Source organism: Buteo buteo, chromosome 5 (genome assembly GCF_964188355.1).
Source record: "Buteo buteo chromosome 5, bButBut1.hap1.1, whole genome shotgun sequence".
Lineage (NCBI taxonomy): Eukaryota > Metazoa > Chordata > Aves > Accipitriformes > Accipitridae > Buteo > Buteo buteo.
In genome coordinates, this window is record NC_134175.1 from 10,950,492 (window position 1) to 11,021,303 (window position 70,812).

The 70,812-nt window shown below is 45.7% G+C and overlaps 1 protein-coding gene across 1 annotated transcript; it reads left to right on the top strand.

The window, feature by feature from the left end:
- The first annotated feature begins 1,046 nt into the window (after nucleotides 1-1,046).
- Nucleotides 1,047-44,321, top strand: NDUFA10 (NADH:ubiquinone oxidoreductase subunit A10). Its single transcript, XM_075027769.1, has 10 exons — nucleotides 1,047-1,199; nucleotides 2,320-2,488; nucleotides 3,105-3,320; nucleotides 4,141-4,227; nucleotides 7,768-7,889; nucleotides 10,440-10,519; nucleotides 14,391-14,445; nucleotides 21,532-21,617; nucleotides 29,807-29,915; nucleotides 43,874-44,321. Exons 1-10 carry the CDS (start codon nucleotides 1,119-1,121, stop codon nucleotides 43,940-43,942), a joined length of 1,074 nt encoding a protein of 357 aa, XP_074883870.1. The 5' UTR covers nucleotides 1,047-1,118; the 3' UTR covers nucleotides 43,943-44,321.
- The last annotated feature ends 26,491 nt before the right edge of the window (nucleotides 44,322-70,812 follow it).

Consider the following 70,812-nt stretch of genomic DNA (forward strand, 5'->3'; position numbering starts at 1 on the left):
TGGCACACAGGCTGCATCCTTCACATCTGCTTACATGGCGGCTGATGGAAAGCGAGACGACGGACACAACGCGGCCGGTGTTCGGTCACATCCTATCGCAGCAGCAGAACCAGGAATAAGCAGTTCATCTTCAGTGAGACGTGGGCTTGCTTCCCCAAAGCTCAAGCCTCGGACATCCCGATCCTCTTGACTCACGGACCCAGCAGGCGGGGGGAGTGCGAGGGGCTTTGGCACGAGGCCTCCCATCCATTTTGGCCGAGGGGTCAATGCCCGAGGAGCCAGCAGGGACACGGGCGCAGCTGTGCCATTGTCCCACCACCCGTTCTCCTCCCAGCACCTCTGCGCTTGCTGAGGGAACAACATTCGCCAGGGAAGTGACTTTCTAGGCGCCAGGCAGCCAAGGTTTGCTGCGTGCGGGACAGGCCAGGATCTCCTCTCTCCTGGCGCTGCCTGCCCCCCCGACAGCTCTGCTGTACCGGGACTCCCCCAAGGCAAACGTGGCACCAGAGAAAGAGCAAGTCTCCCTCTCTCGCCCCTCGACCTCCCACCCCTTGGCATGCTCGTCTGCGAGGCAATGGGCTGCCTGCCTCCCTGCCTGCTGCCTGCCTTCTAACAAACAGCCTCCCTGCCTGCTAACAGCCTCCCTGCCTGCCTGCTGCCTGCCTGCTAACCTGCTAACAGCCTCCCTGCCTGCTGCCTGCCTGCTAACAGCCTCCCTGCCTGCCTCCCTGCTGCCTCCCTGCCTGCCTGCTGCCTGCCTGCTAACAAACAGCCTCCCTGCCTGTTAACAGCCTCCCTGCCTGCCTGCCTGCCTGCTAACAAACAGCCTCCCTGCCTGCTAACAGCCTCCCTGCCTGCCTCCCTGCCTGCCTGCTGCCTGCCTGCTAGCAGCCTCCCTCCCTGCCTGCTGCAGGCGCGGCGGGGGCGTGACCGGCGCGACGGAGGCGTGGCCGAGGGAGGGTAGCCCCGCCCCTCGTAGTCGCCCCGCCCCCTCGTAGCCGCCCCCGCCCGGGCTACTGCTCCCCCCTCTCCGCCCGATGCCGTGACGTCATCTTTCCGCGCCCGCCCCGCCCCCCTTCCGTCGCGGCGGGGGACGGCCGCGTCTCCTCGGCGCCGCCATGTCCTTGTGGCTGGCCAAGCTGGGCCCGGCCGCCGCCGCCGCCGCCCGGGGCCGCCTGGGGAGCGCCGTCGTGCCGGCGGTGAGCGGGGCCGGGGTAGGGGGAGGTCCCTGCGGCTAGCTGCCGTTCCCCTGGCTGCGACGGCCGCCCCTCAGCGCGGCCGGGCGGGCTCACCTTGGGGTGCCCGGGCCGCTCCGGCCTCCCCGCGGGGCCGGCGGGCGGGTGGGCTGGGCTGGTAGCGCCCTCTCCCCTACCGTGAGGAGCGGGGATGGGCCCCCGAACCGGCCTCCGCTGCCAGCAGCGTTCCTGTGCTCGGGGTGGGGGGGGCCGTGTCTGCGGGGAGCGTTGGGGATGGCCCTGCGGCGGGGGTTTGAGGCTTGGGCTGCTCCTTAGAAGGGGACGTTCCCAGTGAGCGAATGGAGGGGCTTTGGGGAGGGGGCGAGATTTAAGATAGAGAGAGGCACAAATATCTGAGACCAGGGTGCGATGACCCAGTGACCTTCAGCTTGTGAATGTGATCTTTGGCGGTGCAAGCAGAAGAATGTGAAATAAAAATAAAACCTCACGTGTGTAAGTGAGGTCACTACATCCCTCAAAATAAGACTTATTCAGTTTTTACCAAGGTCTCTTGAGCGGCTTAGCTGAGCAGGGCTGAGTAAAGTACTGCCTTCAGCTTTACAGGCCAGGTGGTTATTTCTTTCCACCTTTGTCCAGGAACTGTGTTGTGCAGAAATGAAGCTGTAGCTGTCTCCTGAGAGACTGGGAGAGGGTTTAATTTTAATATTTACCCAACAACAAACAAACAAAAATGCAAGCAAAAGCCTGCTGTAGGATCTCCCTTGGGAACACATGTCATGTCATGTGTCTGTGGTTCTCAGTAAGTCTAGGAAGTTTTAGTCATTGTGTAGGTTCAGAGCAGAGTTCTGGCAGAGCAGTCCCGCTTCAGGGTTTAAATGCGCTGAAGACTGTTTCGTGGTTTCTGTCTTCTCAGCCTTGCGTTTCATAAACAGCTTCTCAGCCTAAATACCGCTTCAGTTGCTAAGCTGAAATGGCAGCGCTAACTTTATTGTATGAAAATTCCTTGTATTAGATGTGTGAGTGTGTATCCTCCTGCATGTGCAGAAGGTCTGAAAAAGCTGCACTTTGAGCATGCCTAGTTCAGCTAAGAAAACTAAAATACACTAATTTTGTTTTCTTTCAGGCAAGGATTCATATCAGCCCTAAGCAGAATTTGCAGTATGGTTGGCTGGCTTACATGTTGGGAGACAGAGCTACAAAAAAGTTCACTGAATACAGCAAAATCTTTACAGTGGAGGGAAACTTATCTTCTGGGAAGGGCAAGCTTGCACAACAAATAGCAGAAAAACTAGGTACATCTTGTTTTATATATTTCTCTAACAGTTAATAGAATTTAACAGTGGAATTGTCATTCTTGTGTAAAGAAAGTCAGTTCACCAAACCAGCAATTCTTGACTAGCAAATTATTAGTTTGGCAATGCCACAGTTAATGTGGAGGGCTTATAGATAAGGGGAGAATAAAACATTGGTGAGGCTTGAGATGAGGACAGGATGTTTGTCAGATCTGTGGATACTTGTGTAGGTATGATTAGTTGTGAATGACATTTCAGTTCTAATGAAGTCACTTTGCTCACTGAGCTCCTAGCTCTGGTGGAGTCACTGAGCACCCTGAGAGGTAGCATTTTCTGCATGGGTGTATGCAGTGCATCAAGGTGATTAGAGGATTGTTGGCAAAAAGATTCTACTTAGAATGATAGCTCAGCTCTCACTCAGGAGGTAAAAGGTGGCAATACTTCAAATTAGGGTTCATCTGCCCTTTGTGATGTGATTGACCAAAGGATTTTGTGTTGTTTTCAAGAGCTGTTTGAAGTACAGCTATATATTTAATGACCTGAATAGATGTTTACTGTAAATGAACAAAACTTACTATTTGGATTGGTGCTCTGTTGTGGGTTTCTTTTTTGTCAGGAATGAAATATTTCCCGGAAGCAGACATCCATTACCTAGACAGAATCACTGGAGACGGAACGTTGCTGCATGAGAAATTTAATGGTTTCTGTAACCTAGAGAGGTTTTACAATGATCCAAAATGCCCTGATGGACACTCTTACCGACTGCAGGCTTGGCTGTTTGGTAATCGTGTTTTACAGTATGCTGATGCATTGGAGCATCTGCTGACCACAGGTTAGCTTTCACAGTAAATAAATTTCACTTCTAAATTAACTTCCAAGTGTAAGTTGTGAATAAGCTGTTTTGAAGTGCTTTGCTAGTATCTGCATTTTAAAATGAATGGCTTAATATTGTTAAGCTTTTTATATTCCGACCCACCCCCTCTTAGTGAGTACAGGTTAACAGCCCATTTAGAAAACTACCTTGCACATTTTCTGTTAGAGTAGTATCTTATATCGTTTCTAGCAAAGGAAATAAGTACCAGTTACTGATTTTGTTAATTTTAATTTGGCAATCCCTGATGATTATTTTCAAGAAGATGTTTAAACATACCAGGATAGCTGTGAGTTGTACAGCCTTTTAAAAATTCTGCCTAGACTTAGTTCCTGATGGTGTCTTTTGTTCAGTCTTTTTGATTTCATTAAATACTGTGGTGTGGTGGTATTGTTACAATTTGAGTGTCTTCTGGTGAGAAAAGACTTCCTGTACCAACACTGATTTACCTGTTGCTTGTGCTTTAATAAATGTTTTCCAAAAAAGATGAAAAGATGTGAATGCCAGAAAGTTTCAGACACATATGTAAATGTACTCCTTAAATACAGTAGTACTTAGCTACTGTAGTGGTAGGCACAGTAGGAGAATATATGGGCGAGACAGGCATGTTCAGCATACACATGCAGTACGTTTGCGTGAGCCAAAACCTTGCTTTTTTATTTAAAATTCCTAGAAAAGCATTTGGAAAACTGACTGTAAGAGCAGTACTGTCATTAATTTTAAATGTTGCTGCCAGCAGTCTCTTTGAGCCTTGCTGACTGGAACCTACTTTCAATTGCAGGACAAGGTGTGGTGATGGAGCGCTCTCCCTACAGCGACTTCGTGTTTCTGGATGCAATGTTTAATCAAGGCTATATCCACAAGCGATGTAAGTTGCTTGCATGCAAAAGGAATTTATTTTCCCATAATCTGTCGGAAGTGTGGTAGTTTAGTTTTCAAAAAAGAAACTAAAATGCCTGCTTGGAAGATGGGCTCCTTTGAATATTCAGAGTTGTTCATAAGGTGCTTAGCACCTTGCTGTTCCATGCATCACGGACCAACCTCAAGCCATGAGACTTTCAGTTTTTCTTCAAGGCTTTGGTTCTGCTTATATGTTAAAGAACATGTATTCTGTGTATTGCTTGTGTCCTGTCAGCCAGACTTCCTGTAGTTCCCTGGAAATGTGGGTGAGCATGCTGATGAGGACTAGAGGTACCTCAGGCAGACCTTGATCTTGCAGCATTAGGTGGGAGGTAAATAATGGGTCAACAAGGTTTGGCCTACTTGTCTTAAATGGCCAGCTCCCTTCTGAATCTCAAAAGAACACCAATGTTGCTCTTGTCTTCAAAAAGGGCAAGGAGGAGGATCCAGGGAGCTACAGGCCAGTCAGCCTCAGCTTGATCTGCAGAAAGGTGATGGAGTAAATCCTCCTTGAAGCCATTTCCAAACATGGAGAATGTGAAGGTGATGGAGAATAGTCATCATGAAAGGGAAATCATGCTTAAACACCTGATAGTCAGCTCCTTGTAGAAGGCTAGCTCAGTGGATGAGGGGAGTGCAATGGCTATTGTTTATCTTGACTTAAGCAAGGCTTTCAATACCTGTCTCATAACCTCCTTGCTGACAAACTGATGAAGTATGGGCTAAATATATGGGTAGTGATGTGGATTGAAAACCGCTGGTCTCAAAGGGTTGTGGTAAGTCGTGCGAAGTCCAACTGGAAGCTAATCACTAATGTTGTATCCCAGGGGAGGACACTGGGGCCAAACCAGGTTTAAAGTGGGTTTAAAACATGTGTGACAGGACACAGTGGAGCCTCAGCAGATTTGCAGGTGATGCAAAATTGAGAGGGGAGTGGTTGACACACCGTATGTTTTTGGTGCTGTTCAGAGGAACCTGGGCAGGCTGGAGAAGTGGTTGGATGTTAACCTCATGAAGTTCTACAAAAGGGAATTTTGCACCTGGGAAGGAATAACTGCAGGCTTGCCATATATACTGGGAGCCAACTGTCTAGAAAGTTATGCAGAGGAGGACCTGGGGGTCCTGATGGACACGAAGTGGAATGTGAGCCAACAATGTGCCCTTGCACCAAAGGATGCCATCGGGATGCTGCATGAAGAGTGTTGTCAGCAGGTCAAGGGAGGTGATCGCCAAATCTGGAGTGTTGTGCCCATTTCTGGGCTACCAGTTGAAAAAAAAGTGTCAACTTACTGGAGCAAGTCTAGCAAAGGTCACTAAGAAACTAGAGCATCCGGTGTATGAGTTGAAGCTGAGAGAGCTGGGATGTTTTTGGTCTTGAGAAGAAAAGGCTCAGGGGGATGTGTGTAAATACCTGATGGTATTTATGTGTATAAATATTTGATGGGTAGGAGTATTGGATGGAACCAGTCTTTTCTCAGTGGCACCTAGTGAGAGGACAAAAGGCAAAGGGCACAGACTGAAATACAAGGAGTTCCGTTTATAAGAAAAAACATTTTCTGCTGTGAAGGTAGTCAAACCCTGCAGCAGGTTGCCTGGGTAGGCTGTGGAATCTCTGTCCTGGAGATACTCAGAACCCTGTGGGACCCAGTCCTGAGCCATCTGCTCTGGTTGATCCCGCTCTGAGCAGAGTGGTTGAACCAGCTGATCTGTAGATGTTCCAGCCTCAGTCATTCTGTGGTTCAGGGTTATGGGTACCGAGCTCTTGAGCAGCACAGTGTTTCTGTGCTGGTGCCTTGTGGGCAGGCTTGTAGAGTCTCCATCCCTGGGCTAGGAATGGAGCGGTTCTGTGGCACATGTAGCAGACCAGCCACAGCCCAAACATGCAAACTTAAAGCTGCATGAAAGTTTGAAAGTCTGGAGAAAATAGCTGTAAATCCCAGTCATCAGCTGACCCCTACATAAATTACTATTGAAACTCCTGTTTCTGCCTGTTCTTAGCAAATCTGGCATTTTGGCTACTCCTGAGGTGAAGGTAATTGTTTCCCTGACTGCCTTGGGTTTCTGCTGCCTTGTTTGATTTGGCTTAGGTTTAGGAGCTGTGTATTTGTTTTTTAAGACCCGTAAGTTGCAACTTCTTGCTGAATGAGTTTGAGAGCTGGTTATAATGAACTGTGTCTTAACTGCTCTGTGCTGGGGAGGCAAGCAAAGCCCAGCAACCACAGTTTATAGTTAATATAAAATTCCGACAACAAATAATGGATTGTACTGAAATCCTTAAACAGCTAACATCTTGATTAGAGGTACTGCTGACTGCTGCTTACTGTGCTGCCAAGCACAGTAGGCTTTAAATTTTTCACAAACCATTTGAATTTGAAAGCCTGGCACTACATTTCTGGCTAAGCTGGTGAGTCTTACTGAGGACAGCTTGCACTTCAGCCAGATCAAATGGAGCTTGTGCTATTCATGCTACTTAAATGTTGAATAGATGCTTTCCCTGAACCTGCATGGCTTCCTAATCACAAGCTATGAACCCCCAAATTCTTTAGGAATTTGACTGATGTGGTAGAAAAACCCAGTTGCACGGAACTGTCCAACTCCCCTCAGATACATTTTTCTGCATGGAAAGGTGAGGTCCTCCAGTCCTATCCTCTGAAGCGGAGTCTGGTTGTTGTGTTTTTGGAGAGGTCTGCTGTTGCTTGTGTAGAGCACAGAGCTCTTGAGTAACAGTAGTGCAGAGTATGCCTCCAGTACAGGTGAGGGAGGGACACTGCTGGGTTGGTGACCTCTTAAAGTACTTGCTTCACCACAGCATGATTTTGTGTATGCATCGGAGAGCAAGGCAAATGCCTGCCTGATCCTTGGGTTTCCTCCCATGGTGGGAAGTGGAGTACTTCTTGCAAAGTCCTCTTGAAGCATGTGACTTTTTTTTCCGTTACAACCTTTGCCACACTATCATCTTTGTGATAGGACAGGGCCACTTATTTCGTGTATGAGGCTGTGGCAGAAGGCAGCCCCAGCCAGTGGTCACCTCAGGTGACCTGAGTGCTGCAGTCTCTCCATGATGTTTCGAGGGTCTGTCTCTAAACAACAGAGGAAAAACCTAGGTTTCTCTAAACTTAAGTCAGAAATAAATCCCCCCTTTGATATAACTGATATTAGATTCTTACATCTCAGTGCTTGTAGCTTCTTAGTTTAATTGTGTTTTACTTTCTGTTTCTGGAAGATTTTTTATTCTAAAAACTTCCTGAATCCTATTTGAGGAAAAGCCTACCCTAAACTTGCTAAACCAGCCAAGAAGAGACTACAAATATAAAGGTGGGGGATGTGGTTTATTTGCAAATAGAATGTGTTTAGCAAATGCAGGAAAAAACACTCAAGAAATGATTGCAGATTCATTACCCCAATTTTAATGCTGTTCCTATTACACTTGTCCTCATTTGGAATGTGTGTATGTGTTCAGCTGGGCTGCCTTTAGCTCTCCAGTGTGCTTGGTTTTGTTTTTATACAGGCCTTGATCACTACAAGGAGATCAAAGACATCAGCATTTGTGAATTCCTGCCACCTCACTTGGTCATTTATATAGATGTACCCGTCCCAGAGGTGCAGAAGAGGATTCAAGAGAAAGGAGAGGTAATTTTCTCTCTTGCCACTGTTACTACCTATTAATGTCTCTTGTAGTTATGCACTTATGTGTGATTTCCATGGGGTTTGGTGCAAAATTCTGCTTCAGAAAAGCTTCCTGTCCTCTTAGGTATAAGAACTGTGTTGGTGATGACTGGGTATTCTGGTGTGCTTGATTTAAAAAAAAAAAACAAAAAAAAACAAAAAAACCACCTTTTTTTTTTTTACTGCATCAGCATGCTGTCTATTTCTGTAACGAGAAGTTCTATAAAATTCACCTGCTCTTAAAAACCAGCCTTTGTAGCTGCCATTTCAGGAGTCATGCCCAGGTAATACGCTTCTTGCAATATACTCCAAGATTATCTGTACTTCCTCAGTGCCACAAGCTCCAGCTGTGGTCCCTGTCTCCAGCTTTCCCAGCTGACTGCTTTTTCAGACATGTGGTGATGTTAGCGTGGGTCAGTTGTGATCAGCAAGTTTAGTTAACTTTCTGAAATTAGGAGAACTACTGCTTGGTGCTTTTGTGTTAACACAGCGTAACCACCAACTTTAAACTTAAAACTGATTTTGTATAGGTATTCCATGACATATAAAATCCATGGAGCTTTCTGGCTAATGTTGCATAAAGTTGATAAGAAATACAGTTGCTTCTCGTCACTAGTGCAACTTCAATCTAGTCTGAGGTCATGCTATGTGACCCTTACCTATTGTTGATCTTTGACAGTTGTGGGACATTCTCACTTTTGCTTTCAAAACGTTTTCTTTGAGGGTGGCATAGTTCTTGCTTCAAGATGTCTTTTTTGAAGTCATAGTATTGGATGGAGACTACTGTTAAAAGAAAATTAACTTGGTCTGTAGCATTGTCTTCAAATTACCTTTCTCATTATATCAACATATTGGATTACTGGGTTATTGAAATAATCTTGGATCAGAAAAGCTGTAGAGTTTTTTTTATATAATGACTAATCTAAATAAGGTTTTTGGTTTGAGTTCTTCCCCCTCCTGTGATATTTGGACATGTGTTTGTAACTGTTCTCAGATGTGTTACGAGGATTAAATGGTGTTTACCTGGTACCTTGTTCAAAGGCTGAGGGAAATTGTAGTCAAGTGAAGTATCTAACTGTGGAAAGCCTGACAGATTCAAAGAAAACTTGGATTTATTACTAAAAAATTCTCAGGTCTCTTAAATGCTTGGCGATGCTTGCTTCTTGGAGCATGTATGTGTATGTTAGTGTGCTAGGGTGAGCTAGCAGCATTTCGTTTTGCAGTTTCCTGCTCATTTAAGAGGGAGAATGATGATTGCCAAAGGGGAGTGACTTCAGAGCTGTAAATGGAAGGCTGCCCTTGCTGCTTCGTGATCTCTGTGGCCTGGCTTGCTTAGTCTACTGGTCAAGTGACTCTCCCCTTCTGCCCTCCAGCAGTTTAGGCCATGACTGAACGTGCCTCTGCGCTTCAACGAACAAGATACTTTTGTATAGGAAAACCATAGCTTTTTTGTTTTAGCAATTTCAGTGACAGAATTAGAAGCTTCTTAATGTATTGTGGGAACCTGTGAGTTCTTTGCCCTTGTGAGCATAAAGGTCCATGGCATTTTTGAGACGTAGCAGAAATTGCTGCTGTAACTGGTAACTTCCCTGGGGCAGTGGCACTGCTGAACGCTAGTGCTTGTTTGGGGATGGTATTTTTGGAAATTCTGCCTTCCTGGTGCATGTAGTGTTTGATTGGTACTCAGCATGCTGTTGTTGCAGGGCACTGGAAAAAGAAAAGCCCTCCAGTGAGCCCAACTAGCAGAGACATAGATCCTTCCAACATAATGGGCATCTTGGATGAACATTTCAAGCAGGAAATGTAATTTAATTTTAGAATTGAAGGAACACTTGGTAGATTGGAGAAATGCATGGCATTTTGCAAATCTGGCATTAAAGTACACCGTGTGGCAGATGCTGCTGGTGGCGAACTGTGTAACAGCGGGTATAATAGCCATGAAATCTCAAAGATTTTTGGAGTGGGTGGTCGCTTGTGCACGTGTCTGAAACTGGAGAAGTGGGTGCACATTGGCCTTGTCATTGAAAGGCAGACTTGGACAATCTGTTCTATGATTATCCTTTTTTTAGATGATTATATGTAACTTGAATATGCAGGTAGCTAGGATTAATCAGTCCTTGGAAAGTTAAACTTTTTGAGACTGTTGATGTACATTCTTCTGTTGAATCTGCTTTTCCCTTTCTTTCTAGATTCACTAGCATATCAGAAGAATCTTACTCATATGGCTAATTATTAAACAATGGACATAATAGTACATGGTAAAGCAGTGATTAATGCAGACTTGTTCCTTGGGGTACTCTAGATATTTAGTGCCACATAAGAAATTCTAAACATTCCAACTGTCTTAATTCTTAAAATTTTCGTTAATGTGTTTGTGGTTCACTGGATATTTGGCTGCTAATACAAGAGTGAGCTCTTGACAGATGGTATAACAGTGCCTTCTGCTTAGACTGGAATCTACGTTGGTAAGAAAAGAAAACTCATTTCACAATATTGTTTTCTGTTTGTTTCTAGCCATATGAGAAAAAGGTGTCTGCTTTGTATCTCCAGAACATTGAGGACGCTTACAAGAAAACTTTCTTACCGGAGATCAGGTTAGCAAACCAAACTGTTTTGTCTGAGTTTTTGAGTAAAAATGAGTGCAAATCTTAAAATCTCTGCCAATATAAGCAAATAAAACCATGTCATGTGAGAAATCCTCTTTGTGCTACATGGTACAATATTATGTCTTGATGAATGGGGTATTGCATCCATGGCATACTAACTACGTATACTTGTGTGTAGTTACCTCTGGCATCTGAAAAGCCTGATGTCGTGTAACAACGTCGGAAAACTAAAAACTAAGTCTTTTTAGGTGTGAGCTTTGTAAAGTAATGTTTTTTGAAGAGATTAAGAGCGGGTGAAGTGTTGTACAATAGTAAATTAACTGGATTTCATTAATTGACCTATCTAATATCATTGAATCATAGTCATTTACATTGGAAAAGACCTTTAAGATCAGGGAGTCCTGCCACAGTATGTTGCAAATAATGTTGCAAAGCTAATGAGCCCCAATCCGCACTATGGTTTTTTCATCTTGCTGTCTTGGGGCATTGCAACTTTGCTGTCATGCAGTTGGATACAGGGAAGCATAAATTTGTTCATAGTTAAGAGCACTTCAGCAGCAAAGGCGAAATCTGGTCTGTGTTTGCTCTGCAAAACAAGTTCTGTCTCCCTCTTCTGACAGTGCTCTGTGTGGTTGGTGTTGACACCTTTGTTTCTCTTTCTGTTAGCTCACAACAGTGGTTGGAGTGTTTTCTTGGAGTGATGTCCAGAATGCTATGGCTATAGCAGTGTGTGTGTGTTTGCATGACTTGAGGAGCATGTGATGCAATATAAACTTTTCTCAGGCCTTTTTGGAAAGTTTGGGATTTTTCTCTCTCAAAACCACCTTTCAGTTGCCATAGCTTTGTCTAGTTTCTTGATAGTGATGCAAAATCAGAGGAGAAAGAGGTTTTCGGGTAAGGACTTGTTCCCTCTTCTGCTTCTGTTTCTCCACCTCATGAGGCATATACCTGACAGCCTTCTGCATTGGAAAAGGCTTTGATGGACTTGTTGGTGCTGTTAAAGACTGCATTGCTACCAGCTCTGAGAGACTAAAGGTGCTCTTCTCTAGGCTCCCCTGGCTTTCTCTAACTGGGAAGCGAGAATGAGTGCACTGTAAACTTGAGATGAGTAGACTATTACAGTTTGCCAGCTTTCCCAATTCTTATAGAAGAGGTCTATCAAAAATCAAACTGTCTTAAAAATCTAAAAGCATATGAATGCAAGCAATCTTGGTCCCTCATAAACAGATAGCTTTCTGGAAGGGGAAACTCTTAAAGGTCACAGAGCCAGACCTACTTTACATAAAACGATCTAATCATGCAAGGTTCGGTGTGTGGATGAACCTGACTGTTTAAGTCAAAGTAGATCTTCAGGTATATTGTAGCCTGCTTGTTTCCTCTTGCTTTCTTGCTCCATCTCCCAAGGTCAATCAGTGTAATTGTGCTGTCAGCAATTGAACTGAATAACTTCATATTGAGCTTGTCATTCATACAGGGCAGAAGCTGATGGTGCGATGTACGGTCAGTTGCCTCCCAATGCGTCCCCCACAGGTTAGCAGCCAGCACATGGCACTCAGAAGGAAACAGGGGCTAAGGATGGAGAGGGAGGGTGGGAAGCCTTGGGACTGTCATCCCCCTGAGGGCAGAACTGTTTTGAATTTACTGGTGAGGAGAAAAATGCTGCTTGTTCTTTGGATCAAATCGAGCCCCAGAAATATACCGTGGTGTTTAGTGAGGCTAAATCCTAGACCTGGTCCTGCTGTGATTTCAACTCTTTCCCCTTTGTCTGTACATGGTCAGTACACTTGTTAAGCAAACACCCTCTGGTTGGCATCCTCATCAGCAGATGGGCTTACAATAGCTTGTCAGATCAATCTTTGTGCTCAGGTCTGAAGAAGGACGTCTCTGTCCCCTTGATGTGGGGGAGTTGTGAATGGGTGAAACTTCAGCTTTGTACATCTCTGGACCTCGCTGATGGCTTGTATATTGGATAAATATACAGAAGCTTCAACTGTCTGTTCACTGGCTTGCAGAGTGATGCAGTGAACTATATTCATGCCTGGCTATTAGTCTCTAGGCAGACTAAGATGTATTTGATTCCCTAACTCTTGAGGATGACCAAAATCTGGTTCAAACAGGCTAAAAAGAGTTGACTGTTGAACCAACTCCTGCATACTTTCCATGTTCCAGCTTATGTTTGCTTGTTCTCTTGCTTTTCTTGAAATGCAGGAGGAAAATAGTGTAGTTTGTTACTTAGCAAAATTCCTGTTATCGTGTTCCATTTAATTGGAGCAACTTGATACTGCTTGAAGTGCTATGTTTTATAGTGGATATTTGACTATGTTAAAATTGGTGCTTCCTTTCTAGTCTGACATGTTTATGATTGTCTTTTTAATGTGTCTTTTGATAGTGATTTGTGAGCCTGGTGCTGTGGCAGGTACTACGTCGTGATTTTGAACAGACCGCTTTTGGTTTTTGTTTGGTTTTTCTTTTCCTGGACTAAAGCCCTAAGATTGCTAATCTTCTCTTTCATATCCAGTACTGCTTCCACTGGGCAGCTGTTTTCTCTTAATGAAAACCCTAATAATCTGCAGAGTATCAAGTGATTTGATCTGTGTTGTTAATGCAATTGCCTCTGGCATATATGAAGTCTAACCTCTCCCTTTGATTACTGATAGCTGATATTGAAGATGTGAGTATGCATGCTACACTGTCACAGCAGCTCCCTTTGAAAGGAGGCCTTTTCTTTCTGTGGCTGAAGAGTTGTGTGAGGCTTTCTGCTTTGTTCTCAAGTTGAGAACAAACTCTTTAAGTATTTTCCCTTCTACGAGCACCAGTTGAATGGCTGACTGTAAGAACTTGGGGGTTTGTAGGAATAAAAGGCATTTTATAAATGAACTTTTTTTACCAGAGCTGTTTTGACTGACCAGTGTTAATGCAGACCAGGAACTAGTTTGGACTGCTGCAATTATAAATTATTTTGATAATGTGACTACTTTGAACAACTTAGATTGCCAACCTTAATCCTGATTAAACTTTGGAAGTGGTTGTGCTAAGCAAAAAGTCTGTAAATTCTTCTCCATGCTCTTCAGCTTTGCTATGTGTTGTTTGATATACCGTGCACATTTGGCATCCATTTTGTTTTCTCTTAAGTTTTTGTTAGCTAAAGGAAAGGTCTACCAGGGCAGCTGGAGCAGGTTTGGGAACAACTGTTACTGAGGGCAGCTCTGTGTATGTAGTAGTGAAACATATTCATATAGGAATTCCTTTTGTGGCCCAGCTCTGCAAGTGACTTTTCTATGAAGGCTGCTGTATGAATAAGAAAACAATCTTGTAACCAGTAAGCTACTACCTGTTTTAAATGTTTTTATACTTACAGATCCTGCTGTCTGCGTTGTATTGGTTTAGTTAGCTCAGTCTTAGTAAATAAGAATGAATTAATGTATTCTTCTCTTAAAAATTACTCACAGGTATCAATGTACTTGTAAAAAGGAAGGTCTGCAGAAGTTTTGGGTTAGACTGGTTGAAAATTTCACTTGGCTTCAAATAGACTGGGAAATTGTAATTGGGGCAAGTGTCCATATTAATGAAATGGAAACAAATTCATAGGTGGGATTTTTTTTTTTTTTTTTTGAACTGAAACTATGTAAATACCACAAGCCATTTGCCCTTTAAAAACAATTTTCCACCAGGAAAGCAGCAACTTACAGGTCTAATAGGAGTTCTATTGGAAGAACTCTGTAAGCATTCTAAAAAATTGCAAAGATTCTGGTTCTGTGTTTGTGCCTTTTAACTTTTATTTCTGCTTCATTTTGGAACGGGGGGAGAGGATGGGTGGAGCAGTTGTATTGGGGGAATTCAATTTTTTTCCTCTTTGCAGCGAGACGAGTGAAGTTCTGCAGTACACAGCAACTGAGGCAGAGGATGTGGAGAAGGTAAGAGTTGGCTTCATATGTTGATTTTTTTTTTTTTTTTTTAAAACTTCAAAGACTGAAATGCACAGAGAACATTGTCCTAGATAAACTTGGTTAACTACTTAATGCATTTAGTGTTTGTTGCTATGGAAAAGATCTGGGCTGGGTCTGTACTAGAATATTTTGATAAGTGAGTGTTGTTTTGTCAAAGTGGAAATCTCATCCCCCATCCCTCTTGCCAAGATACCTGGCTGGCTGAGCAAGCAAAACCCCCTTTAGGTCACATGATTATCACTAATAATTTTGTTAGTGTCTTTTGTCTGATGTAACTTATGCCAGGGGTTTACAAATTTGGTTTATTTTTCCAAGCAAATCCTGTGAGGGAGGTGGAAGCAGCATTTCCTGAGTCCCTGCTGGGCTGTACAGTGTTTGGCTGTTCAGTCAGCATCCCTGTTTGAAGTGGCCGGTGGGATGGGCAAGGCTCTGCATAGCTCAGTTTGGGAACTAATGACTAATTAACCAAGAGCTAAGTCACCCCCAGCATTCAGCTGGGACTTTACCAGTATAAGGTCTCTCTCTGTTGGCATTTGCCATTGTGCAGCTTCCTGTGATCCAGGTTGGTGCACAGGTTCCTATGTGATTAAAATAGCTGTTGTTTTCTAAAAGCTTGTTGTTTTTTGGTTATAGCAAACAGCTGGATAACCAGAGCTGTTACTCTGGGTTATTCATCTGTATTGGCTAGCATGTGGTATCTAAACTGCAGTTTTTTCTCCAAATGGTTTTGCCAGACACGTTAGCCCTGGACCAAGCCAGATAAATTGCCTTCTCATTGCTAGAAATAAGCCATCTTTTATCCTGTGACAGGATTAAGGTGAGATCACTGCTTCCTCCTACTCCACTGTGTTATTTTTTGGAGTAGGTATAATGTATTTGCCTTATTTCAGCAAACATTCTTGCTCATGGAGGGCTACTAGTGGGATAACAGAAGTCTTCTGCTTCCACGTTGTTAAATTTTCTCTGTAGCTGCTGTCCCCAGCTGAGAAGAGCAACAAGCGTTTTGTAATTCTGGACAGGTTTTTAGTGGGCCCATTTCAGTTCTAGGGATGAAAGTTACACAGTGAATCCCTCAAAGCTCACTTGAATTCTGTGATAGCAATAAGGATCTCAGCTGCACTATATCTTTTCAGATATGTCTTACTGATTTTAATATTTTCATCCTCTGTGTTTCTTGTTTGAAAGCTCTGATAATCCTTCTAGAGGCTGCTTAACGCTCTCCTTTCCTCTGTTGGAGGGGAAAAGAAATATGAGGCTGGTTATATTGTTTTTTGCTTTAGGAAATAGGTCCAGACCTTTGCACAGCAGTTATGTGATTAATTCCTAAATCAGCTGGGAACAGAGAAGTGGCAGGTTGATTACTCTGAGATGGAAAACATACTAGTTTGGGAAGGGGATAAGGTTGGGAAGGTGTAACAGGCTTTCCCAAATCAGATGCAAAAGGCAAACAACATTTGCTTTAGTACACCAGCACATGTCCACCCACCTGCGCTATGTATGACATTCAGCAGGTAGCAGGCCATCTTACTGCAGAGGTTTGTGTGTAGTTTTGTGGGGGCACTTCCAGCTTGCCATGGGACGTGTCTTAGAGGCTTTCCTAGCTAAGCCTCCAAGTCAATGCTTAACTAAAGATCCTTAAGCCCAACTTTGGCATTCCTAGCAAGGGAGGTTTCTGGCTGCTTACTGCCTTTGTGGAGTTCTTAAATTAAAAAAATAAATAAATAATAAAAAACCAACAACAAAAAACATTTCTAAGTGTTGCAGGAGGTAGCCTGTTAGTGCTGTGCTCAGTTACTGATGGACTGGGTTTGACTGGGATCAAGTTAATTTTCTTTGCAAGAGCCCATATGGTGCTGTGCTTTAGGTCTGACCAAAACAGTGTTAATAATGCACTGGTATTTTAGCTATTGCTGAGCAGTGCTTGCATGGTGTCAAGACTGTCTGTTTCTCACTCTGCCCCCTGTGATTAGGCTAGGGGCGTGCAGAGGTTTTGGAGGGGAAACAGCTGGGACACCTGACCAAAGGGATATTCCACACCATGTAATGTCATGGTTAACAATAAAACTGGGAGGAGTTTTTTTCCAAAAAACCTGAGAGCAATCCTGGGAGCAAGGATCTCCTGGATCTTTGAGCTTGGTTCCTGCTGCTGGATTTGGTGATGAATCTGTTTCAGTTGGAAGTCTGCAGTAAACTCTCCTCTCTCAAGCCCGACTTTGTTTGGAGGAACAAAGTGTAGATTCTAGTTGGCATCGTGTGTGACGATAGCCTGCACCTAATATCCTCGTGTTCCCACGCAAAAGCTTTGTGAAGCAGAAAATACTGATAAGGACTTCCCTGGTCCTAAAAATTTAACCCCTGTTAGCAGCATTGCTGTGCATTTCTAAGCCTTTTAGTTCCCTTTGTGAGAATATGGTTGTGTGCTACATTTTGAGTCCTGCCCTGTTGTAGCTGGGTTTCTGGACACTCATGCACTTTATAAGAAGTTATCATTACTAACCAGTAGACTTGTCATGCAGTTTGAGTTTATACCCACAGAAAGGGCTAGTGGCTTCAGTGTGACAGCAGGTAAATATAAGTTCACTGTGAAATCACTTCAGTGAGGCAACTGCTTGCATTTGGAGTACTGCAAAATTTCTAAAATCTCTGAAAATGAGATGTTTTTGGAAACTTCAAAAAACACAAAGGCCTTTCCCTTTGATCTGAGATCAACAGTATTCATTCAGGTAGCTACCTTCAACCTTTACCAGCTGACAATTCTGACATGAATTTGTCTGTATCATTTTCAAGAAGGGAAAAAATGACTGAAGAGGGTAAACCTTCACATTTTGTCTTAGTCCTGAAGTTACTGTTTCCAGATAGCTCTTGAATCTTTGAGGTTTCGGTCTTGTGAAGTACCCCTGTGAAAAAGCGAGAGTGCAGCTTCATTGTTCTTACGTGCATAAAAAAATAAAGTATTGGTTTACTGCTAGCAGGGTAGGGGTGCCCTTGCTTCTGGGGTAGGTAAGGCATATAGCAGCTGGAAGGCATTCCTTGTCAAAGTTCACACGCCTGCAGCCACAGTGAAGGTTCAGCTTTGCAGTGAGGAGCAACTTCTGTGGCAAGAAGGATCAGCATCCCAGGAATAATATGTTCTCTGACATATTTTTAGGTTTTGGGTTTGGTTTTTTTTTTTGAAGGACAAAAATAATGAAAAGGGAAGAAGCTGAAATGAACAAAAAACCAAGGTCAGAGTGTGGGTGAGAACATAGAGCAATTATAGTTAGTTTTTTTCCAGATAACATAAAAGAAAGGATAAGATTTGAGAACCATGGTGTTTCAATCAAGAAGGTAGCTCCAGATGTTTGGTAGAAGAAATAAGAGAAAGTTGGGAGGGGGGGTTATTTGCTTGTTTTCTCCCCTTCGTTCTCTCTGATCATGTCTTGAAGTGGTCAGAATAAAGCAGTTTGTTTCCTCCCTAGATTTTTTTTTTGTAGTAAACCCCATTGCTAGAGATTTTATTTTAATCTTTTAAATCGGGGTTTAAAGTCAGTCTAAAGCTCTTATTGCTCAAGTAAAGAGTCTACCACGCTCAGCAATCTTGGGTCATCACTGTACATAAGGTCATCAGTATGCACTGATGTAGTTCTTAATTTGGTTGGACAAATCTGGACTAGAGGAAGATTATTATTTTGAAGTCAAGGTACAAGATGGTATCATTTTCATTGTGAGATGTTAGCTATAGAGATTGGTACTCTTTCCACTTCAAAGGATAATGTTGGTTTTTTTCCCCTTCTGTTCAGATTTATGTTGCCTTTGGAATGAAATAGTTGAAATTTGGCAATACATGTTGGCAGGAGGGATTTGGCTTTGGCTTGTAGGGTGTTTGTTTACGCAGGTGTATCCTGTTGATAGATAGCAATGTTTAACTGTTAGCTAGCTTCAGTCTACAGATTATTTGCTATGTGATTTGGGAGCTTAATTTTTTTGTGACCTTATAGTTTAATGACTTTTGATTTGCTTATAGCAGACATACACAAGTTAGAAATGACTTGTTTCTGAAGTGTGGTGTTTGTTTTTGTTTTTTTTTTTTAAAGATCAGTCGGGGTTTCTTATTGTAATTAACATTGGTTGTAGTTGCTAAAGGAGTAGTAAGTGCCGAAATGAGCTTCATTAGGGTGTTTCAGGCTGCTTTTACATGAGGATGAAACTGGGAATAAAAAGTTATCTATAGGTTTGTTTAATTATTTTTTTTTTAAAAGCCTTGGATATTAAGAAAGAGGTGGGAGTAGAAAGGAAATAACTTAAAAACTTAACCAAAATTGTTTTAATTCCTCTGTGCCTGTGGATAGTGTTTTGTATTACATATCAGTTTTATTCAGTGTCACCAGCTTGTGTTAACTGGAGAAGATGGTGAAGATGGGAGGCTGCTGACAGACCAGCTTTGTGCTGTGTCCTTTGCAAGTGCAGAGGTGAAAGGCTCCAGGGCTAGCCTGCATGAATTTTTCAGTTGTAGGTGCTGTATGTGGGCTGAGCTCCTTCCTGCAAGCTGTGGTCTGAACTCTGTGGGGTTGTAGACTGCATTGCTTCTTGTGTCCGTCACTTGCTTAAAGGAAAGACCTACGAGGAAGGAGTTTGGGGAGAAGTCAGCTGACAGCGCAACCTATTCGGGTTTGGTGTCTTTGTCCCCAGAAATGATATGAATAGGAACAGTGTCACCTTCTGCTGCCTGCCACCCCCTCAAGTCTTCCAACAGCAGCAATCACCAAATCACTGTGAAACAAGCTTAGAAATTGTAAGCTGTTCGTATTGGCTTAGTTGCAAAGATTACGGTAAGGGGTCTCATTATTGAAACCATTTTTTCTAAATCCTGCTATGCTCTGCAATATATTAAGACCTGATCTCTCCTGGATATTATTACAAGTTGTGCTGCAATCAGGTTTAAATCATTCATTTGCTGCTAATTCCCAGGGGGTGCCAGGGCATTCCTTATAAATTAAAGAGCTGCTGTTCTAGCCTGGTTGGGAGGCTGATACCATTGTTAAGGAGCTGCTGGGAGAGATATCTTCTGATATGATAATCAGAGTGTGCAAAACTAATTTGGATACAGATTTCTTTTTCCCTGCAACATATTCTGAGCCCTATTGTTAGCAACTCTATTCTTAGTCCTGTCATCAGCCGTAGCGGGGAGTTTCCAAAGCTTTGCTGTGGGGTAGGGAAGTCATTGCTTTTGCATAGCTAATGGGAAGTATGGTGAAGGTTCAGCTTTTAAATTAAATAATTAAAATAAATAATGGATATTTTAACTAAATTACATATACCTTTCTTTCTCTTTACATCTTTAAATGCTTGTCTTGGGGAGTTATGTTACAGCACTTTGGTAGGAAGAAGCAGTTTCTAAATAAAATTTTGAAAACTCCTCTAAATGTATGTGGTGCAGTTTTCTGTAGTTTTTTTTGAGTACTGGAATGTTTTTCCATCAAAAGGTGGATTTCTTGGCTTTTTTCTTTATCTGAAAAGTAGGTTTCTTATGCTCTCAGCTACATTATCTGGCTTGCCAACTTTGTCTCTTTGTAAGAGATCAGGAATGGTTAAAGAGCATCTAAACTTGCTTGAAGTTTTAAATATGCTTTGGTGATGTCATGTCAACTGTATATTTTACAGCAAAATTAGTCTTTAAGAAATGTAAATGCCTCAAGGAGAATGATCATGCAGTCATATCTCTAAGCCATTATTTCGTACCATAAAAACATAATACTGGTAATAGAGTGGACCTTTATAGTCAAAACTACTTTGTAATAGCACTTTGCTATTGCCTTTTAAGTGGTAATAGATGGGATTTAGTGTTTGTTGTGATTGCAGGGAATAATTATAGTGGATTTAATGTACAATAAAGAATAGAAGCATTTTTCTTTTATTATTCTATCACTCACTTTATTACTGGCATCTGCTTACTTGCTGTCAATGGATTGACAATGTGTCATCAGGATTTTGGTCCTGACCTCACAGCTTTATCCTTTCCTTCTGGAAGAGGCCTCTGAAAAGTGATGTTTGGAGCTTTAACAATCCACTCCTTTCCAAGTTGCACCAAGGTACTATCTCCACCTCATCCTGAACCTTAAGTCTGTCCTCCCGACACTAGTTCAGGTTTCCTTCAGATCTAGTCAGTCGGGTGTGATAACCTCAGGCTTGTGTTAAGCAATTACCCAGTGGACCAGCAAAGATCTGTTTTCTGGTGGAGCCAGGCTGCAAGTGAAGCTCAAATATGGGATTGATAAGTTTGGGGATGCTGAAAGAATTATTTGCTGAGCTGGTGTTACTTGTTTGAATGGTTCTGGGTGCTCAGCTGTGAGTTTTACCTTTCCTTTCTGCTTGGGGTGTGTGCATGCATGGGTAGGTCCTGATGACCGATGAAATCGTGAGCCTTTGGACTTCCGTCAGTATGGTTACTCCAAGTGTAAACATGCCTCGGTTTCTGTGATGTGAACCACACACAGCAACACTGAGAGACAATTGCCATAATTGCTCTTCAACCTGTCTCAGTCAGTATGCTACTGAGCCTTTTTGGGGGGAGGGGGGCGGGAAGGCTTCCTGTGTAGCATGATGGTTTTTGTTTGCAACAAAAGGGAGTTAAATTTAGACTTCTGTTTCCTCCTGATTCTACCTTAGAGGTGGGGTTGTACCTTCTTTGCTTCCTTTCAGCCCCAATGGCAGGTTGAGGAAGAGTGTCTTGGATCAGTTAAGAATTTGGAAATAAAGCACTTCTCAGCCGATGTATTCCCTGCCATCCTCTGCTCACCAAGGCTGAAAGCACCAGGAACTTTAGAGCTGGCCCCCATGTGTCTGCCCAGTGCTTATGGTAGGGCTACGACCTCCAGAAGAAATATGACTGGGAGATGATTTGTTAGCTCTAAACATTTGTATTGTTAATACAGCTTTAGCAGTGAAGCCTTTTTGCTGGGTGACTTGTTTAATAATATATTTTGATCGTTTTATTGATTTGGGGGGCATGCTCATTGATTTTTGGATGTTCTGGTCAAACCACCTCTTAGTGTGATTTTTATCTTCTGATTCCAGGTAATTGAAGACATTGAGTACCTGAAGTTTGACAAGGGGCCATGGCTGGAGCAGGATGATGTTTCTTTCCATCATTTGAGACTTTAGTAAGTATGATGTCTTCCAGTAACTGAACATTTTCCCCTGAGATCTGATGTTAAAGCCTTGAGTTTTCAAAGTGCAAATATGTTTATATTTGCACTCTGACTTGTTTTTTTTTGTCAGAAGTCAGCAGCAATAGCAGGCTTTTGTAATGTCGGTGCTTGGCACTGTAATATGGTGTGGCATTTTGCTGCTGATGATAATTGATTAGACGAGAGACTCCAGATGAGTAGATCCCATTCCACTAATGAAGGACAAGAACTCTCCAGGCATTTCCTAAGTGCTGTGACCTGTGGCCTTTCGGAAGGTATTTTTGTGAGCGCTTCTGTTCCTGGGTGATCACCCAAAAGCATTTAATTTTAAAACAGAGCATTTATGCGGTTGGTGTGGTGGTTTCTGTGCTGCCCTGGCAGCGTGACATCCTTCAACAAAGCTTGTTGACAGAGCAACCTCGTAGCATGTTTTATATGTGGTGCTGTTTAGGTTGGCTGTGTTTAGTGTTTTTTCTAAAACTAGACTAACTTCTTATGCTGTCTGCTTTTAAATTATCTTTCCAGCAGTCAAGAAGCTGGCTGAACAGAGTATGGAGGGGGGAAAGGAATGAAGCAAACTTGGGTGACGGCTCAATAAGTCCTTTTTTCCTCCTTTCCTCTGACTCCCAGTAAATAATCCTAAGTGGAAGCTTTAATCCTAATTCACAGAATGAAGTATTGCAGTTCCATTGTTCATTCTCCATAATAACAAGGGGGATCGTAAAGTACAGCAGCTTAAGGGTGGGTTTTTGTTGTGGTGGGGTTTTTTTTTGTTAAAGATCCTTGTCTGTCTAGTTAGATGTGAAGAGATCACATCTCTCCATAGATAGTGGCAAGTGCCTTGCTGGAATAGAATCAAATTTGATTATAATAACTCTTTGCAAGTACTCCATTATTATCTGTCTTTCAATTCAGCTGTGGAGTGCTACTGGTGGGGCTGCATGTGTCCCCAGAGCAATGCTGAAAAGAGAGGTAGCCCTCCAAACTCCAAAATATGTTAAACCAAACCATTGACGTGTATGTAAAGACATGAGATCAGACCTACACTTTTATCCATGTGGTACAGATGAAGCATCAGGAGTGCCATTCTGAAGTCATGTTGATCAACAAAATGTGCTCTGGATAACCGTGTATAAAGAATATATCTACACTTTTAAGATCTGCACTTGTAAGACTATTAATAGAGGTAACCTTGCACTGAAGTGGGACAGGCTTCCCATTTTGCTAGAACTTAATCTTTAGACTGAATGGGCAGGTAGCAAGTGCAGTATAGTTACTACATTTTTAAAACAAAATTTAAGAATTCTATTCTTTTCATATTAATTTCTGGTTATCTCACAGGTTAATAGAAACACAGGGATTTTTTTAAAATTGAATATCTGCCTTTGAATTTCTGTCTTTATTGTGACAGGCATTGGAGTAGTAAGTTTAACTGTTTTGCAGGCCTCTGATATTCTTTGCCTTTTACTTTTCTGTTCTGTTAACTTCAAATGCCTCCTAAAATTAGAGATAATGTTCCTTTTCTATGGCCCTTCTATCAAGGGGTGAAGACAGATTGCAGAAGAGCAGTGTTGGTTGGTGTCTAAGAGAAAGAAGTCATGATTCGGGTTTCTTTGTGTAGTAATTAAAGGATAGCATTTGTAACTTAGACCCTGTAAAACTATCATAATCGTATTTCTTTATAGTCAAGTTGCTTGTTTTCCTATAGCTTCACACTGGTACAAGTACTAAGAAGTGATTATTAATTGCAGAGTGTAGGTAGGAGGGAGTTAAAGGAAAGCATACAATTAAAGAGCAGTGTATTACGATATTGTATGGAAATTCTACTTCACAGCTGTAGAAGGGAATAAATTGCATTGTTAAGGACTCAATTTTTCATTGAACCCTGGGGAAGGCTGAAAGAATCTCCTGTACAAGGCTCCTGTCATTGTAGATAATATGAAATTATTTCTTCTAATGGCAGCGTGTGGCTGTTTTAAGATCTTACAATGCAACAAACTGCTAATTTAAATGTTCTCGTGGTTTGAGTTTTGCTGTTTCCCCTTGCCTTCAGAATAGCATTGACAAGATAGCATTTGTGTTTGGACATCTGATGAATGTGCTTGGTGTTTGCTTTGAATCTTCATTTGGTGCAGAGGTATTAGGGCATTGATCAAATGTGTAACAACAGATCCTATGCCAGTTTTGTGCTTATGCCTTGCTCAGCTGAATGAGGAGATCGTGGGCACTATGTTGGGCAGCCTGGGAAAAGCACCTTTATAACTTTTTATAAAAATGTGTAGGTTTGGACATAATCTTTTCTCATGTTAACTCCAGAAGTGTGGGACAGACGTGAGTCTCCCATCACAGCTTGCACAAACTTCACTCATGAAAACATGTCAGGACCAGTGCCAGACAGAGGACAAATGTGTAAGGACCAAACAAATGCTGCAGCGAGTCTGCTGCACGTCTTCAGTGTTGGAATTGTGTCCTGGAGCATCAAATGCCAAACTCAGGTGTTAGTTCATGAATGTTAAAGCTGATGCTTTCCTCGCTTTTTCCAATGCCCAAGTAGAAAAGAGCTTGTGGTACCCAACCTTCTGCAGATTTTCAGGTGTCCCACGCCTATATGCTGGCACATGCTGCCCTCTCGTGGGTGTTTCTGGAAGGCCGAAGCAGGTATTTGTCTGTTTTTCCATTTGCAATTGCTTCCTTTGCTGACCTCCCAGCATTTTGCACAGCCCACTGATTCTGACTTGGGCTGTTTCAGATCCGATGCTGTCAGAGGGGCAGCACGCTTGGACCGGGCACCACGGCGGGAGGTAGGGTGTAGCAGGTGTAATCCTGGTCTGGTGCTGAGTGGGCTGTTGGCAGTTTTACCTCCTCCACCTTCAGCTTGTACCAGCGCATCTGGGGGAAGGGGACTGATGGGCAGGGGTGAGGGTAACTTTTTCATTGCACGTATATCGGGTCTAATGCACAGAAATCCCAGCAGGGCCTCTGACTACTTTGGTAATGCAAATAAGTAAGCTAATCAAACCAGTGAGCCATACCTGTATAAAATCAGTTGCATAATGATACCTTTTATCTCCCTGCCTTGCCCTTGAATACTCTTTCCCTCGCCCTAATAGAGTAGTGTGCTTGTGGGACTGAGGCATGTCTTGGTAAAAGGTTAAAAATGTATATATTTGTGTATGTAAGCTGGAGGGATCTCTGAGAGGATGCTCTTCACACCCTTCCTTCCTCTCCAGGTGCTGAGTCCAACAGAAACCATTCTGCTGGCTTTTTGAAATGTCTCAAGGAGTTCCTCTGTTGCCACTGCACTGTCTCAAGCATGTTTTCATCTGTGCCCTTCCCAGTGAAATCGTGTGACTGTCTACGTGCATTGCAAAATAAATAATGTTTTGGAATGAACAGCTGTAGTTTGTGTAACATCGCCTGTGTTGCTTTACCAGCTGGTGGGTGGAGCTTACTGCATTTGACTTGTTTCATCAGACAAGTCCACAGTTAAATCTGTTACATCCCTGCAGCTCCTTCAGAATTTGCTAGAGTAGAACATATTTTGTATGGACAAATCTTTGGCTTTTTTCAGCCACCGCTAATTTGATTTAAAAAAAAGGTACTGGCATTTGTTTTATCTTGATGAAAAGGGGATCTGTTTCCATTTGGAAACAATCTAGCCATGAAATAGTTTGCCACTCTCATCTGTTCAGTTTTGTTCATTAATAACTATTAGTGTGCCACAAACCCTGTGTAGTAAATCCTCCAGTATTGTACTTGGCAGGACATGAGACATGTATTTTGAAGTTGTTACTGAAGGACCTTGTATGTGCAGTAACTAGTAATTTCTAAGTTCTCTTAACATTTGTTTAGCTTCTTGGAGTTTTTCCTAACCCCAGAGCTTGGCTCCTATTTCTTTTCTGTACATCTTGCTTTGGTTAAATGAAATGTTGCAACAATGAAGCATGGGAGTGAATGAGGGAGAGTGACCCTTCAGCTCTGTTTCACAGTGTAATTGAGCATGCTTAGCAAAGGGAAGAAGTTTCCATGTTTCCATGTCTATCTTTGATTTCAAATAGCAGGATTGGAATGTTTGCAAGACGTGTATTGGACTTGTTTTTGAAACTTTTTGTAATGGAGACTCCAAAATCTCATAAACCATTAATTGTAAAACTTCTGGTGCTATTAAAAACTGCTTCCTTTAGCGCCTTACTTTTCTCTTGCTTCAATTGAAATAGTTCTTTGTAGTTTCCTCTTTGCAGTAGCTTTTTATAGATTTGAAGAACTGTTGTTGCACCTTCTCACCTTCTCTTGCAGACCTGCTTTACTTGGAAAGCTCTTTTTTCTTTCTTGATGTTCATGGTGAGTGTTCGTTGCTCACCAAGGGAGTGGCCATGGTTCACCTTGGGCATGGCATACTTTTTCTGCCTAACCAAATGGTGGAGTCCCTTTGGCAGAAGGTCTGTATGTCATTGTCTTGTCTTTACTAAGTTCTGGAGAAAATGGGCAAGGAAGAAATGACAGGCAAGGAAGGACATCTGGGGGGGACGCACAGCCCATGGCTGTCCTATGTGCCTGCTGAATGAGCGCAGAAACAGAGGAGGTCAGTATGGCAAGAGTTGGATGCAGGAACCATCTCTCCCACCCAGCTCTAAGTGCCTGTGGCATGAGTCAGGAGCATTTCTCCTTTCCCCTGCTCTCACAAGCATGGGCAAAATCACGAGCGTATCACACGCTCGCTGGCTCACTCGCACGTGTTGTACCCTACCCCCGGGAGGCAGGGAAGCCAACCGCAGCAGGGGTTGTGGAGCCCTGGCCGAGGTAATAAGGGTGTGAAGAGCAGAGGAATGAATGCCACCCACTCAGATTCAAACCTGAAACACAATAACCGGTTGGTGAGAAGCTAGTTTCAAGGTGTGTGAGAATATCTTCTGTTTTCCATTGGGATCTACCTGCTATTTCTCAAGTTACTTAACATGTTTAAGCGCAGAATTTAACTTGATATGCTTTGTGTTGCTGGCTCTAAGCCTCTTAGACCAGTGAATGCTTTTAGGTAGGAAGTGCAGTTTTCTAATACTGTGTATATTGTCACTTCAGTTTTTGACTACGTCAACATCAGTTGTTGAGAAATCATGGCTCAGGCTATGCAAACTGGGTTTTTTGTTTGGTTGACTGGTTTATTTTACTTCCAGTCTACTTCCTTTACCCTATATTGCACCTTTAGCAGATATGTTCATAAGACTTTCTAATGTTCATTGTGGTAGGCCATCTTGGGACTCTGTTTTATACAGGGATGGGGAAAAAAGCTAAGGTCCTGGAAACAGAAGTTCTAGAAAGTATATCCAGCTGATGAAAGAGCTGCACTAACTTCAGGATGGCTTGTAATACTTCTGAGTCATCAGGTTTCTGCAGGTTCCCTATAAAATTTGTGTATCCTTGTTGTAAGCTGCCTGTAAGGGAAACAGGACATCCTCCTCTGAAGAGAGGCAGGAATGTGTTAGTACCAATTCCTCAGTACCTGGTTGTGCGTGTTGTACTGGACATAATGTGTGAAGTAGGTGTGTAATAGGTGCTTTTGGAGAAGAGATGAGCTACCCGTTGCTGTAATGTACTTGCAAGTGTGATTCCTGTATAGCAATGGGAAGAGCTCTAGCTAACAGGATTATGGATGGTTGCAGTGATGGTGAGCTAAAAATCTGATGTTCCTACAGTATTAGGACCATGCAGTCACTTGAATATTCTGTTAGGTTTGAAATGTTGCATAATCTTCTGGGTAGGTAAAGCACACTCTGGGAAGCTGTGCTACTGCATGATGAAAGCTGCTTCAAGAAAACATGGTTAAGTGCCAGAAAATAATAAATAGTGATAATTTTGTGCTGGGGGAGAGAGAGAAAACTAAGGAAACATAAAAGGTGTCTTTAAATGCTTCCTGCTGAGCAGTGAATTAGTTCTGGCAAGCGAATGTGGTTTTGTGGTTAAAGACATTGTTGTGGCAGGTGTCTTTGGGTGGTGCTTTTAGTTAGTATTCAAAGTTATTTCTTAAGGTGCAGAGCTGAAGCTGGAGAAGCCATCTTTGGTAGCATTAGGTTTGTGTTTTTTTGTTGTGCAGCGGTTTCTTTGGAGGCAGTGGTTGTGAGAGCAAAGAATTTTTAAGAGCAGTAGGTTTTTTGTCTTGGCCACTGACTAAAATAAATTGTGCCTGGGAGTTGTCCTCTGTAATTGCCATTTGGCTGAGATTCACGAAGGAATGGATTAACTGCAGACTGGTTGACTACTGGACTTGCTTTATGTGTGTCAAGTTATACTTCACATATGCCTGGACAAATTTTATCTGCTTTCTCCTACAGACTTGTAAGGTCCAGAACATCTGCTGCTACTTGGCAAAGAGCGGACTCTCCCGTTTCTGTGGGAAGAAGGGATCGCGATGTTTATTCACTGATGTATTTAGTGGATCTTCCACCACCTGTGCTGTTAAGCCTGAGCTCAGCAAGGTCTTTAAACATTGCCTGCACGTGGTCTTGTTCAAATCAAAATTCTTAGCTTCTCTGCTCTCTGCACAAGAGAATGCAGATTAAAATGCAGATTAAGCTCGTAGCGTTGGTACTCATTACAAGTGTGGTTGCAGGATGGGCTGTACTTGAGGAATGAAGAGCTGGTACCTGAAGGGCTGCTTTCTGCTGGGGTCTGTTTATTTTAGTTTGGGGTTAATTAGCAGTGGGTATTAGAGCTGATTCCTTCTCAGAGAACCCCAAGAGAGGAGACATAGCAGGTGCAAAGGTGCTCTTCCTGAAGCATGCTGGGATTCAGAAATAAAACCAGTTGCATTGTCAAATCACCGTTTTGGGCAAGCTCTTCCATCCCAGCTCGGTTATTCCAGGCTGTCCTGGAGTGAGAAGGCTGGGAGTGGCCCAGGGGAGGGCCGGTGCTAGCATGTCATGAAAATAGCTCTTGCTGTGTTGGTGAGGAGGCAAAGGAGGACTCATTTTCCTGGCTTCCAGCATGTGAAATATACATTTAATGTATGTGAAGACAGATACTGTAGTGGTGTATAGGAAGCATCTTTGGTGTTCATCCTTGTCTTGCAAAAGGGCATTTATCCTTACCTTCTCCCATCTCAACTTTTACTAGATTATTATATTTCCTTACTAACTTGTCTGTAGTAGGATAATTTACAGTGTGCATGTCAGGATACATTAGCAGACTAGTTTACTTGTTTAAACTGTTCAGTGCTGTGAGGTAAGGTCCCAAAATTTGTGATTAGGGAAAAAAATTAATTGCTTAAAGATGATTAACTTTGCTTTGCTCAGGGCATATGCTTTATGTGTATGTAAATATTTGTAAAGAAATGCAATTCACTGAAAAAATACAATTTGCAGAGTTTCAAGTGTTGAACTTAGAATTTGGTCACTGTCCACCGCAAATGGATTTATTTTTCCCCAAATACATATAGGTGGCGCTGTTGGTCTATGTATAATACCAGTATGTAGAAGGTGGCTTTCTAGCAGTTTCTCAGACATTTTAAATTTGGGGTATTTGAAAGTGCTGGTGCTGTGCAGTGTGGATTTTTGATGGTTCTTGGTATCTGTTGTTAGAGCTGCTGCAGCAAGCTTCCCCTGGTTACTCCCAGGCAGGATGCTAGAGGCACTGCCTGCTTCCAAACCCTGTGATTGCTTCAGTGTCAATCCATTTAGGATGGGAATTTGGGGAAGAGCACCACCTTACTTTAATCTTTGTGAGGGTTCATTTTTGAAAACTAATTGAACAGGAAGCAATTAAATGAAGTTGACATAGCAAGATAGTGTGTGGGAATCGATAAAACCACTGGTTTTACCTTGCTTAGTAGGAAAGCAAAAAGCTAGAGGTGCTTTATGGAGAAGGCTCCCAGGAATGACAGAGCATATCCAGGGAGGAAAAACCTAGGGGAGGGAATGGAGAAGCAGGGACAGGTTGGAGCAGGAGCAAACTGGAGGCAAGGGCGAGGGGAAGAAACAAAATAGCTGTGTGAGGAAAAGGACTATGTATTCATCATAACCAGAAAATAGCCAAAACCTGTGGAAGTATTATTTAACAGAAAAGTAGTTCTTTAATATTTGGTCAAATTCAGAACTGATGTTGCTGTCTCTGGGGCAGGATGTGGACTAACTGCTACTTTTTCTTTCTTTTCATTCTTCCTTTCCCCTCAGTGTTCAGGACAAAGATGGAGTGCTGGATCCTGTAGCCATCCCTCGCTTCATTCCAGAAATCACAATTGGAGGCAGTGAATATGATAAAATCTATTATGAGTATCGATCGGTAAGTAATGCTGGAAGGGGAGCAGTTGTATGATAGCCAGGCAGGTGTCCCTGCCAAGCTATAAGTGCATTCATAACTGTCCTGTGCACAGCCAGGTGTCAATCTCGTGCACAGCCAGGTGTCAATCTCGTGCACAGCCAGGTGTCAATCTCGTGCACAGGGATGCACATTTCTAAGAGTAAGTTCTGGATTTCGCCCAGATCCCCACCTTTTTTTGAAGTCTAGCTTCCCCACAAGAGGAATTATGAAGCAAATGGTTTGTTTTGTAAGCCGATTTTCTTTTTTGATCTTTAGATGTGGACTAAAGGATAAGTGGTTTTCATTTGTTTTTGTTTCTCCTGCCCCGATTAGTCTCTGACCTCTGAAATCTAAAATAATCCTTTGAGTCAAACAAGAAAATTGGAAACCCATGGTGACTTCTACAAAGAAGACCGCTTATAAAATGCTGAGGGAGGGGGTGTTTTTTCTAGAGTAGGCTGAGGAGGTATGAATGTTAACATTGCTTCTCAAAACTGTTGTTGCTTTAAATAGTGTGTTTCTGTACATGGGCACACATCCAAAGCCTGTTGTGGCCCAGCGCTCTCTTACACCTCATGCAGGCTCCCACACAATGTTTTAATTAGCTGCTTGCCTTTCTGATTCTGGAGACAACGGCTTCCAGTTGACTTAGCCCTTTGCCCTATCGCCTATTGTTATTTAGCTGGCATGGGGTCCTCTTGCACCACATGGTATTTTCCTAAGGCCCAGGTATGGTAAATTCTCATTAGAGAAATTGTGGAACTGATGACACTTAATACTGATTAGACAAACCGAAGTTACAGGCAATGGTATGTTTTAAAGTTGGGTGGAAATCTTCACTGCCATTGTTTTCAAGCAATCACTGAAGACAAAGGAAGGAAGTTCTATATAAATTGTTGTAAACAATGATTTTCATAGTCAAAACACTATCATTTTTCTGGTCCTGGTAGTATACAGTCTCTTACTGAAATTAAAATGTAAGCTACAGGTTTGTGGACTTGTTTGGAAACTCTGAACTACCAATGTTTTCTTCTGGAATAGTCAGTTCAGAAGTCCCTGTGAATATTCAATGTAATTTGTTCCTTCTCAGCTAACTATGTAGTGGAGAGGCTCCTAGGTCTGCCTCATTTGAGATGTAGTCTTTCCAGCTTGTAAAAGGGTCTAAAGCTAAAGGTTAAAGTAGCAGAAAGCATCTTGGTACTGCTTGAGGTTGTTTAACGGGTTTGAAAACTCCCTGGTCCATCTGACAAATTCCTATCAGAATTTTGTGCTTCTTGGTATCACATTTTTAAGTCCAGAACTTCAAGCTCAGACTAAGGGGTTTTGGAGTCCTTTACTCCAAGAGATGTCTGTGTGTGTGCAGCACATATTTCAGAAGGATCTGCTGCATGACTTGTCGCCAGCATGCAACATCCATCTGTACTGACAGTGCCTTTCTTCCCAAAGATGATAGGGTTTTTTGGCTGAAATGTCACTTTGCAGTGGAGCTGGGAATTACTGAGGCTGCCTGACACACAGCTAGATGTGACCTCAGTGTTGCATGCTGAGAACCAGTGGTAATACTTCTGAAAGCCTTTTTTCTCCTCTAGCTGTACAACAGCACATTCCTCTTTGTGCTGGCAAGAAACTGCGAATGCCCTGGCTCATCAGATAGCTGGCTTCCAGGAAAAATTGTGACTTCCCTTGCAGATGTAGCAAAGGGATGCTTAGGAGTAGGAATATGAATACCTGGGAAGGAAAGCTGTGCTCTTGGATTGCTCTGCCCGATGCCAGTTAGTTGACAGCAGAAGCTGAGCACTGTCAGTGCAAAAAACCATTGCCAAAATATAATTTCCCTTCTGCAGGCACGCTTTTAGGCCCTGATTCAGGAAAGTACTGTGGAAAGTGATAATGTCCTTTGGAATAAGGAGGAGTTGTACATTTCATGAAACATTCTGTTAAATTCAGGCAATGCTAACTACTCTTTTTCTGTCTTCTGAATGCTTAGACATGTGTAATCCTTCAGGGATGAGGGGGGGCTGTCTGTAGGGATGGTGTACAATGCAAAAGATGCTGAGTTTTGCTACTTCCCGTAAGCTACTGGAAGGGGAAGCACAAAACCAGCCCCACCTGCTGTTTTATGTTCCAAGAATTAAATTATTTGTGTTGAAACTTTGAAGACCTGTGTTGTTTCCCCCAACTTTGTTTAGCAAATGAAGGTGTGAATTTCTTTGTAAGACAAGGCTTATATTCAGAGGTAATACAGCATGAGATCAACCAGTGCAAGCGGAAAAAGCAGATGAACTTCTAGACATACAAATCTTGGCTATGAGGTTGCTGGGTCTAACGAGAGGGAATCATAAGCCCTTGCCTTGCCCATGTCTATGCAGGGATGGTTACAGCTGTGCTACCACTTTTGCATTTGAAGACAGATAAAGATTTTAGGCTCACATGACTTCTAAGTAAAGACTTAATTATGGTATAATTACAGAACTTTAACTTTTCCTTGTGGGAAATACGTGCTTTTAAAGTTAGTGTAATGATGTTTACCACATAAATACAATGATTTGCGTAGGGGATTTTTTCCTCAGCAATCCTATAATTAGTCATAAATCCTTGATCGTACCAATAGGCAGCTAACTCCTGTGCTTTTGAGAGTTGCATGCACACAATTCATGCTGCCTAATAACGGTGGTTTTCAGGGATTCGCAAATTCCAGGCAGAAGGTGGTTTTTTTCAAAATATTCATTAGTCAGAAGCAACTGAGAAGGAAGAGGAGGAGGAAACACTCTTCAGAGTGCAAGATTTTAGTATGTGTGCCTTTTTGCAAAATAATGAGGTAGCCACATACAGCTCTGAATACTAGAAACTTGCTTTTTTATGTATATCCTCTGAATTTCTTCTGTAAGTGTTCTTTTCACATGTGAGGAGGTGGCTTTCTGCCTCCTTCTATTACCATAAAGTCATCTGGCAGAGTTCAGCCGTTCTGTTCAGGCATTCATAAACTTCTAAAGATGCTTTTCTGGCAAGGGAAAAGTAACCTTTTAGTCAGGTTCTGTAGATCACAGAGATAAGCATGTTCATTCGTAAGTGAAGCAACATTATTTTAGGAACTGTCAGACTAGTAAAGACTTGACTACTCTTTTTTTTTTCTTTTTTTTTTTTTCTTTCTTAACAACTGCTGTATCTCTGCTTTCTTCCAAACATGCACAATCCCCATGGATAATGCTCCAAACTCCATGTGCACCCTGTGAAGCTGGAGCACTTAGGCAGATGTGTTTGCAGAGAAGACGAAAACAAATGGTTCTGTTTAATGGAATCAGTGTACTTAAATAATGTACTTATGTACTTCACACTCCCAAATGCTGTTGGCAAGTCCTGCTGAATCTCCTAGGGGTGGTGAAAAAAGGCTTCTTTTATCTGCATGCTCTTTTCTGTATACATAAAAGTGCAGCTGTCTAAGATTCATATTCAAGTCATCACCTACGTCTTTACCTCTGAAAACAAAGCTGGAGAACTTTAAAATAGTCTTTGCCACCTCTCCCTTCACTGCAGATCATAAGAAAATGATCAGCATTTCATTTATATAAACTTTGTGCTTAAAAATACAAAAAACTTTGTGGGCTTGCTTATCACAAGGTGTACCAGAGCCTGGAGTCCAGTGCTTGCTGATGTTCACTCAGGCGCTAGAGTGGTGAATTCCTTCACTAGAACAGGTGAAAGCAAAATGGTTAAAACCTAGTCGTCTTCCTCATTGCATCAGTCCTAGCAGAAAGCATTTGTGCTAGCCCACTCACCTGAACCCTGGTTCATGCAACCCAGCTCCTCTGTTTGTCCAATGGCTTGCCCCAACGTCTTTAAACACAGATCTAAGAAATCATGAAGGAGAAAAGGGCTATTTTTATTAGTGGCTAAAAACTGTGGCTTGCATCTCATGCTCTAGGATTTGTTTGTTTGGGTTTTTTTCCCATCTTTTCTCTGGGCGGCAGGTAAGATTGTGCAGTGGGAGGAGTATCCTAACCTCTTTCTAGTTTACTGGAATTCAAGTGTACGTGCTGGTGTGTATATTAAAGAAAATGACCAAATGCTTGGGCATACAGACTCTTCTTCAGACAAGACAGGCCTAGGCACCTAGAAGTTCCTTTTGTACTACAGCAAATCCCATATCAAAATGTTGTATCTTTTGTTAGCCTAATTTATACAATCAGAAAAAAGGAAGTCAGGGATGTGTACCTTACCCTTGAAGCAGACAGCTGTGATGAATTTTTTGAAGAATTTATTCCACGCTATTGAGCTACCTTCAAAGATGCTTCATATCCCAATATGACTTCCAGCTCCAGTGAGTGCATGTGCTTGTGTGTAGGGCTTTCTTAGATCAGTTTTAGTTGTCATCTTTCAGTCTGGAGTGTCCTTTTGCTCTTGCATTGAAACGGTGAGCCACGTGCTTCCCTTCCTTTCTTTACCCTCTTACTGCTTTTCCCCCACCATGCACTGGCTATTTGCTGATCCTGGCACACTTCAACTTCCATCCATCGGCTCCTTTCCTTGATGGTTCTCATTGTCCTCCTTTGAACCATCTAATTGTGCAATGTGCAAAGTTTATCTCACCGCAGAAAGCGATGTGTGCCGTATTCACCATGTGAGGAAAGCAGAGGCTTATTTGGCAGTGGTAATGATTCTGCTTTGTCCGTCCTTGTCAGTGCAGCTCCATATTAAGCAGAGACAAAACGAGCGTCTCAGATTTTTCTGCCTAACGTTTAACTCAAGACAGCAAATAAATATGCCATTGAAAGGTAAGAGAAGGCTCTCATTTTATTTTCCCTGTCCTTTTCCCTTTGTGGAAGACTGCTTTTGGAATACGGGGATGCTGACCATGAGGCAAGGCTTGCTAACCTAGCAGGGATTGGTTTTTGGTTTTGGTTTGTTTTTTTTTTTTTATTCCTGGACTAGTCTTAAGCTAGACTGCCAAACTGAACAGGTTGCTGGGGCTAGGTGAATACCGGAGCTGTGGAAGGGCAGTAGCAGCAGCTTGTGGCTGGGGTGGGGTGGTTGCCTTTCCACAGCAGCTGCACCAGCTCAGCTGCCTTGTCAAGCTGCATCTTTGTATAGTGCTCCTCATCCTCCTCCCTTCTGCCCCAGGACCTGGGAGTGTGTGACTGGCAGTCCCCTGCAGTCTTGCATAGCAGCAAGTGGAGAAGAGGCAACAGGTTGGAGGGGAGGAGAGTCCCACGCTTTTTCCCCAGGCGTTTTACTACCCTGTCCTTCATAAGGATGCAACCTTAGGAGGGGAAATCCTCGAGTGTGCAATGTCTGCCATGCCTCCAGTTATTTAGGTAGTTGCAGGGGAATAGCTGTAACACAGCGAGCTTTTGAGTGATGGGAAGGTGAGCCTGCAACACTAGTCAACTCCCAGCCTCACAACCCAAAAATAAAAGTATCACATATCAGAGCATGTGTTTATAATTGAAGATCATAACTAGCACAAAAGGGAGAACATGAAGGGAAGACTTTCTCCAGGTTTGGTGTGGCTCAACTTGCGTGTGAAGTGCAGCCCTGACACTTCTTGGCAGCTGTGGTTGCAAGGGGCTGAAGATGGCTGCTGGCAAACAGTGGGGCTTAGGATGTCCTTTAGCTTTCCCATCTCCTCTGAGACTGCAGAGCATTCCTGGCTTACACGCAAATCCCCCATTTAAAATACCCTGAACTACAAAAGAAATACTTGAGCTTTCAGGAAGCCAGAGTCTGGATCAAGAGCAGGGAGCGTTTGTGTCAAAATGATGCATTGAGGTTTAATGTGGTGATACTGCGTGGTGGAGTCCTCAACACCTTGGCCTTTGGCTGCAGATTTTGGGTTATGAGAAAAGCTACGGGCTTCTGAAAAAAAAAAAAAAATCTTTGACCAAGTCTACTTGTATGCACAGAGGACATTACCTATGCATACATAATAAAGTGCAAATGCTGCAATAAGTCTTATCTAAGCCATGAATTGTCTTCCATGGTACTCTTGCCTTTGCAGAATTGGGGAGGTTAGAATATCTTTTTTCACTGTGTTTGTGATTGTTACCACAGTGGCTGTCTTTGATACAATCATCTGTTTTCTCTCTCCTGCTATTTTTTCTTGGCTTGATGAAGTTTTCATTTTCTTAGGATCAAGGTCTCCCTTCCTAATTCTTATTTTAATGGAGATGTTTGACAGCTGTAATGCCCAGCCCTGTCTGCTCTTGAATCCAGGAAGGAATGAAAGCAGACACACAATAAATTAGGAAAGGCTTAATTTAAAGTTTTTCCTTCTGGTTTATGTCTGCAAAAATATTTTTAGTCCTTTCTAAAGTAACAAGGTGTTGCCTGGCTAAATATCAGTAAGACCAGGAGGACCTGAAGAATAACTAAAACCTAGGAATGACAAAGTTGTTCCTGAAGGGTACCCAGAAAGGGGTGGGAATAGGCATGTGATCTCCTTCTCTTCCCACCTTCCCACTCCTCCTCCACTCTCACCAATCTTGTATGTACAGAGAGAGTGTGAGAGCAGCCCCTATTCTGCTTTAGAAACGTGTAGCTTCTCTACCATGCTTCCCTTGAAAAATATCATGGGCAGTTAGCAGGGATATTTATCCCAGATCCAGGGGGGAAGGAACCTGAGAGACCTTGGGACTATCTCAAATCTTGATCTTGGTAGTTGTGTCTGTTTTGTTTTAGATGACAGACCATGGTGTCCCAGGCACTGGGTACCTATGTAAATCAAAAAGACAGTAATATCCTACTGGCATTAAAATAATCCATTTAAAATGTGACAGTCTGCTACTGAGCCCTATGAAAGAAAATGATTTTTTTTGTGGGAACACATCTTCCCTCTCACAAATCCCTCTCAATCCCATACCGATGTAGGAATGTCATCCCCCGGGTAGACCTCCATTAAATAAAAAATAAATAAAATAAAAACCCAAGGAAAATAGCTCAGAAGAAAGATCTTTTTTGGTAGTGATTAAGCAAAGTGGAGAAAAGTTGCAGGTGAACTGTTCCCACTCCACTCTTTTGCATCTCCTAGGAAACTTTAAAAAAAAACAACCCAAAACCAAACCCTCAGAGGACAATTTCATTGTGGTATCATATACTGAAAATCATGCTGTAGATCAGGAAAAGGTTTTGGCAAATCTGTAAGAAGGATACTTGGATTTATTTCTTGCTCTCCCTGCTTTGCTCCAGCTTCTTAGGGGTAACAGCTCCATGAGTCTTAAACCATGAAATAGTGTCAGTTTGAGGTGTTTAACTGTGCTGGTGAGGTAGTACAGTTTTGGTCGGGATGGCATTAGTATGTTGTTTTCCTTGTTTCCCAATAGCATTTTTTTGCTGAGAAGTGCTTTGGGGCTTTTTAGTGTAGAATCTGCCATTCCTAAGACCTGCTGCTACCTTGAGTTATATAACATAAGGAAAGCTATTGGAAAAAGCTTTTTGCATTTTACCTGTCCAGTTAGAAAAGCAAGCCTACAGTTAGTATAACACTTTATCCAGCTTGGATATAGTTACTTGGCTTTCTCCTGCAGTAGGTTTGCACTCTGTAGTGGATAACTGGCATTTCTAACATATTTGCTGAGAAAAAACAAATTGGATATTATTCTCCCACTACAGAGAATAGTCACTAGGGCAAGTAGGCACTGCGGAGAAAAGCTGCAACAAAATATTTAGTTGTACTCTGTTGCTTATTTATTCTTGGCTGTCCTGCAAAACGAAGTCTAGAGATATACATTAGATTGTTTATGGTGTTTCTAGTTCGAGTTGCGTGTCACATTTATTTCTACAAATCAGTTTCCTGCTTAAGCTCACTTTACGTTGTTTGAAATAAAATACTTCAGCTTTGAAGAAGAAATACGCTGTGTCCTCCTTATGGACACTTCTCTTTCCAAAAGATTTCTACTGTCTTGTTTATCTTTTCGTGAATGAATGAAGGGCAGGATAACATTCATTGAACGTTTTCAGCAAATTGGAATTGTTTTAACCTCAGCTTTTTGAGTACTCTTGTTACTTAGGATATAATGAATGCTAACAGCATTAAGAATTTTGTTTGTGTAAAGAATGGCAGGAGTCAAGCTGTAAACAAACATCTATCTATGTCAGTCCTTCGGAGACCAAACCATATACACCTTGAATGTGCGTTTGGGGCATATTACACCCCCCTCCCCTTTGTTATCTGTTGCTCTGGAACTTAGGAACCAAACCCTTCCAGAATACAACCAATATATGAAGCTACATGTTCCTAGATTCTCTCGGATTTTAGCTGTGTGCCAGCAATAAACTTCTGGAAGTCAAGATTTCTACTGGAAAAAGCAGTAGTCTTTGCTAACAGCAGTGATGGAAGGTGCTATTATCATGCTTGTTATAAACAGCCACTAAATGGAAAGGTTTGGATATTGATGAATGAGCCTGTGCTTGCAGAGTAATGACTCTGTTTTTAAGTGCTCTTTGATCAGTGCTGCTCAAAACATGCTATTTATAGATCTGTTTTAGCTGTGAAGCCCAGCCATTAGTATAAAGCAGCACAGGAATAGAAGGAAAAAATGGTAATTCTTTCTGCTCCTGAAATGTTGGAAAACAAGACAGACTCTAAACTGATGGATGTAGACCTTTTTAGATTGTTAAAACTCTCCAGAGCTCTACCTGTACATGTCTGGTTTGAAATTATTTTGAGGAGCTATGAAATGTGGCTGCAGCATATAGCAAACAGCTGGCTGAAGCTGTTTGTTGCTACTCTGCAGCCTGTACCACTTTATAGGGCTTTTCATCGTGTTTATAGTTTTGACAGACACTTTGTGGTAGAGTTCTTAATTTAATTGATGAGATGATCTTGTTTTCATCTCTTTACTATTGCTCTTTTAAAGTTGAGCAGTTTCATTCTTTTGAGCTGGCTCTACCTTTGGGTACAGCTCACTTCATTAGTTTCATGCTCTGTGTGGTGGATTTTATCGCATACTTCTTGAGATAATCCTTGCTGCCAACTTTAAGTTCTGCACAGTGTAAGCAGCAGACCAAGACTTGATTCCCCATCTCATCCATTTCCATGGAGTGGAAAAATCTGTTACTTGGCTGTGACCTTGCAGGAGCTTATGCTTGCTTCCTGCTGCAGGGATGCATGTGAGCTGTTGGGTTTGTCTAGTGGGATCTCTGTTCCCATTTGCTTGTTCAGTGCTTCTTTAGTTGTAAGCTTTTGAGGACAGAGACTTAATTCTTGTGTTGCAGAGTGTGTGTGTAGATGCCTGCTGTGATAATGACACAGCTTTTCTTACTTTTCCGGGGAAAGATGGTTCAGCTTTGGTGCAATTGTCAACTGCTTTCTCTGCCACTTGGTGCTGGACAAACATGTTGGTGGTTCCATAGGTCTCTTTGGGCTGATGTCAGGGAAGGACCTAAGAGAGTTCAGGATTTATTTGACCCTGCATACTGCTTCTTTTACTTGCCTGTGGAAATGTGTTGTTAATAATTAATCAGGCGTGATAGGATGCACTACTGTTATTTTTAACGTGGCCATTAAGTCACACCTTTTCTTTGGTCTTACTCAAGTCTGATTTGAAGGTAACGTGTGGAGTGTTCCTGTGAATGTGCCAGCCACATGCAAATGATGTGGCCTTGCTGATTTTCATTATAATTCTGACTGGGAAACTTACTCATAATGCACAAGTCTCGTGGAAAATGCAGCTCTCTTCCAAGTGGTTGCCTGGTTTCCCATTGAGAGTCTCTAAATTTTGTGTCAGCAGTATCCTTCAGCAAGGAGTCCTTCAAGCCACTGGCTTTGTTTGGCACCTGTATCTTGAACCGGAAGCGACGGTGAATATTCAGTCCCTCTCTGTGTTCTTGCAGCTACTGGCAAGTTATGCAGAGCTTTGCCCTGTCTCCCTTCCATCATCTCTTTTCTAGGCTGGACGGTTTACCTTTTCTGGCTGCAGTATCACTACCCTCAGGGCTGGCTGCTTGTTCCCATCCCTGCCCTTGTGCTGGCTAAGCAGCTGTGGGCAGAACAGGCTGGGAACTTCAGCTGGGTGCAGTTTGGAGCACCAACTTAACCATTTGTTGTCACCAGAAGAAGCACTTCCTACCACTTGCCCCACATCCCCAGATCTTCCCTGGTGCTCCCACCACTCTTCTTTGCAGTGGTCTGGTATGTGTTTGGCTGACTGAGCTTGCAGAATCACCGAAAACTAACCCAGCCAGAAGGAGTGAATAGCTTCTTGCTGGGTGAGGGGCTTGATTGATCTTGTGGAATGATCCAGCAAAGTTGCAGAGCTGGCTTGGACTGTGCAGCAGAGAGATGAGAGGATGGGTACTGTAGGAGCTCTTCTTGTTGGCATCATGCTATTCAGTCTGTTCAGCCACTCTGTGCAATGTTGCTGCAACACTTTTCATTTGGCCATTTTAATCCAGGCTCCTTGTGACACGGAGCAAAAGCTTGTTCTGGCAGGAGGTGGGCATGCGAGGAGCTGGAGGGGAGGCAGAAGACCGCAAGAACAGGAATGAGTCCTGTTCCAGTATTTTTCCAAATGCTCAATAAGCGCTAAAAGATCACTAGCTTCCTTCCCTCTGGGATAGACCTACCTTGTTCCTATTTGTGCAGCTTTATTACAACAGACACAGCCGTAAAAAGTGAGCTTTGAAGAGCCCCTTCTCAGGAAGTCATCTATGTTACTTGTACCTGGTGCAGATAGCATGCAGAACATAAATTCACATCGTTCTGCTTGCTAGGTAGTATGGGATTTGTTTACTGTGCCTTCCTCTTTTTCCATTTTTTTGGGGCTATTTTGAAAGCTTGGCTGTAACATATCCCAAAACTCGACTGCTTTTGCCAAGGCCCACTGTGAACGATGGAGTATGGATGAATACTTATTATAAAATTTGCTTTGATGTATTGCATGTCTTTAACCAAAGACACATGGGGAATTTGTTTTGGACAATGAATTTGAATTCTGTTGGGATTGATATTGTATCTTTTAAAGAGGGCAGAGTTACCCAGAAATGAAACTGTAAACTCCTGTATTTTCCCAGAGAGCTCCTGTTGCTTTAATAATCTAGTTATCTGGGAATCTCTTGAAGTATCAAAGGGCCAATTATGTGCTGCCTGGAGAGGACCAGGGAGAGCTGGTTTTTTGCTAGAATTAATAGATACAGGCTGGTCACAGCAGGTCTGATGTCCTCCCTAGCTCACCACTGTAAATTTGCAGGGCAGAGATAGTAATCATTTATTTCCATCTCACATCTCCTCTTTGCTCAGCAGGAGTAACTCTTAACAGGACTGCATGGTTTCTTCTGATATTTAGACAAGACATTAAAGACAACTTTAAATGAAAAAAAACCTTAGAAAAACTGATCACGAATGGCTTGTAATGGTTTGTGACAAGGCAGGGCAGGGAATGTCTCATGAAGGAGGTAGAAATCTTCTGTTAGCTTGATGTTTTAGGGAAAGAAGTGTCTTATTTCCTGACCTTCAAATAAAAAAAAAAACCAGCACCCTCCCCTTCCTCAAAACGACAGGCTTCATCCTGGATTAAATAGCTGGTTTTGTGGCCTGAGTATAGATTTCATCAAGACTGGGTCTTGCTTCTCTCTGCAGGGGCAGCTTTCTCAAACAGGATACTCTTAGATTTTATTTTTTTTTTAAAGGAAAAATCAGGACGAATGTCACAGGACACAGGGTCCCATGTGAAGCCAGTGTTTGTGTGGAGATGAGCAGACGACCTGTGCTTAATTACTTGTAAAGGCTGCCAGTGGATAGCTTATTTTTAAAGGAGGAATTTTAGTATAGCATCTTTGCTTGCTTCATTCTTTCTCACAAAACACATTTGCTTTTTCATGGTGGTTTGCTTCTTGATTCTAGTGTTATATCTCAAAGATGAATGCTGTGTTCTGTCTCTTTTTCATTCCTGGAGATAGGAAGAGAGGTTCTGAAGATAGACTCTGCTTTTGAAGCTAGGACCTAACCATCTCTGGCATTTCAGGTCATGAGCAGTACTTTCTGAAGGGGAGTGCTTTAACACCTGAGACTCAGAGGTTGAAATGTATCTACATCTGTTTCTTCCATAGGATCACTCAGTTCAGATTAACTGCCAAAGTAGCTACTTTATGCACTGATCCTGTTGCTGGCAGGTTTTGTTCCTGTGGCTTAGTTATCTAGTGGGTATGGAGCCTGGTTTATGTTTATTCAGGCTGAAACTGCACTAAAAATTTGTGTTGCTTTTGCAAAGCAAGTTGTTAGGAGATGATTTTGATGACAGTGTTGTTGGCACACTTGTGTTGAGTCTTCTGTCACATAAGCGTGCTTTTGCTGACCTGATGCAGCCTGCTTGGCCTGGAAGAGCACTTTCCTCGCCTGCAGAGAGAGCACATACGCTATGTAAGAGGAGTTTGCTATTTTAACTGTTCTGGCAGGCTTTCTCTTGTAGTCCTGTGTGCTGTGTCTGTAATCCCTTAAAATGGCTGCTACTTAAACAGCCTCTTTTCCCAGATCTTTAAAGCTGAACGTAGAACAGCTTGGCTGCTGAATTTTTGTGTCTGTAATGCTGCCTGAGTGCTTTTGCGATGTGGCTGCACACGGCAGCAGGCTGAGAGGGCCAGGCTTGGCTTTCCACCCCGACGCACGGTCTGCACCGCTGTGCGTGTCCTCTTCCTCCGGAACCCTTGTGGAAGGCTTTAGTCACGGGGCGCCTGTTTGGCTGGCTAGACGGACTACCAGGAAGGGGGTTGTGTGCTTCAGTGTCTCGTGTCCTTTCACAGACTTAGAGGTAACAGATCGTTGTCTCTAGGACTAGATGTAACTCCTTGAACTCCCAAATGCCAAGACTGTTTAGGCTACTGCTCTTCACCTCCATTTGCTCTTATCTGCATAATAATTTGCTTTCCCTCACTGGTGAGGGTGCAAACCCTCCAGCTTTCCTAGTACATCTGATGTCCCCCTCCCAGTGCTCCAGTGTAGCCAGCCTTTCCCTCTGCGATGCATTTCTTGGTTTGCTAGGCTCAAACCACTCCTTCGTGATCCTCTTGTGGCCTGTACAACCAGGCCAAGCTCTTGAGATGCTGTCAGAAGGAAAGGCTTCCTGCTGTGCTCCCCAGCCCTCTGCTGTCTCATGTACCCTGAGGTGCAATGAACTGGCTGGAGGGGTGACTTCGTGCGGCAGCACTGTGGTTCCTTGAGCTCTGGTTTGGGAACCACAGGTACAGAAAGGTCAGTCAGGCTAACCTGTGTGTCCGAGCTGCCTAGGTGGAGGCTGCTCCCAGCTGCGTTAAGGGTCTGTGTGGAAGAGTTGCAGTCTGAAAGATCAGTGAGGTTCAGAGGCAGCAAGTGAAGGCTGTTGCTTAGGTCCCAGGATACAGTGAAATTTGGGTAGGGGGTTCAAGAAACTTTGTTTTTTCCAGTGAGTAGTGGCTTCTGGCTTTGCTTATGAAGACAGGCAGATATTGCTTTTGCTTTAATGAAGTTCAGCTCTTGAAGGCTAAATACGCAATTTCATTTGAATGGTTTAATTTAATGTAGTAATTAACTCAGTATTTCATGGATGAAATATTTCATGTATTTAATAATGTGTGCCTATTTTGGCATGAGATTCTACTGACTGATTCAATTCCTCTACTACATGCTACAGTTAGAGGGGTCACCTCTTATTAAAACTGGGAACAAGGGTGTGTAGGGGAGAAGAGTTGGATGAATCCACGGGGAATATGCTGTTGTGCTGTTGAGATTATTGGCATACTTTTTATCAATATTATGGCATACTGTTTTTTGAGGGTCCGTCCCCCCCCTTCAACTGCACAGCTCAGTTTTTTCAGAGGGACTGATTTTTCTATAAGTTTTAATCATTATGTTGTAAACATGTATTTCATGTTGCATTTCTGCAGATATGATGAGGTACTTCATAAAGAATCTAAAGATTTCCATAAAGGGTGAAGAGAGAAATGTTTCTGACTGAACTTTCTGCTTTCTCTAGCTTCCTGGTCGCAATTTTAGGCAAGGCTACAATGCTGAAGTTGGTGACAAGTGGATCTGGCTGAAATGAAATCTGCTCCCTTTGGAGCCCTACCTGCGACGGACCACAGAACTTGAGTGAAGAAGAAGCCGAGTTCAGTGTGCCTGTTCCACATCAATTGTGTAGTGCAAAGAAAACACTGGTTAAATCATCTTCCAGCTATAGCAGAAGAGAATAGACTCCTAGAAGGGAAATCACTTTGTTCTGGTTTGTTCTTCCCTGGTGAATTCAGGGTGCTTTGTCTTTGGATGTCAAGTAGTCAATATGTGATAGCAAAGTGATCTGGTATTACAGGGGCAGACTTAAGATCAATGCTGAACTTTTTCTTCATCAAGACTGTGGCATATTATTATACAGGATTATTGTTGTTTTGCTGAATCAGGAGAAATTAAACCTGTATCCTCCTGGCTCTCTCCAAGTTAATTTCTTGCTCTGTCATGCATGGTGTTTTATTAGTTTCATTAGAAGAGTGCACATGCTAAAAAACCACGCTTGCATCAAGTTCTGAAAGCCTCTTACTGGATATCAGCATCAAAGCAGGCAAGCATAAAAAAAGTTCATTGAGAGAAGGAAGTAAGTGTTGATCTCAATTTAAACAGCAAAATATCTGTGCTTAAATGTATAAAAAAAAATTCAAAATAATTGCCAGCAGTTGTATTCACAGCTTCTTCCTTTGAATGGGTGCTATAGATCAAAATATTTGTTGGTTGTAAAAGACAAACGTAATTATTATTTTTGCAAGTCCCTGAAAGTCCAAGTTGGAGTTCTTTTTCAAGAAATTATTCATTTGGTGTTAGTTAGTCACAGAAATGAGGCACCTTGGCATTGGTTCAAGCAATGCTGTCCAGATTTAGTCTGCAGTAATTCTGCATTTCCAGCAAGGGGCTAACTCCTTCAATCACTGAGTAAAAGTGCTGCCAGGCATTCCAGTATTCAGGGCAATGCCTTTGAATTGAGCAGCCAAGTCTTGCCCATGCCCCTTCCCGTATCAAAACTGGTATGAAAAGACTCCTTTAACAAGAGCCTTGGGGGCCTGGTTAGATACTGAAATAAATGAGCAGTGGGATAGAGATGTGGTTCTACTCACTGATCTCTTAGCTCTTTGTTTCCATGTTTTATGGCTTTAGAGTTTCATCTCTGGTTGCAAAAGCACTGACTCTGCTTTGGTGCCACTGTGCCACCCTGCGCTAATGCAGCTGATGGCTTCACAGTGACAAGCAAGTGCTGGGGTGCAGGGCCAGCACCGTGCCTTGGACTTGAGTGAAAATGCAGCAGAACTGGTGTAGTCAGTCCTGTGAGGCTGAGTGTTGTTTTGAACTGTTGCAAGATCCTTGTGTGTTTTCACCTTCTGGAGGCTGGTTATCGGGACACTGGACCTACGTATGTTGCAACTCAGCCATGTCATCCCTTGTCCCATGACTCTCCTGGGAGGGTGTATCTTAGTGCTCTCATGCCTGAGGACCTGCCAGCCTGAGCCACTTGTCTTCTCCTATGCAATGAGATCCTGAGCTATTAGTGTTAGTTTTTCTTTACCTGTCCAGAGTGCCATCTTGCAGCAGTCAGTAATGCGTGTGGAGATTAAAAGAACATCTGCTGTGGCTTTAGGTTCCCTTTGGGAGTAGTCAAGACCTGTTTTTACAGGTGTCCTCCATGTCAGTATTGCTATGTTCTTCAGGTGCTGTAATTCACTTGGCAATGTGCACACAACCTGACGTCAGATCTCCTAGAAAGGCATTTTCTGCTGTGTGTAGTGCTGGTGAAGCTGTTGTGTTCAACTTTGCCATAGTGGGGCACAGTGGGGTGCAGAGCATTTCTAAGAGCCTTCCCTGCCTCCTCCAGCAGCACACTGAGAGCTGAGCTGAGCTGCTTTGGATGTGAAGGAGTTTAATTCCAGTCAGGAAGAGCAGTGTTGGCTTGTATGGCAAGCAGTGTGGTATGACAAAATGCATGTTGAGCATACTTTTTTATCCTGGTTTTAACTCTGCTTTAAAAGTAAAACTGTTTATAAACTAAATCTGTGAAGGAAATAACTTTCTTTCCCCTTGCTGTAGGAAGGAGCGTTAGCTGTGTTTTTCTCTTCCCTCCTTCCCACTCTAACACCTCAAAAAAACATCTCTTAGCAAACCAGCTGTAAAGTTTTTGGCTTTTGAAGACTGTACTGTGCCAGTTGGATGAATCTCTCCAGTTCTTCATTAGATTGGAAAAGATAAACTGGCTCGAGTCCTCTCCATGCTTCTGTGTAGGTGTGCATGTCATAGCATCTGCAGTCTGTCCTCTTATCCTGAGTTCCCATTGCCTATGTTAACGCATGGGGAAGTTTGCCTCTTGCCTGTTGTGTCCCGTGCTTGATTTTGCTTGCTTTACGAAGGCAGATTCCCTGGAAATGGTGGTGTTTCACTTCCAGGCATTGGCCACATTTTATGGGCAGAACCATCGGCTTTCCTGATGGCTGCAGTTGGTCAATCCAGTAGTCCAGTGACTAACTCCCCCTTGGGTTCACTTTTCAGTTGCACGGGAGGGGTGAAAGGAAAGAGGAGGTGGGTGGGAATGGGTCCTGTCACCAAAACGAAGGCTTGACATGCTGCAGCCTCAGATGAGGTTGTGAAGATTGCCTCTCAGCCTCAGGAACCTGTGATTTCATGCCAACACCTGTCCTACTCTAAAAACTCGGCTTACCGCATTTCAGATTTGGTCTTTTAACCATCCCCCTCTGGCCTTTGCTGTGGTTGACTGGTGCATGTTTGTGCTTTCCCAGTATGTCCATTAATAGCTTCCTTGTCAGCTGGGGGACAGCTGAAACTGTCCCGGGTGTGACAAGGTCAGCCTCTCTGCTGATGATACCTGCAGGTGTCTGAGCCTCCTTGTGCTTTGCACTTCAGCTTGAGGTATTGACTCCTCACGTGCTCCTACCCACCTTCTGCTCTTCAGCAGTGACATTTGGCCCAGAGCTACAATTAAGAGATCCAGTGAGTTTCTTCTTCCCCTTCCTACTTCAAGGTGTAACTTTCATGTTGTAATAGCAGTGAGGTTTGGATATTAACCATCCTGCTTCAGTTCTGTGAAAAGAAAGAGCCTCTGCTGCTGCAGTGGAAGAGAGGATGCTGTGCCCCCACCATGGGCAAAGATTGAAATGAATCTTTTCTGTGGAAGAGCTTGCTGAGCAAGTGTAATTTAGGTGCACAACAAATTCCAGCTGGCTTTGAATGCTGTTTACAAAAGACTGGGCAAAATGAATCATTTGTGCAAAAGTTAATGGAAGCAACCAGACCAGAGGGGAGGTGGAATGGCACACTGTAACCTGACAGGCTGCTCTCCAGAAATGTGCCTGCTCAGGTCTAGTGTAAGCTGAGCGTTTATGGAGAACCACAAAAGCCATCTGCATTCAAGGAGGTCTTGGTGGAAAAGGAGGTCCAAGGGTCGATGAAAAAGATTGACTCTTCCATAGGTTCCTGGCCTTCCATTGGCTTGCGTGTGATCTTGGGCAAGCTTCTCAGAGGTGCATGGCCCTGAGCTCATCTGCAGTGTTGCTTCCCATGACCCCACTTAGCTTGTATGCAAAAGCAGCGTTTTCTAAAACACCGGTTGAGAGATGGGATAGGCATTCAAAATTGTGTTCTTTGATGCTTTCCTCGGGGCTGAAGGGAAGTAGGGTCTAGGTTTCCCTGGCAGAAAGGTGCAGCTCTGTGGTCCCAGCTTGTCTTTCTGCTGCGCTGGTGAGGAGGTGCCATGTCTCAGTCTTGCTGCAGTGATGAGCAAAGCCTTGGCCACCCAGGAGACTGCTTTGATCCAGTTTTGGTGTCGTGGGTTGGAGATAATCTATCACGCTAGAGAAAGGAGCTCGTGCTAGAGAGCTTTCCTGAGAAAGGGAAATTATTTCCCCTTGCAGTCACTCAGTAAGAAGCACTTAATTTGCTCTGACCCTTTTAACCCTGGTAAGACGGCAGCATTCTTTACATAGCTGCCACTCAGCGTCATCGCGTGAGCATCGTGGGCAGCAGGGTGGCATGAAACTTGCAGGTTCTGCTCCGGTTCCCAGCTTTGAGTCTTTATTAGCCAAATACATATTCACAGTGAGATCAAAACAAGCGTGTTGCCTGCTGGTACTGTGTAATTCCTCTGCAGGTGCTGGAGCCCAGCCTAGCTGCTTCTATCTAATGGGATCACTCCTGACTATTTGATTCCTGCCAGTGTTCTCCACAAAAGTACAGGTACAAATGATACCTAAATTTTACACGCCTGAGAAAACTTCATCTCAATTAGCTTAGTAGGTACTGAGTGTCTTCACAGATAGCCGGGCATTGAAATCCATGGCAGCTGCTGTGGTTCCCTCTGGGTGGGGCAGACACCACACCTCATTCTTCCACCTGCTCCTGGATCAGCAGTTCACAGAGCATGGCCTGGAGACACAATCCCAGACAGTGGTGCTGCTTGCGGGATAAAGGCTGCATTTGCTGGTTGGCGTGCGGGCTGCTGCACCTACAGGAGAGTGTTCCCAGCCCTCAGCTGTGTCTTTGCACAGAGACATAAGGTGGAGAAACGTGAGTGTGTGGCCAAGGAAGGATAGCTGGTAGGTCTGGATGCGTGTGGGGTCACAAGCATGCCAAATGGGAGCGTGCTTCACCCAGCTGTGGTCTAAAAGTTGTGGCAGAGCAAGGATTTTGGTTTCTCTGGGTTCCTTATCTTGCTGCTGCAGGCATCCTTTCAGTGCTCATGGGGCTCTGGCAGAAAGTGGGGAACCAGCTCTCGGGGTGGACGGGGTTGTGCTGCATTATGGTGCCAGAACAGCACAGTAATGCTAATCTGCATTTCAAGAAATGGGATGTAAGCATGATGTATTGAGCCACTGATGTACAGATTTGCCCTTTTCTGGTTCCCCTTCTTGCTTACAAGAAGGCTGGTCCAAACAGATTGCTGCTTTGTGTGGAAGCTTATTTCCTTTTTGGGAATCAAATTCTTATGTATAAAGTTCACAGTAGAGTTTCTGTTGTGTAAAGGGAATTGATGCGTGAAAAAAAATTGAACAAAATAGTGCTAAGGTAGGCATCACCCGTCCAGCCCTGGTATGGCCCAAGTTGGCCCCCAGGCTGTGCCTATTTGCTGGTGCCTGCCATCATCTCTTGTTGTTTTGGGAGACAAGGTTGATTTTTATCATCCTGTTAGAGGTGAGGGTGCTCAGAAACTGGTGGGACCCACTGCTGGGCAGGGTGGGATTTGCCATTGTGACAAGAGAGCCCATTTGCTGCTTTCGAGTTCTGGTTTCTGCTTACAGGGGAGGGAGACTCAAGCATCTGAAGGAGGAAGAAAGGAAGAACTTGACAAAATCCTTCGCTGCTTTTATCTTTGGATCCAGGTAAAACTAAGGCTCCTGTTGTCCTCAGTGGCCAAGACAGGAGTGTGGAGTCTGTCCTGGCTTTGTCTTCCTAAAAGCCCTGGCTGCTGCAGGAGCCATTTCGTACTCCCAGAATAAAGTCCTGGTTGCAACACTTAAAGCCACAGCTATTCAGCTGGTCTGTTTTCCTTTGAGGATTAACATTGATACCTAGACATGGTTTTGATCTGTTCTGAAGGAGCTGCCTGCTGTTGGGGTCATTGCTGGGAACTGGCAGGGAGAGAGATCTCTAACAGGTTGTCAGCGGTTATGGCATCTTCTGGGGGGTTGGCTGAGGTGGCCTGACTTACCCAGGGAGGACAGGGTGGAAGCAAGGTGTGGGGTTAGTGCAGTGTTAGCTGAGTTTTGGACTTCTGGCCCGTGTTGTGTGTGTTAGGACCACGGCCAAAACTGTGGCGCAGCTTTAATCTTTGCTCCAGCCCTGATTGACTCTGCCTACTCCCTCTTGTGCAGTGCTCCCTGGGAGGTGAGGTAGATGAGCCAGCTGAAACGGTCCTGGAAGTCAGGCTGGTGTGGGCAGGAGCTGTTATCTTCAATGAGAATGGGAAACTAAAGACACCACAGCGTAAGGGGTCTCACAAATCCCTGCTGACTTCTCTTTAGGGTGCTTTTTCTGAGTACGAGTGAGAAAGAGATACTGCAGATCGACAGAGTAGAAGTGGGGTGAGGGACTAAACTGGAGCGAGGTATAAGAGCTGATGCTCTAGCTGCTGCTTCCTGATCACAGTCTGGGTGGTGATACAGACCAACCACCAGTCCTCAGGCAGGACTAGGAAGATGAGCAGACCCTTCTGGCAGGGCATTCCACTCAAGCATCGCTTTCAGGTGACTGTCCAGTATATTAATTCAAGAGACAGGTTCCTTGCTGCTTGCAACAGTTCCCCATCAAGGACCATGCAAGTTCATTGCTGTGTTGGGACAGATCGGTGCCGTGTTGCTCTCCAGGTAGTGATGGAGAGCAGCAGCATGGAAGACTGTTCAGTTTTGTGGGTATGGCTTCCTTACCTGTGCTGGCATGTCTGACAGCTCTCTGATGACCTGCACATACCACTCCGCATCTTTGAGAAGAGTAGCTTCCAAATTCTGTCTGCGGGTTCAGACCCTGTTGCCAGCCCTGTGGATAGCCCCGAGTTTTTTCTGTGCAAAGCAAGGCCAGGCTGGTGAGTCCTGGGGCTGCTCCCACATAACCTTCTGGTTCCCTTTGGGCCAGTGAGATCGGGTGAAGCCCTGCCATTTCCAGCACAGGTCTCTAGTGGGAGGCAAACGGGGAAGGCAGTGCTCTGCACGCAGGGATGCAGACACTGCACCCCCAGGCTCCCTCTCACAAGATGTTCATGCAGTAAGGCTGTTGAAGGCGAGTGGCGTGTGTTCTTCCTGGGAAATGTTTTGGTGGCTCTTTGCTTTGAGACACGGCTGGCTTGCTGCATCTCTGAGTGAGATGCTCAGCAGGAGGGCTGCTTCCCAGCCTCCTGCAGGACTGGTTTTCTTGGTCATGGGGAGACAGAGGCAGATGAAGTGAGTTGCCTGGAGCCACGCAGCAAATCTGGGATTGCAGCAGACACAGTGCATCAGTCTCTGCCTAACTTGTCCCGTGCTTTTGTGGCACAACCGGCCCCTGCTTTCTCCTAGCCATGCCAATTGCCACCCCATGGACTCAACATCTCTTGCTGAAGTCCCTGTGGGTCTGGTTTTCCCCTTGGTGTCTGTCTCCATGCAGCATTTTGTCAAGGAGGCATGTTTAACTGGACAACATATCCACTTCCTCGAAGAGCTTAATATAAAACATGCTCCACTGGCAGGAGCTTTTATGAGCTGTGGAGGCAGTGAAGGGAAAATGACTTTGATAACCAATAAACCTTTTGCCTGTGTGTTCAGATCTGGGTTGTGATACTGCTGTGTCACAAGCGGTTGCCTTACGCTGGTGTTCCCTGGCACAGCTGTGAGTACACAAACCCACTCACATCCTCCCCATCCTCTTTGATTTGTGCGCCCTGCGCTGTTTTACATTACAGTGCTGGGGACGTCCTGACCAGATCTCTGCCTGTGCAGGGGGGGTTGGGTAAGGATCTCCATCACTTACAGAGCCTCTAGTATACTGGTCTTGCTGGTTTCCAGTAGGATGCACAGGGCTTTCCCAGCACATCCCATTAGGTGGCAATGCAGCCTGTTCCTCTGTGCAGCACCGGAGGATGATGTGGCAGGGAGCACGGGGCTTCAGCCTGCCTGGGGAGAGTTGAGCTTCAGACCGGGGTTGCAGACTGCTGTGGGGTAGACTGGGGCAGCCAAGGCTTTGAGCACGTAGGAAGGACACTTAACTCAGTGCTTTTAACTCTGCTTTGGCTGCCGACACCAAGAACAACCCTGGGATTTCCCATCATCCTGGCTCTGAGGTGCCCTGTATCACTTCGTGGCTTGATCCTTGAGCCAGCTCTGTCCCTTATGCGGCCTATGCTGCATAACCTATGCAGGTTATCTTCGCAAGTGCTTTGGCCTCTGTGTCCACAAGCCTGGTGTTCCCTGTTGCCTTATTGCATGTCATGTCCAAGCAGGGCAAGAGGAGAAAGTGCTCAAGTGGCATCAGGGCAAGAGAGGCACAGAGCCATCTTCTCTGGGGTGACCAGTGAGCGGAGCTGCTCTTGTTCATCTGGCTGCCAGTCCGTATGCACTTGCCTGCCTTACAGACCCTGTCCCAGCTTGAGCTTCAGACAGGATAAGGCTTCTGCTCTCCATCCTTCTCAGCAGACTTTCCCGGGCATGCAGAGGATGGAGAGAGACACCTGCAATGCCCTTGGCCAGGGCGCTCAAGCTCTTGCTCAAGAAAGGGTGAGTAAAAAGCTCATCTGGCCAAGCGCTGACAGGCATGCCGGACTGCGGCCAGGGGACTTCCCGGGATGACTGCTGGGCCAGACAGCAGCATTACTCACGGACCAGGTAGGGCATCACCTGTGTAAGTGCCCTGTGCATTGCTGGCAAGGAGATGCCTGAATTTCAAACAGGAGTTGAGATCAAAGCAGCGGGGCTAGAGGCTGAATGGGTTCCCCCCCAGAGAAAGCATGAGGGACTGGAAGACCCGACGTGGGTTGGGGATGCACTGAACACCTCAGCCACCATCCAGCTGAAAGGCTGTGCATGACGGGTCCCCCCACATGCAGCCCCATTCTCTGTCACCCCTTCTCCTGTGCTCCAGTGGGTCACACATCCCATCACCTGCCTCTCCCTGCTTTAACTAGGATGTTACCTAGAGATTGGAAAGCACTTGGGTTTGGATCTCAAACAGAGCAGCATTTCACAGCAGCCCAGCTGAGGCGAGTTAAGTAATATTAAAGTGTGATATTTCATTGCTGTGTAATTAACTTCACCTGCTTTTGAGCTGAAACAAATTACCCTCAAAGACTGTTTTTGTACCGGAGAGAACTTTGAACTGCGTTACGAGCCCTTTTGTTGTCTGGGAGGGGAGCAGCCCAGCCGGAGCAGGGAGGCTGCTCCTGTCTGTGGTTGCAGCTCTGTGTGTGGTTTTAGATGTGATAGTGTGGCCCAAACCAGCCCCATTCCCAATGATGGCAGCGGGTGTGCCAGCCTCCAGTGTAAACAAAGACAGAGGTTGTTAGCTGTGACTGTAATTAACCCCTAAAAGGGAGAGCCTGAGGCATGGGAAACTACCGCAGCATCCCAGGGGAGCCTTCAGCTCCACCCTGGGTGTCTTCTCTGCTCAGATATATCCTGATGTGCCCCCGAGATGTTGGGCTTGTGGGTGGGAAGAACTTGCTCCTCGGTCTGCTGCAGCCGAAGGAGCATGTGCCCCACACCGCGTGTCACCCCTGGGCCCCTGCAACCGCCTCGCAGGATTTCGGTGCGTGCTGCCGTCCCCAGGTCTTCCCAAGTCACTGTGCGCAAGTTAATCCAGGGCCGTGAAACCTCGCCCAGCTTGTTGGGAGAGAAAATTCAGCTAGGCTGCCTTATCTTGCAATCGTGCATGTTGGAAGGGGGCTGGCTGGTTCAGCAAAGACCTGGTGATCTGATCGTGTGCGGGAGCCACTGATGCCCTCTTGAGACAGGGATTACGAATGGCTCAAAATACAGCTCTGCATTTCCCAGCAGGACCCCTCCTGCTGCAGCTCCCTTGCAGAATACACTTAGCACTTGTTTGCATTGCTTTGCATTTGCATCTTTTATCTCTTGCCAGCGGAGACCAAGGGGATGGTACAGCCTGGTGTCCTGCGCAGCCCAGGCCAGGGGAATGCGGCACGGACTCCTGCCACGCACCCTACGGCTCACAGCTGAGCCGCTGCCGGATTTCCAGGCAGAGGGTCTGCCTGGGCTGATGGGGCTGAGTCCTGCATGGAGGAGCCCTCCCTGTCCTGGAAAAGCTACTCTGGAAGAGCAGGAGGACTCCAGCAGCTTGTCTGGGATGCCTCAACTAGGGGCAGCTTAATTGTCTTTGATAAATTCATGAGATCATAAAAACAAATGAAGATGGGAAGTGCTCATGCTAAGCCCTTGTTGCCGATGGGATGCAAGGCAGACACACTTGGAACTGGCCTGAGTGGATTAAGCTCAGAATCCAGAGGAACTGCAGAGGCAGGAGGGCCCCTGCCTTGGCCAGAAAAAACATGCCCTCAAAAGATGTCGAGAGCAAGCCTCCCAGCTCTGCAGTGTTATCTGGGGGTGCATTGTACCCCTCCAAGCCTGCTGAGGGCTGGTGAGCTGTGGCGCGGGTCCCATGTTTGCCATGTGACATTGGCATGGTCCCTCCATCGGCCTTGTGGCTTGGTCCCTCGCACATCCCTGGAGGAGGTGAGTTGCTCTCGTCTCTGTCGGAGGTTTGCAGCATGCTCCCGTGTCCTCAGGGAAAGGCTGGCTGTTCTCTTGTGTACCCTTGGGAGAGAAGGAGGGAAGAACTGGGGCCAGTCTGGACCTCTCTGCCCATCCGTATGCCCACCAGAGAGGTGGTCAGAGGAGTTTTAAGAGGTGCTCTGTTACTTTAGATGAAGATGGGGGATGCGAGTCCCTGATCTGCAGCCAGAAGCCCAGATCCGATTGTGGCACCCTAATCTCACCTCCTTTTTCTCACACAGCAGCAAGTGCTTGCTGTGCCCGGGGTGCTGGGATGGGTCAGTCCCCGCGTGGGTCCCTAGCAGCCCTGCTTACACCTGGGGGTACCAGCGGCAGTGGGGTTTCAATGTCTGGATGCGGCGTAGGAGAGGTCTCGAGGAGCTTGATCTGCGGAGCTGGAGGGGAGAAGTCAAATCCACCAGCTGGGGGAATTCAGGCCGACAACTCTGCCATTGCATTTCCAGGGCTGCATCGTGCTGTGCTGCTGCTCCAGCCACAGAGGAGCTTGGGACGCACCACAGCCTTCTCGCTGGTGGGGACATGAAATAACCAGGCTGTGCTTGCAAGTGCTGAATAACCAGGTCTGTCTCATGGGACTGACCTAATGCCTTGCACTTCCCAAAAGCCAGCTCTTAGTTTTAAGCCTAGGCAAGAGCGATCTGCGCAGTGTGACTTAAAAAAAGGGGTGAAGATTTCACCTCTGGTTTTGGTGATGCCCTTGGAGAGTGGTGCAGGAGTCAACGCAAGGCTTGTGCCCCACGCATGAGGGGCTGCAGAAGGAGGTGTGAAGCAGCGACACATGGCCAAGCTGTCAAGCACCTGAGTGCCCTTTAGTTACCCAAAAACATCCGCCTGGGTGAAAGTGTGGGGCAAATGCATCCCCCTGGGGCAAGGCAACAGAGAGGGCAACGCCTCACGTGCTGGAGAGGCCGTGTCAATGCTGTGAGCTGGTGGCAGCTTTGCTGAGACATTCACCGTTGCGAACCAGGTGCTGCCGTGGTGAAGCTGCCCTTCCTGAGGAAGGCATTTGGTTTGCAGACCGCTGGGACGGCTGCAGAGCCAGCCTTATAACCTTCAGATAGGCTAAGTGTAGTAAGTTAATGATTAGATTTATCATAAAGCAATCTAATGAGAAGCAATATAGCCAAGCACTTTCCATTCAGTGACGCACATCCAAATCTTAATAGAAGCTGACAGCCTGACCCTGTTACCATCTCTGGCCAAATAAAATCATCCTGATAGTTCCCTGGAGAAAGCAGCCATGACTTTAATATGTCTTCTCAAAACATTTATCTGACCAGCTTTAAAAACAAAACAAAAAAAACCCAAACCCCTGCAGTGATTCAGAGCTGCTTTACATGACCTCCCTTCGTGCTTGCTTCCCCAGCAATCTCTGCAGTGCAGGGAAGCCAAGGTAATACAGATCGAAAAGCCTCCGCCTGCCCCTTGGCCTGAGACCGCATGGCAGTGCTTGCTGCAGGACAGCTCGACCCAGCGAGGAGAGCTCTGGCAGCATCCCCAGTCCTCTCCAGGCTGTGCTCTCAGGTACCTCGAGTCTGTGTGTTAATGTACCGTAAGTATTAATAGGGAAGCTGCAATAGTTGAAGGTATTTGGGGGCTTTTACTGGCATATTATTTCTTTGCAGGTAACATTTTACAGCACCAGCTCTTCCAGGGCCAAGCCTCTGCTCTAAACCTTTCCCCTGTATTCTCCATTTGCAGTTTAAAAGGGAAACAACATGTGTTTTATTACAAGTTCCCAGTGCAAGTCTCTGTCCCTCTCACCAACTGTACTTATTAAAAAAATACGGGTATGTCTTGGGATCTCAGAAACCATTGCACCTCAAACAAAAGATCAAAACCTTGATGTAAAATGGGACTGGGAAGAAGGGTTGGTCTTTCCAAGCTGAAGTTTTATCCTGACTGACACTGTGTATTCCTATCTTCACGTGTTTTCACACCACCTCCACCGCTGATTTTTTTAATCAACGATGCTACTGCTGTATACCCATTTATTGCATCAACTGCAGTAAAAGGAAGGACTGAATCAGGCCATGACCTTGGGCCACACCTGGTGGTGCCATCCAGAGAGGCTGGGACATGGGCTGGAGCTGCAGGTGTCCTTACACCCAAGCCCAGCACTTGGATAGAACGCTGGCTGCAGCCCCATGCAGGGCAGATGCAGAGATGAGGAGCCAAGATCTTCCCAGCAATGGTATAGGGATTTGGGGGTGCGGATCAGGCTGGGTACAAGGAAAATCTTCCAGGAGCCGCTGGAAGGAGCAAGTCCTGATACCCATCCTTGTGGTGGGAGTGCTAGTTGCCACTGTCACTAGCAAAGGATTCTTCTGACGCAGCCAGGGTGGCATCAGGTGGTACCAGGAACCTCACAGAAAGCTGCAATAAGTCCTCCAGCCTGTATCCAGGCTGTTCCTAGAACCTGTTCCCAGAAAAGGTGGTCTCTCTTTGGGAAGTCTTCTCCAGTATGGTGCTTCATGGGCAAAACAGCCCGAGTGATTTTTGGTGCTTGCATGTGGTTCACTCAGCAGGCTTTCCCCACTTGTATGGAGTTTATTTTTTTGGTATGAATAATAGAAATACCCAGGGTCAGCTCAGCATTTGTTTGATCCCACAAGTCCCTGCCCTTGGCCACATCATATGACATTGCGTTCCCCAAGGCGAATTGTGTGAAAAGATGCTTTTTTTTCATCACTTCTGGATTTACTGTCTCTTCATTTCTGCTGAATGCCCTGTTGTTTGCAGAGCGTGAATACAAGCTCTGTCCCTGGGACTGGGATGGCCCCAACTGTTGGGCACCAGAGGACCTCAAAGACGTATTTTCTTGAATGCACTGATTTTCAGAAGAGCCCTCCAAGGCAGGGCAATTACTCTGGCTTTGTGCAACAACCTTGATCCAGGAGATGGCCCAAGAGGAAGATGAAGACAGAGGCACAGAGAAGACCCACTTGGAAGGGGGAGGGAAGCCAGCCAGCTCTAGCAGGAAGAGCTCTGAACCCTTCTTTGTGTTGCTGGACTTGCGTAGTGGTGACCCTGTCCTTCCTCTGCCCTCGTGTGAGTGCAAGTCCTGTGAAAGTGCCTGGGAACCAGTGGGAGAGCAGGGACTGGGGATGATGGGGCTGGTATTATGCTCATTCCCTCCTCAGCCCTTTCCTCCTCTGCTCTCTCCCCTTTCCTTTTCATTGTGCTGTATCTGTTCATCCAGTTGGAAGCCTGAGCGCTCTCTGCTTGTGCTCCTGACCCTGAGGTCTGGCTATGCTTGCTGGGTGTACCAGGACAGCAGCCCCCAAGAACCCCAGCAGAGCCCTGCAGCATGGATGCTCCCTGGGGCACACAGCCTGCTCCATACACGTCCTGGCCCCATTCTTTGATCAGCTCATGCTTTGGTACATCCCTGGGGACCACAGTGTCTCCTCAGCCGCTCCCTGCTGTGGAGACAGCTGCCCCAGCTGAGATGCTCCATCCTGCTCCAGTGCAGCTCTTGCCTGCGCTCACTTCCTTACAGCTTGAAGCATGCTGTGACCATGACACTGTCCCTGGGTGCTTAGCAAGGGCTGTGGCAATTGCCTGGGAGGCTGAAGCATCCCTGGGCTCTGCATCCCCCTGTGCTTCTGTTTGGGGGATGCCTGCACAGATTGGGATGCACTGGGGAGGCAACAGGATGCTCAGTCGAGGGTTTCCAGGAGGAAATTCCTTCCAGTGCCACTGCTGACTCACCTGAGCAGAAAGGGAAACCTGCCTTCTGGTAAAACAGGGGCAAAGGGCGATTAACTGGAGAAGCAACATATGGCTGATGAATTTTTCCATACCTTGGACTTTAACAGGCACCTGGACATCAAGAGGAGAAATGCTTCAGTCCAGCTGTGAGGAACAGGTTAGTGGTAGGGAGGCTGGGGGACAAGCCAGGGCACTGTGATGGGGACTCCCTTCCCCATCCAGGGTCTGGTAGTGCCACCCAGGAACAGCAATGCCCCCACCAACTGAGCTGGGACTTGCTTCACAAGGACAGCATCCCTCATGGTAGTCTGTGGCCACATCTATGTCACCCCCCCCCCCCCCCAGATGGACTGAAAAGTGGCCCCTAAGTAGCTACAGCCAAGCTGAGGAGGAGCGAAGGCAGGGAGCCCCAAGGAGCCGGGGCTGTGCTGCACAGCCTGGCTGCAGCTTTTGCAGGAGCAGATGCTGGCAGAGAGATTTAGCTTGGGACAGGACTCATGCACTGGAGATGCTGAGCAGGGAGGTGATGCTGCTGGACACCTTCGTCTCCTCTGGGCCATGTCTTAGCCCCGCTCTCCTCTTGTTGGAGCTCCAGGACCCAAACCCATTGAAACTCACAGCTCTGAACGGAAAGAGCACAGAGGGCAGGGAGCAGGCGACACGCTACACTGCTCCTCTATCAGCATCAGAAGCAAATGACTTGGTGGCTGTCACACGACCGATCTCCCCTTCTTACTGAAGGAGCTGGGGCAAAGAAACAGCCAAGTGTCCTCCTAAAAGTGTGGGTTGGGAAGAAGGCAGGCTCTAGTTCATCTTTCTGGGTAAGCCCTAGCAAATAGTGTTGTGCCCAAGTGTTGGGAGCCCGTGTGGGTCTCTGCTCAGGAAGGTGGGGTTTGTGTTTTCCTGGTTATCTGCTTGTGAGCTTTTTGTTTGTTTGTTTGTTTGTGTTTTTCTTCCTTAGAAGCATCCAGGTAAAACTCTTCAATACTTTTGTTCTTTGGGGATTTGTTTTGTTTGCTTGATTTTTCTTTTTTGTCTCGCAGCTCCCTAACACTTTTGTAATCACAGTAGGAATCACATCTTCCTTGTCACAGCTGTAGAGGAAAGCTGAAAGCAACCTGTTCCTCCATAGTTTGTGCCACAAGGATCCTGCCAAAATAGGTCTGACCAATGTAATTCAGAGACCAGATCTCTGTTGCAGTTGACTTCAGCACCTCCAGAACCCTCTCCAAACCAGCCCCCTATTCCCATGCTGGATGGAGGACAGCAGGCACCCACCGGGGAGTACCTCAGTGAGAACTGGTCAGCCCTGAAACCAAAGAAATGCATGGGGCAGGACCTCTCCGTGGCGCATGATCTGCCCCATGTACCGGGAGGAGAGCGGATGGAGTGGTCGCTCTTCCCTCCCTGTGTCCCATCCCCGGGCGCGCTGCTTGCTGTGAGCAAGTTGTCTGAAGGAGCAGAAATTGTCACCAGGTTTGGAGGTGTTTCTCACCTCTGTGAAAACAAATGGGGCTGATTTGTTTCTTAATTGCTTGTCCATGGGAGCTGCAAGACTTCATCTGTATTGGGTGGGAGCTGGGAGTTTTGCTCCATTTGATTGTGTGCTCTTTCGCCCCCGCTTCAAAGATCTCTTTGGTTTTCCACTCCCTTTTATGTCCCATCTCTTGAAATCGCACTCCTGCATGAAGGCACAAACCCAGGACAGCTGAAGGGTTCCAAATGCAATTATTTTGCAGAGCGTTTCAATAAATTAACAGCTCATTTCTTTGCCAGACAGTACTTGCTTTTCAATTGGCCCATGTCTGTGCAGCCTGCAGTATGCGTTGAATCTTTAGCCTTTGGGATGTCAGCTTGGGAGGATGGAGCTCGGCATGCTTAGCTGTGATTCAGACTTGGATGTGACTCTGCACAGGTTTTTGCCCAGTAAAACAGCAATCTGCAATTTCATCTCAGTTGGAGATTTCCGCAGTTTGGATTTTGCAATGTAAAGACAAGCAGTTCCTTCCAGTGACCTGTCCCTGTGAAATGAGAATGCAAAGTACCAGCACCCAGAGCTGCTGCTGGAGAAGAAAGGTTGGCACAAGCATCTGCACAGATATTTTTTTTAATAGCCTTTTATTTATTAAGCTACTTTGGAGTCTGATTCACTTGCTTTGCTTGATATTTATTAGTATTTCACCTGCCCTGAACTGGAAGCTGCAAGCACTTCGATAAATAGATTGCCTTTCCTGGAACGCTGTCCCAACATCAGCTAATCAGTATCCTCAGCATGATTGCCAAAGTACCACTCTTGTAAATCAAGGATGGCAAAGAGAGAAACCCCAAGCGCCAGCAGCGCAGGACTTGCTCGGAGGCAAGAAGGCGGCCCAAGCACCAATCTCCCCATCTCCATGGGGTTCTCTGCTTGGATAAGGGATCGCTCCACTTGTCTGAGCTCTCCATTTAATTCAGGGCTGTCTTGGTTGTAACTGCGCAGAGTGCTGCTCTACCCACTCTACTTTATTCGTACTGAGTGGTAGCATCGCCTGTTGGCCTGACTCAGAGATCTGCTGGAGGAGATGGGCTGTGCTTCGTGCAACTGAATACCAATACCTGGTTGCAGCAGGCCACTGTGAACCAAAAAGGCAACTCCCTGTCTTTGATAACGGAAAAAGTGCCATTAAGCGGCAGACCTGCTTGCTGTAGGACGTCGTGGGTGCCAAACAGCTACACAGCTTCAAAAAGTGACTTGACAGATTTGTGGTAGGAAAATTGCACAGGGACTGTGAGAAACCAAAACACGGGCTCTGGTCTGGGAAGTCCCTGGGCTCCTGTAGTCCCCGGTGCTGGGAGCAGCTGCAAAGTGAATTGCAGGAGGAACGTATTGCCATTTCAGAGGTTTTCCACCTCATGCTGCTGGCGAGCAGGTCTGGGCTTTCTGCAAGAGGCTTTGCTGCAGTTGAAGCATCACGGCGGTGCCCAGGTGCCTACTGAGCCTGTCTGTGCATGTAGTGCCTTCAGCCTGCTCCAGCCTCCTCTGCCTACTGCAGAAAGGTCCCTCACCCCTGTCCTATCACCCCCCAGGCTTAGAGGGCTGAGGTGCACAAGGATCAGGTAGCACTGTCTTTGTAGGAAAAAGCCCAGAAACCCCAGGTAAACGTGACCCTGCCGTCATTGTATGAACAGCTTCCCCAGGCTGGGTCAAGGAGGCTTGGGATGTTTCACCAGGGGCCTTGTGGGTGTGATCACAGCTTTTCCTGTAACACTGATAAGGATTCGGCTCATTCCTCAGCCGGGGAGTCAACCACTTCTCTCCTCTTCGCCCCACCGTCTGCTTTTCACAAAACCGGCAGGAATCAGGAGCTGCTGAACTTACTGGAGATGCATCACTGGGAATGGCATGGGGAGTTGCAAAGCAGGCAAGCAGAGCATGGCTGTGTACCGTGCTTTCTCAGAAACACCCAGGCTCAAGCAGAAAAGGTGAGTGAAGAGCACCGTTATTTTTCTGTGAAAGTCTCGGGACACGGTGGCTGCTGCAGCTATGGGAGGCTGATGCTGTGCCTTCTCTTTTGTACAGTGCCAAGCCATGCTCTGTTAGCATCCCACCCAGTGCAGCAGCTTCAACCTGCCTCTATGGCTCTTAATTTTCACACCTCATATTTTCTCTGCTGCCTAGCAGTGAGAGCTGGGTTCCGGGCTCTCCTTGGCCCTCCTCGACAGTGCCAACTGTCCTCCTCTCTATGCGGGGCATCTTTCCTCTTCCCCTCTACAAGCATTAACTGATTATTGATTCCCAGGAAGGTATCTGAGCAGCATCCTCCATGCTGAGGTCTGCTGTGGCCCAGGATGTGTTCCATTTACGGCAGCCATTCCCACACAGCTGCTGAAGAAGCCACCCTCTCCATCCTCTTGAGGGCAGTGAGGTGGGTACCACTGCCTGCCTGCACCTAGTGCTGGTAGCCCCTTGACTCTGGGGGTCTCAGCTGTCCCCAGCCCTGCTTTCCTCCCTGGGTGTGAGCAACCTCTGGTAGTGGAGTCTCTGGCACTGCCCGGCTGTCCTGGGGAGCAAGCATTGTCCCTCTGCATCTGAAACCATAGGTTAATGTCTTTCAGCAGGGAGAAAACATAATTTAGCAGCTCATCAGCTAGCTAACAGCTTGGGATGCAGACTATGCAAGACCATTCCTAATTATCTGCTTTCCCATCTTCTTTGTTTGGAGATGGGTAAGGGGAAAACGTGATACTCCCTGAAAATGTCTGTCTGTGGTAGGGAGAGGTGGCATTTTTGCAAAGGCGGTTTGGGGATGCATCTATATTTAATGTCTAGATGTTGCTATGGAGAAGCTGGATGGAGGCCACCAGGAAATAGCACCCAGTTGAAAGAGGACTGTGGCCCCAGGGAGATGTTGCTGTGGGGCTTCCTGCTCGCCCGGGTGGCTTGTGCTGGACACTGGGGTGGGCTGGACGCCCAGGGCATAGCCGTCCATGGAAGTGCAGTGCAGGCTGGTGTCACCTGCCCTGCTGCCCCTTTGGAGGGGAGGGTTGCGGATGGGGCCACTGAGCAGAGAGGACAGGCAGACAGAGTTGCTGCCAGTGGGTCTAAGCATGGCAGCAGTGCCCATAGCGAGACCAGCACTGACGAGGAGCTGTACCCATGGCTGTCCCCTCTTCATGGTGAGCTTTTCTTTTTAAAAAAAAAAACAACAAAAAAACTCTGTCACTTAACAAAAATGTTTCAGGCCTTTTGGGTTTTTCCCTGTGATTAAGTCTGATAAGAAGAGACAGCAGAGGATTTATTAGTATCTGCTTGCTGATTTCAGCTTTACCTCTGTTGTGACAGGAGATCTAATGCTGTTACTCCTGAGCAAGTACTTCATGCAATGTGACCACAGCCCTGATGGCAGAGCAGCGTCCTAACCCTTTCCCGGCTGCCTCTGCTGCACTGGCGTGGCTAATGAAGTACTGAGTGGGGGGAAAAAATAAAGCAGCAGCAGAAATCGGGATGGAGGAAAATGTTATCTGAACCTTGACAGCATTGCCATGGTAACGGGGGACCTGCCAGCAAATGCTGCAGGCTGGCACTGCGGGCAGCATGGCACTGTGGGCAGCATGGCACGCTGTTATCCGGGTTGCGGCCGGCCGGTGGGATGGGAGGCTGTGAATTCCCCTGGGGAAGCCGGCGGGAGCCTTGGGAAGGGAGGCAATGGCAGCCTGAGAGGCAGCTCTGGGAAATGACAGTCCCTTGGGCAGAGTCTGGACTCCTCTGCCTCCTCTCCTGTCTTGCTTCCCATCTGCACTGCCGTGCTTGCAAGGAGCCAAAGCCTCGGCCGCAGCCCCAGCGCTGCTTGCAGTCCAGCCTCGCAGTGCGGCTGCCTTTCTACTCAGCTGCAGCTCAACCGCAAAGGCCACAACTAGCGAGGTTAGTCATGCTGGTGGGAAGCAGTGATTCCCCTTTGTGAAAAAACACCAAGGCTTGGGCTATGTTTTAATTCCCCCAAGGAGTGAAACCCAGACCTTCACGCATTGCTCATCCAAACCAAAAAAAAATCCACTGGCCTGCAACATCTGCTGGGCAAGCACCCGCGGCATTCATCCCAGCCAGAGGTGTTTGCATCCCTGGCCGAAGCAGCTCTTGATCATCCTGACCCCCTTCCCCAGCTACCTGCCTGTCAGGCTTTGCTTGAAGACAGAGACAGGCAGAGGAGACCCTGTCCCAGAGGGGCCACGCAGCCCCCTGGTTCTTGCCCTGCTGATGGCTGTGGCCAGGCTTCAGCTCTGAATGCAGCTCCAGAGGTCTTCAGCTTGCTCCAGCACCCTGTTGCCTTCCTGAGGCCAAACTGCTCTGTGGTGTGAGAGAGGGACAGCGTAAATTGGGTCCCTCAGGATGGGAGCATGTTTGGATGGAGGTATCTCCAGGGACGGGGCAGCGGTTGGCTAAGAACAACCTTGCTGCACCCCGTGGGCCAGGAGCAAGGTTGCAAGCAGCAACTGATTAAATGATGCTGTGCTATAATTACTGGCAGCACATTTGCCCCCAGCCCTGCTGTGCTGTAGAGGGAGAAAGCGCCCTTCCAACCGCTGCCGTCAGCCTCTCGCATGCCTGTGGGGTGGGGGTGCTCTCTTTACAGCCATGTGAGAGGCAATGTAGGAAAGACTAAGTAAAAATAAACCAGGGTAAAAATAGTCCCACGTGTGCTTGCTTTCTATGGGAAATGAGGGGAATTTTGATATTAAGCAAAAAATGAGAGTGAAATTTACCATCCCAGCTCACCCTCTGGAAAGCAGGGCTCATCTCTGCACAGGGCAGAAGCACTTTGGTCCAGTACAGCCCCTGGAAGCTGGAGAGAAGTGGGCAATGTCAGCTGAAGCTAGTGACCATCGTTGCACCTGGGGAGCTGCCCCAGCTGCCCCTGTGCGCTCTGGGCAGCCCATCTGGGCTGATGTTGGCAGCGCAGAGCTGGGCTGCACAGACAGCTCCACCTCTGCGGAGAGCCTGCCTGCCTGCCTGGCAGAGGGAGCAGCCCCCCTCAGCTGGAGCCGGGGCTGGCAGGTCCTGGCATCGGCTGCATCACCAGGTAACCACTTCTGTTTAAGGGGCAAAGAGAGAAGGTCCAGCGAGAGCTGCATCGGGCACCCCCTGCAGTGTTCCAGGTTGCTGGTGCACCTGAGGGCATCCCCACCACTGCAGCCACCATCAAAGGCAGTTCATGGGCCAGCTTTAGGTGCAGTTTGCTCAAGTCCTGCTGTAGCTCCAGAGAGCTGCAGGCTGAGCTTTGAAATCCAGCAAATGCTGCTCTGTCCTGAATACAGACAGAGTTAGTGCTCACCCAAATAGGGCAAGGTGGAAAAAACTGCTATTAAGCTAAAAAACTAGGGTGGTTTCTTGGGAGTTCCACATAGGAAGATGCCTAGTCTGGTTTAAAGATGTCACAGGGTAGGGACTCCATCTCAGCCCGTGCTAATTCACAAAATATGTAAATGCACCTCTCCCCTCTGCGTTGCTTCTTCCCTCTTTTGCAATTCCTCTTAGCTGCGGTAACCTTCCTTTCTGCCCAGCTAAGCAATGCTTCTGGGCTGACCTAACTTTTTTGTACGCAAAAGGCAACACAAGGATTCATCCTTAATTGCACCAATGGGAAAAGAAATCGTTGATGGTATTATAATGGAAACGCAACCCCACCTAGATTTGTACGCGGCCTTGGTGCATTGGGAGGCCCGGGCGTCACAGGCTGGGCTGCGTGAGCCTTTGCCCGGGCTATAGGAGCTGACAGCGGGGGCTGGGACCACTGTGCAAGGCTCCTCTCTGCATGCTGACACCAGTAAGGCATTAAAAAATCCAGGCAGAGTTCCCGTCCAAGATCCACGCAGGCTAGTTGTGCCAGGACTGCCGGTTTGCATTTTGCTTTTCCATGTGTTGTTTCCTAGGTATTTTTATTACACAGCAATCCTCATAGGCACAGATGGGCTGGGCAGTGAGTTGTGGGCATATCCCCAGTGTCCTAAATCACAGGCTTTCCCAATGCAAGCTGTAGAGGGGCTCCTCTTGTCCTGGGTATGATGCAGATGCCTCTGACTTCTTCATAGTTACTTGGGTCCCATTGGAAGCCCATTCGATGGAAATTAATCAGTTGCACTGAAGCTGGGGGAGGAGTATTGACCTCACCATGCCAGGCAGTGTAAGATAACGATGTGTTAAAAGTATAGAAAGCAAAGGCTGACTGGGGAAGCAGTGCTTCAACCTGGGGACTGCAGCCTTAGGTGATTGGGTACAGCTCCCAGGCACTGCCATGGGGAAACGCCATGGAAAAAGGGGTTTGCTGGGAGGGGGGTGGATTTGGCTGATTAAACACAGTGAGAACAGACCCAAAACCAGAAGTGTAGCAGCTGTGCCTTGTCCTACACTGCGTGACCGTGGAAAGAGCCTAACATATGGCATTGGCTTTGGCTGACTCTGGAGAAAAGTCATTCTCGTGTTTACCCAGTAGCTCTTGAACAGACCTCTGCCATGTGCCAAGAGCGGCAGCAGCCCCTTGGGGCCAGCAGCACCCAAAGAAAACATAAAAAATGAGTGAGACCCTGTAACAAGACAACGCCCCAAGTGCCCAGGAACCCCCTTCTCCTTCCTCCAAAACACTGGAGTATGGAGCAAAGGCCAGGTGTCATGGCAAGCTGAGGTTTTTAACACCCTTTTGATACGCTGATTCCCACAGGACCAGATGCCATAGTGCCAGCTGGCTGGGTTATAGGGCAGAATAACCCTTGGGCAGCATTTTGGTGTGCTGTTACGTGGGCTCTGGAAATCAATTCCAGCCAGCAATGGAGTGTGCCAAACACCCGTGGTGAGCTCTTCAAGGGCAAATGTATGCAAGGGCAGTGCTCCCATTAGTCAGAAGTGGGAAGGAGGGGTAGCTGAGAGCAGGTGAGTGCACAGGATGCTCCTGGCTTTGTGCATGGGCAAAGCTGACTCCTAGGAAGGGCGACAGTCTCTTTTTATTGTCTGGGTATCAAATGAAGTGGACTTTTCTCTGCCACCTCCTTGCTCTGCGGAGGGCAAGGATTGAGACTTAAATCTGCACCTTTGAAGCTCCCCTGGAAAATTTTCCAGAGTCTGTCTCATAAAACAGGGCTAAAAGATTGGCTGAGACTTGTCCATACATTTGACTCTTGCTCTTTCAAAGGCCTGACTTAACATCTAGCTGTGTTTGTATTTAACTCTGCAGTCTGGCGAGGCAAGATCGGGCACAGATCATGGCTGTAGACAGCATATAGGTCCTGGAAAAGCAGATTTTGGCTTGTTGCTGCAGTAATGCCTGTGCTGTGACAGCAGGAGGCTGAGGGCTGTGTCTTGGTGGCACAGCTGACCATGTCAAGCTGTATTGCAGCAGGCAGAGCAGATCCAATGGCAGGCACTGGGTCTCTCAGTATGCAGTTATCCACCACTGTACCATTCAAAAGACAGGTCTCCTCAGGTAAGCATAAGAAGCAAGGAACCTGCGTAGGATTTGCCACAGGCGTTGGAGCTGATGAAAGGCAGAAACCAAGCTATTGAAGCTCTTCTGCACCCTGTTACAGCAGAAACTGAGGCGGCAATGGCAAGACCAAGAGGCGGGCTGATTTATAAGAAGTCAATTTATTACATGCCTTATCTTATCCTCCTGGATCCTCTTCATTTCCTGTGTCCAGAGAGAAAGGAAAGCAAACAAAGGGGAACACCTTAACAGCACGCAACAGCAAAGCAACCCTTTCTGACAGCTTCCATGGGCTAAGTCTGAGCAAACTACTTTTCTAATTATGGCCTCTGTCCGGATGGATCCCAGACAAGTTAGTAAGTGTGAAAGCCAAAAGGGGACCGTGATTAGATCTGGTCCTTTTGGGTGCCACAGCCTGCAGTATCTCGTCTTGTTACAGGTCATCTTGAGCTGGCCTGTGCTGACACATCCGATAGGAGTGTTTGATGACTATGGGGACATCATAATGGGACCAGAGATATTCTGGGCTGCTTGCTTTTTCTTCTAATTGGCAACCAGCACGGCCTGTAGAAAGTAGGGAAGAAACATTACTCTAGCCAGGCTTCTCACACATGACACACAGAAGCAGAGAGGCTGAAGTCATGGTCATCCTTCATGTTGTCCACCTATCTGACCCTAATGGAAGTTTATTGAACCTTACTGGAGTCTGAATTCAAGTTTTTCTCTTCAGATCTGTTCTTTATGGGCTTGGTTGCATTTTAGGAGCTCAGTAAAAACAATTGTTGAAACTGAAACAGAAGAAAAATGGTCATTACAACACGTTCCTTTCCAGGCTGGCACATGTTAGAAATGTTCTTAATTAATAGCACGACAGGAAGAAAAATGAAAGGGAAATGTTAAGGCAAGATCATGGACAGATGTAGAGGAGGAGCTCCATAAAGGAAGATGTCCACAAAGTCTCTCCTACCACACAGCCTCCAAATTGTTCCCAGGAGAGGACTGCGGAGCCAAGGCCTGACTAGGTCAGCCCCCCCGCTGATCCAAGCTGTGGTAGGATGGGATACTTTGGTGGTGCCAACATGCAAATGTAGGATGAGGAAAGGACATGAGCAGAGAGTCTTGATTTAAATGGAGAAGCTGTGCAGTTCTGGTGAATCTGCCAGGCTCATCTGCCTAATGAAAGGCGTGTTTTATTTTCCGACTAAAACTTTAGTTCTCTTTGACTGAGTGAAATGGCATTTTGCAAAAGCGGGAAAGACAAATCACAGCATCTGAGAAGGGTCGGTACCTACATTAGGCAACACATGGCCAGCTGTTGTGAGATCCTGAGGCTGTGCTTGCTAAACGGGACTTTCTGGGTCATGCTGTGAGACAAAGTCTGGTGAAGTCCAGATGAGTTCATCTAGAGCTAGTTATCACAACATCCCTCAGCACACTGACCTCTCCATGCTGTTATACAAGGCTTTTTGAGGTCTACCAGGACAACCTGTGTTTTTAGGCTGGAAATGTGTTCCCCATCTCTGCTTTATCTTACATGTGCAAATGAAAGAGAAGAAATAGGGAAAAGACCCTTTGACACCATCTCATTCCTGGATTTTTTTATTAGGACAAGCTTCCTTCTCAATGCAAAACACAGTTTTTTATGTGTCGTCTTTGTTTTGTTTGCTTGGAGAGAGCACTGGCACACGTTCCAGGAAATTAGCTCTTAACTAAAAGCATTTATGTAATTGGGGAGGGAGGGGGAGGTGTGTGTGCACTGACTTTGGGGAAGTTCAGTCTACAAAAACAAACCTCGCTAACTACACTTGGTTCTGATTAAGGAAGATAAATCTGTCAGTGAGAGGCTAAATTTACCGAGAGTGTAACCTCCCGCCCCTCGCCCCACCAGTGATGGTCAGGCTGCATTTATTTCTATTGGGCAAGCTCCAGAAAGCATTGGGAGGTGAAAAACAATCCCCAGTAATGTGAAAAATGTGGAATGAAGTGGGGGCGGCAGGAGGAAGAGTGGGGGGAGAGAAGATCGAGCAACCAATAGCAACAGAATGGGTACAATTTCAGCTCTTTTGCTGCTTCCACGGCTGAAATAAGAAAGCCCAAGATGCATGCTGAAGCCCAAGATGTGCGTGCTGAAAATGCAGTGAAGGGAATCCCTGTTCCCCAGCTCCTCGTGAGAATTGCTGTAGGTGGGATCCTTGCAATTGCAAAGCTGAAAAAGCCATGCTAAAGCTAAAATGTAAAGGGGTACATGTCACCAAAGCCACCTTTGTGCTGGTCTGTACAGTCAAGGTGTAGCTAGCCCTCTGCAGTCACCTGCCGTGAGGCCAAAGCTGGTCTTGGACACACAAGGCAGTGGCTGTGTTAGACTGGTCAGAGACTGTGAGGAGAATTGGAAGGACCAGGCAGCAGCAAATCTGAAGGTACAAGGTGGGTCTTGCAGTAATGCTCTAGATCCCTGGTTACATTAAAGTGGGAGAGAGATGATTTTGCAGTGAGAGCTATGACAGCTGCTTGCGAAGGATATCTTCAGTGCCGCTTACCCTCATCAGTGCCACCTGCAGGGCCCTTTCTTAGAGGGACACAAGAGCTTTTATCACATGCTGCTGGCCAGAGCAAGCTGCTTTTGGATGTATCAGCTTGCCCGCTGCAACCAGATGGTCCTAGCTCTGTGTGGCTTCAGACACGTGCCAAGGCCAGCCGATTTACTGCTGACCTAGCTGTTTCTTTTTGTTTTCTCAACAGTTTGCTCTCTTTAAAGCTTTATTTGAATCCTGTAAGGAGCTGCTTTTGGTCACACTTGGTGTTTCCTTTTGCAGTCAAGGAGAGAGATATGTCTGGCCCTGCCAGGGAAGAGTTTTGTCAGCAGAGATTCCCACCTGCAGTAGGACTGATGAACCACAGCATGGCAATGGTACCTCACCCGCAAAATCACATACACCATGATATCTCAGCTCACACAGAGGAAAGGCTCCTGTAGCCACTTTCCCATGGGCTCACAAAGGTGCCCATCTATCTGTGCTACCACGATAGTTGTCCCTTTGGTTAGCTCACCAGAAATAAGCTAGTTACCCCCTGGATAAAAGTAGCTAAGGACCAAGTTTTCTAACAGATCAATGAGGGACATCCATAGCACATACTTCCCATCCACATGATGGCCACCACCTTGACCTCCCCAGCAGGGACAGACCTGCTGAAGGTAATATCTCTAGGTCACCATCACTGGTAGCTCATGGACTCCAATCTGCTGTGTGTGGGCACTGGGAAGGACATGATGCATCCAGAGCAATCTTTCTCTAGCATGTAAGAGATGCATGCATGGTTGAGATTTGGCTAGCTACTCAAATCTGTCATTGTTTTCGATTAATCAATAAATCACTGCAATCAGTTGGCTATGAACCAGAAGAGGCCTGCTTGGTTCTGGTTTTTTAGCCCTCTAAAGCAATGCTTTTTCTGGAAAAAAATGCTGGGAGAGGGGGAAAAAACTTGCTCACGTGGTCATTGGCAAAGAGAGACCTCTCACTTCCAAGCTTGCTCTTGGAACTGTTTGAACTGCTTGATTGCTTCTGAGTCTTGGGGATAGCAGGGCTGAGAAAGCCATACTGACACTAAAAGGAAGGCTTGGCTCCTGAAGAGCCCATCGCGACTTGCTGAACTGCTACGGAACGTGGCTGAGTTTGATGATAATCACATAGCACTGTGGCATCTAAAAAGCCACCATTTTGTAGATTAAGCATGAGAAGCCCAAAGGAGATGTCAGAAAAACAAACAATGAACAGACCAAACAATGAATTGGGGCCAGATGCTCAGTTGGTGTAAAGCAGTGCAGTGCCATTGGATTTGCTGGAGCTTGGTGGACTTCTGCCAGGTGAGGCTTTGGCTCTGCTGTCAGAGCATCCCTGTGCTGCGTTGTTCTAGTGGCTTTGACTCTCTCCAATGGTCTATGCAATCTATACAATAAGGACATGTTTTTTTAACGCACTTTGCAGCTGCCAAAA

What these genes read in the sequence shown, in the direction of transcription:
- NDUFA10 (XM_075027769.1), top strand. Translation starts at nt 1,119, where the DNA reads ATGTCCTTGTGGCTGGCCAAGCTGGGCCCGGCCGCCGCCGCCGCCGCC. An exon ending in GGATTCAAGAGAAAGGAGAG is followed by an intron (nt 7,890 to 10,439) that starts GTAATTTTCTCT and finishes GTTTGTTTCTAG; the next exon opens with CCATATGAGAAAAAGGTGTC. An exon ending in AGGCAGAGGATGTGGAGAAG is followed by an intron (nt 14,446 to 21,531) that starts GTAAGAGTTGGC and finishes TTCTGATTCCAG; the next exon opens with GTAATTGAAGACATTGAGTA.